Source organism: Pempheris klunzingeri, chromosome 8 (assembly GCF_042242105.1).
Source record: "Pempheris klunzingeri isolate RE-2024b chromosome 8, fPemKlu1.hap1, whole genome shotgun sequence".
Lineage (NCBI taxonomy): Eukaryota > Metazoa > Chordata > Actinopteri > Acropomatiformes > Pempheridae > Pempheris > Pempheris klunzingeri.
In genome coordinates this window covers 27,107,046-27,179,134 of record NC_092019.1, presented here as the reverse complement: position 1 = coordinate 27,179,134, position 72,089 = coordinate 27,107,046, and the positions used below count along the sequence as shown (strand labels likewise).

Genomic DNA, 72,089 nt, shown 5'->3' with positions numbered 1-72,089 from the left:
TTCAACTGGGAGCTTCCAACTTTGAAAACTGCTTAAATCAAAACACCAATTAGCATCAGGCAGCCAGTAAACAATGTACGTCATTGTCCTTGCAACACAGAGACCCCCTTTGTTTGTGTCTGTGGTGTGGAGGCCCGAAAGACGGTGCTAGTGCTAACTTACAGTATAGTGCCAGTGCCAGTGCCAGATCCTCTGTTCATAGGGCTAACAGAGGTTAGCCCTTTGAACAGAGGAATAAGGCCAGAGAATAAAAGGAGACTTAAAATACAGAAATACAGGAAAGCATCACGTCATCGAAGGTCTAAGGTGACTCTCCTGGCTAAAGTTTGAAAAAAATGTGTTTAATATCATCCAAATCTTTCACGCAATTTCACTTACACACAGAACACACCTTAAGTGATACCAGTTCTCAAATGAGGTCATGCCGAGCTTTTTTCATTTACATTTTTGACGATGGAGCCTTTGAAGGTGGAGGCGTCGATTAGCTTTCCTGAGAAGTGCTGTGGTAACTGTGTCAAGCGCACTAATCACGGCCAGGCCTCTGTAAACAGGTGGTAAATGAGAAAAGGAGGCTGGGGCCATTCTCAATTTACTGTGTAAATTATGCAGAGCCCAAAACAATGCAAACAGTAGACAGTGGAGTGACTGGCATTGGCTAAGGAGATGATGAGAAGCTTGGGAGGGGTGGGAGATAGTTGAGGTGAGACGCTGGGCACGGCTGCTAGCTTATGTCTGGATCTGTGTATTCATGTGTGTGTATTCATGTAAGTGTGTAAGAGGGTCTAGAGGACCTTTGGCACAGGAACAGACACCGTCCCGTCTGCACAAATCCCATCGTCAGCACCCCTCCTGCCCAGATTGCGTGCTGCAGAGGGAGGGGAGGGTTAGCAGGCAGCTGGGGCACCCTGCCCCCATTGCTCCAGCGAGAGCACCAGCTTGGGAGGCTCTGTGGCAGGAGTCCCCACAACACTGGCACGTAGGGGCCCCCCAAAAGTCTGGTTGCAACCCCCAATCACCATCATCCCCTCCTCCCTCTTGTGTCCTCAACTACCACCACCATTCCCACCCTAATGTGAGGCTGGGGGCCTGGGAAGAGCTTCAAGTTCATGGCCAGACCTCCTATTGAGCTGACAGCCTGACTATTTGCTCAGTTCAGCTCCCTATTCAGAGCCATTCTGGAGAGGGTAGCGTTGAGAAAGGGCTAGAGGATGGGGAGGGGGATGTTGCTAGATAGGGCAGTGTGATAGCTATTCATTCAGCAGGGGGAGACAAGTAAAGAGTGAGGGAGACAGTATAGAGGGATGGGGGGTTTGCGTCGGGTTGCATAAATAAAAAATGATGAATCCAGGCCCACAGTTTGCTTTGAGCAGTGCACACCTCTCTCACACTCTTTTACAAGCACCTTCCGCTTTTCTCCCTCCCTTTCTCCACCTCCCCTGGCTTTATTGGGCCACATGCTGGGCCTGTAAATTTACCATTAACAAGCTTATTCATTGTAGTCCTCTCAACAAAACAAGACCATGATGCCAATAACTCAAAGCGACACCAATACCTGAAACTGCATTCACCCTCCTGTGTTTCCCACTGCCCCCCCCCCCCCGTGGCCAATTGCAACCGCTCGGAAAAATGGCGTAATGCTAAATGCCAAGTCGAACATGATGCTTGCTAATAGCTCAGGCAATGCTAATTAGCACAATGGTTGTTGATTTCTGCCACTAAGCTGGACGGCAACATTATCAGTTCACGCAGCACTCAGTGACCTGGTGTAATATTTTAAGTTGCTTGTTTAAGCTGTTTCAAAACAGAAAAGGTGGTTTCATTGCTTTCTGAAGTCCTATTCAGCCTAGCTTAGGGTGTGTCACATGCTCCCTCTTTGTATTAGCAGCTAATAGAGTACCAGGTTCCTGTTAAGGCCTTTCAACTTCAGCCCCAATCCCTTCAGCCAGTACATGGAGCTTTGCTTACCTCATGCAAGAAATGCCCCCATAAGTTATTTTTCATGTTTTAAAAATAAGAGGGACAAGCCTTCTTTTGTTACACTTCAATTGGCATTCACACTCCTCACTGTCTCAAATAAATGTTTTGACATTCACATGAATGGCCTCACTGTGTGTTTAGACTCATTCTGAGGAAACAAAGCTGCATCTGAATGTCATATGTCTCTTTGCAGGTGAATGCTGTCTGTGCAGGGGGGTCTGAACTGGCCAGGGCACACGATGGAGGGACAGCAAGACTCCTCCTTGGCTCAGATGTCTGCATGTGACTCAGTGATGATTCTTGCAATGACTTTGGAACATTGCTGCAGTGTTTGTGCCTTGTGGTGTTTTAGCAGAGCAAACATCATGTCATGATCATCTGTGACTGTGGGAAACAAGGTCAGACCGATGATCAGTAGCTTGAGGTGTGGACAAACTGGTCCATATTTTGTGACTGAATGTATTTTCGTGTTTTTGATTTTGTGGCACTCAATTATGTAATTATTATTCTTATATATTATCTATAAACAATATTATTTAGACATGAAGCAATGTAATGTGTTTTCAACTAACATAGGCCTGACTTACTTTAGGTGATATTTGTAGCCCATGTTTAGTTCAATGTCTGTTTTGTTATAGTTGCATGGACTCATGAATGTGAGACCCACGGCAGCAGTGAATAATACTGCACTGTGATTGGACAGTTCCATGTGTCATCTGACACAATGGCGAAGGAGTGAGCTGTCGTCTTTATACTCTATGCAACTATTTTATTCTTTCTCTTTCGTTTTTGTTGAAATGCAATTGGGCAGAACCCCTTTTCATCCTTAGTCTGGATTTTTACTTTTTAGGTTATCAGTTTTTGCACATTCGCTCAGACATAATCAAGATAAATGTGAGTGTGTGACAGATGACAGAATACAGCTCAGTTTCATATGTATTGAATCTTATATTTGCAGGCTTAACAGAGTTTGATTTGACTGTGCAGTCATGAGCCACAGTCTGAGTAAATGTATATCACATTTAATATTCCTGATGACAGAAGTGTGTTTGATTAGTAGGAAGTTGCTGAGCATGGGTCATGGCTACATGTATACACAACACGGCACACTATTAAAATCATCCCAGCAGGCTTTGAGAAGCAGTTTGGTTCATAGCAGTTACCTGCTTGGCTGTAATAATTCATCTTTGGGTGAAACATGACAAATACATTGGCTTCAAACACTGCCTTAATTTCCTGTCCTTGACACACACACGCATGCTCGCGCACGCACACACGCACGCTCGCACGCACACACACACACACACACACACACACACACACACACACACATATAAGGCATATACTGCCTAATTCAGTCTATATTAATTTTTGAGAAGTGGCAAATTTTTAATTACAATTGATAATCTATGCAAATCTTTTAAAGATGACGTCTATGCAGTGCTTTTGCATTTGATTCAAGGGAGACTATCTTGGCCTGATTTAGAAAATGTATTCTTTTGATAATCGTGCACATGCCAGTGCTCAAAACAATTACTTTTTCTGCCTGGATAAGCTTGAAATTATGTTTTCAATCTATAGCAAAAAACCCTTCACTCTTGTGATATCAGTCCAGAAGCATGAAAACCATGAATTGTGGTCTAAAATAATGAAATCGGTTGCACTAGATCTGTTTTTTTCTTAAACACAGATAAAACATATCTATTGTGCTATGCATCTATGTAGCTTATTGCTTTATATAGCCTACAATGTTTGTGTTTTGCAATCTAATTGCTGTGAATAAGTGTTCACCACATGTGCCTTTGTATGGAAAATGAGTTGGAATAGTAATAAAGGTTTACATTGAAAACAATGGGAAAATGGCTGTTGTGCATGTTTTGTGAAGTTGGTCTGCATGTGATTGGATGCCAGGATTATGTTGTAATAGTACAACTTCAGATCTCTTCCCTCCCTCTCTGCTGTGCCTCCGTTCTGCCTGCATATCCCTCCCCACTGAAGGTGATGGGTGTCATGCACGAGCAGGCTAACCACAGCAACTGAAGTGGCCGGGTGTACAATGGTGTCCAAGTCCATAACACAGCAAATGACAAGTCTGCAATGAGCTCTTGGCAGTAGCCATGAAGGTGCTCTGAGCTCTAGGGACATCTCAGTCTCCCTGGAGCCTCAAGGTTCCTGTCCGGTGCCGACTGACTACTGACGCTGTTCTAGTCCTCAGATTTCTTCCCCCCAAATGAAGAAATTCCAGAAACCCTTCCGCTATTTTTTATCAGAAATAGTCTTGTATCACTGCTGTTTGTGATGGTGTTTTTTTTAATTAATCTAATTAATTAATTTATTTATTTATTTCATATACTTGTTAGTTGTGTCTAAAGAGTATGAGGGAGACAACACATATACACACACAGACAGAAACACCTAGAGAGGCATGCTTTATGTCATACATCCATGAGTTTATTAAGAAAGATTAGACATACATGTGACTTTAAAGGAGCAGAACTGTTTATTGACCTGTGTGGAAAAACGCATTTCAGCTGTGAACCTCCAGACGGCTTCACGGTGCTACTGCCACCTGTGTGTCCCTACAATGAGAACAAAGCCCAAACTTTTTTTCTGGTCTCTGCTGCATGGGGAAACGGTTATCATGGCCAAACAAAAAATGAAAAGATTGATGATAATGAAACTTAACAAAGAAGTACAAATCCAAAGAAAAAGAAACAAATTTGACATCAAAATCATCAGCTATAGGACACTATGAGGTTCTCTGCAAAATTGTCCAAAAACACACCGACAATTACCAGTTATTGCTAAAAATGCTGTCATTTTAGTGTTCTGTGATTTTGTTTTGCTGCCATGGTCAATTGTTGCCAGCGGAAGCACGTTTGTTATTGCTCTTTTCTTCAATTGCATTTTAGTGTCATTCAGTAAGCTCACCTTAGCATGCAATATGTGATTGTTTTGTACACATACCTTGATTCTTTCCTCACGGGTCAGGAGGAACACAGATGAAGTCTGTATTCACAATGCTAGTGCTGATGAAGCCAACAGGACATGCCATGTGATTCACTTGCATGTAGCCAAACACTGTGATTAGACTAATCTGTGTACAGTTTTATCCCACACTTTAAACCTGGGGATAAAAACGTGTGTTATTCGACAATGAAATTCCATATCAAAGTATTTCAAACACACTTAAAGTATTTTGTCTGAAATTACATCCTATTTCTTCTGTCAAGCAAAATCCAAATGAAAAATGTGTATTGTGTAATTAAACATGTATTTTAAACACATTTAATTTAATACTTTAATACTTAATTTCTCTGGCAAGAAATAACATGTTTTCTCAGTGATAGTGGCTGTTTCTCAGCCACTGTGTTCCTGAGCTACTTCTTGATTACTTGTCTCATGTACTGCTGTCAGGATGTAGTGTCAGCTTCAGCAAATATGAAACAAATACATTTTTATAAAGGCTACCAACTGCTACTTTAATTGAAAGGTTGTACATTCAGCAGCCACATGAACTGCTGGAGTGTCCTTGAGCAAATCAGAGTTCTGTAAATGAATAGTGATGTAACTCAGTGAAATACATTGATAGACATGTAAATAATCTGTCCGTCAAAGGAGAGAGGATGAAGGCTGAGGCTTACTAAAAACAAAAATCTAAATATACTTAATAGCTGGCAGTTTTTACTAAAATATTTAGCTGTTTTGCAGTAGTCACATCTAAAGAGAAACCAACTGCATTTCAGTTCCAACATAATGTTACAGCCAAATGAAAAGATACAGAGTCACAGCACAATTCTGTGATGTGAGTCAGAGATGTGCGTTTATTTTCTATAATGTTTGGCATCAGGCAACAAGTGAGGATGACAGTCGATGTCCCGTTTAAATGGAAAATAGCCAGTGAAAATCCTGGGCTTTATTGTTGTCACGTAGATGAGTAATAAGCCAATATGCATCTATCCGCATGCCACTGACCTCCTTTTAATCCACATTTTCGTGAAACAAAGAGCACTCTCATCCTGGATTGTGATGATTCGTCTACTACACCGGTGTTGTGTTGTGCAGACCACCGTGGCTGTGTAGAACTCTGCCCCTGTGTGACTTGCTGTCTGACACCACATATGGCAAGTGCGCCAATGCTGACATATGGGTCTCTCACAATTCATTAGGACTGTCAAGTAAGGAGGATAATCACACTGTAAAACAAATGAAATGTAACCCTTTAAAGTACAGGTGGATCACGCAGCTCTCATCATCCATTTCCCCTCTTTTATGAAGTCTTGTGTAATTCAATGAAAGAGGTTTTTAACCTCCAACGCACTCCCTTGGGTGTCTGCACTTTCAGTGCATAGCAGCAGAGGCTTTATAAGCTGCTCCCCTCATGTTTATGGTTCTACTACATGTTGAAATGAGCCGTAGTACACAGCTCCATGCAAATATTACACTGCCCTTATTAACGAGGACAGGCTGCAATTACATTATGTCCCAGGCATTAACATCCAGAGAACAAAAAGTGGTCCTCCGTGACAACTCCCCTCGCCTTCAGTATTTCTTGGCTGAGACATTGCCCTCATAATCTGATTCACAGTTTTTGTCATGCTGCCAAGAGGCAAGTTGCATTAGCCCAAGCACTACGGGCCTTAATGAACTGAGTGTCAATGTTAAGCATACAAGAGCAAGCTGGAGTGACGCCGTACAACCAGGCTGTCATTTGCAGCCATGTTGAATCACAATCTAAGTTATAACTGTTTGCACTCAAAGGTCTGTCAGGTCACTGAGAAAAAAGGAAAACCTCCACCCTCCATTATGCTGGATGTGTTGAGCATCCTAAAGGACAGCAAATCTTGCGTGATAGGAGCTGCTGTGCACAGAATAGGTGTTTCTTAAAAGTTCCTTTCCTGAGACTGTGGGGGCCAGATTCAAAGATGGCACTGCAGTGACAGTCATGTTGCTTGGATTAGTTCTGATCATTAAAAAATGGAAAGGCCGCACTTCCAGTTACAATGATTTGATGGACAAGTACACAAGGGACGATGGTGGGGGGGTCCAAAGTGGAAAATGGCAGGTTTTGGTGCATGTCCAAGGTCTAGGAACTTGGATGCTGCGCCTTTCAAGTTTCTCAGAATCGTCATTGGTATGCAGGAATGCGCATTAGCAGGCCATTCTGTGTGATTTTGGAGGGAAATGTGTTTGTAACCGTTTACTAGGACAGAGGATGTGTGTGTGTGTGTCTTTTGACCATGGTCAGTGCCAAGAAAAAGTGGGTATTTATCCAGATCTCTCCACCTCTGTGAGCTGCCTCCCAGTGTCGCAGCCCAGCAACTCTGTTCAATGCACAAAGACAAAATGGCTTCAGATGCTTTCAAGGGTATGTTGTCCTGTGAAACATTCCAGGTTACAGGTTCCAGTTTAATAAATTACACGATGACTTAAAGAAGTGTGTGTGTGTGATTAGCTGAATTTTCTTAGGTTATTATCAAGGCTTTCCAGACCCTCACAGTGAGAGCATTGATGGAGTGCTGCATTTTACCCTCTTGTACATAGAAAACTCACCACTCACCATGAGTACAGTTGTTTTTTGTTGTGAACATGGGACCCCCTTTTTAATGTGTTCACTCGTGACATGATGGCTTCACTTAGATCAGATATACCTTACTGTTCTATTTTTGCTAATAGGATACTGTGTGTTTTGTAATGAAGTTGGAAAAAAAGAGAAAGATTAAAAGTCTGCCAATATGGCGTGTTCAGGTGAGATCAACAGGTTCAGAAAATGCAATTGAAATTCTCTATTTGGAAAAATAGCCAGACTAATTGTCATACCCTTTCTTAGCACCAGATGCTTAGCTTTGACATTCTAACAGTATTGCCACCTGTGATTGGTTTAGTTGCTCCAGGCAGGAGCACCTCTTTTTCTTGTGTGACTTATCTAGGAAGGTTGAAGCTCTGAATCGGAGTAATCTGGAAGTCCTCTGATGGCCTTAGCTGGCAAACAAAGTGATCTGCAGTGATTTGTATCAATTTGCGTAGATTTGGTCCAAAGAATTATTATTAGTAGTGTTAATTACTACTACTACCACTAGTACTTAATACTTCCTTCACTGCTTGTTTCAACAGCATTTAAAAAGCTATTTCAACATGGAGTCTGTTCCTGCTTTTCTTAAAGTAATGGCAATTATATTTAAGTATTAACTTGTGTGTTACATTGACATTCACGATACAAACATTTCAGTCACTTTAAGCACCATTTTAACCCACACATCTTGACATCTTTTGAAGAAATTGCTGCTTACTGGTCACATGGAAAACTGCAAACATATTTGATAGATTGATTGATGATTGATTGGTAGCTGTAAACTAAAATTTCGGTATAGAGGTAAAAGTACACTTGAAATGCCTTAGCCTGGTGTTTCCAGACAGCAAGTATTTTATTAATCACACTTTCATCAGGGGAAAGACTCTCCTAAGAATGTCTGCTTACAACAAACCATACTTCTGTAGCTTGACAGCTGTGCGTATCTCTGTTTCTCTACTGGATTTGAAAGGGTAACGGCATTCCGTGCAGTATGTGATGACCTTCAAGTCCCTCAACTTTAGTTAGCATGAAAATCCCCTAAATGAGACTAACAAGGTTTACACCTAACATTAACAGTCTTTCAGATTCATGGTTTGTCACTTGCATGTTGCATGTGTCTTTGAACTCACTCACACCATGAAACCTTTTCTTTGGTATTATGTGCTTATATAATGAAAGCAAAATTATCTGAGGCGTTAACAAAACTGGCAGCCGAGGCCTGATGAGTTAGATGTCTGGATCTCGGAGGATGCTCTTCCTGAAGACGAGAGAGGCCTGTTGTGGAATGTCAAGTAGTTTGGCCAGGAAGCGGGAAGTGATTTGACTAATGTTTTCTCTTTCATAGCGCACCTCTCCACCATGTCCCCCTCCTTCCTCCCCAACTGCCAAAACCTCCCCAGAAAACTTTACGGTGATATCATTCATATGCAAAATACGCGTGCTTTCAGTGGCTGAATGTGTGTGCATGCGCCTGTGAGTGTGTGTGTGTGTGTGTTGCTTGAGTGGCTGATTTCATTACTTGAAGGACCATTACACTTGCCTGTCAACAGCCAAAAGACCTCAGAAAAATTAGCAGATTAAATCACTCAGCTCCTCTCCTCCTCCTCTTCTTCCTCCCCCCATCTGCAAGAATCCACTCTGTTGTGTCGCACCATGGAGGTGTTTTGACAAAATCAAAAATGTAATGCATTTCCTTTGAAAGTAGCATCAGTATTTGATCACTAAAAGGTCCTAATTTTGGCTACAAGTCTCTCAAAAATGACAAAATATAAAAACAATGATAATGATACGAGACACAATCAGAGCAAAGCTCCTGGGAAAGTGATGAGCTGGGCTAAATCCAGCACACAGGGGCACAGGAGACTGAAGCTGAATGTAGCTTTACAGTCTTGTAGAATCAGATGACATAGCACCATTTAGGGTTCTAGAACTGGTTTATTGGGTGAAAGTTCAAATGTCAAAGAGGGTTCAACAGATTTTGGCTGGTGTATGTTTATTCAGTGAATTCATAAAAGCCATCAACTCTATGGCTGTTATGTATGTAATGAAACCAAAGTCACATCATGAGCATAAATCCTGATCATAATCCTGCAACAGACTCCAGAGGTTGCATCTAATCCAGCAGAGCCTCTCCTAGAAAAAAAAACAAAAGAATAAATCCTTGATCCCAGAATGTGGGAATGAAACCCCCTTGGGTCAAATTAGCATTCTGGGAAAACAAAATTCCCCACTGTGGTGTTTGCTATAGACCAGATGGGTGTACCCTGAAAATCAGCCACACAGGGGGAAGTGGCTGAAGAAGAAGAAGTGGCCAGGCCCCTGGGGAAGATGGAGGACAGAGTGTTAGAGGAAGAGGGGGTGGTTTTGAGCAAGGGGGTGCAGGGACTTAATGCCGACAGCTCAACAAAGGCTGCCACCGCCGCCGAGGGCAGAGAGGAGCACGGGAAAAGAGCTAAGGTCAAGGGGACCTCACGGGGGTTCAAGTTCAAGGCGACAATCAGTGTCTGCATTTTAACACCCACGCAACACCCTCCAAGTACAAGTACAAGTACTTGGAGGGTGTTGCAACACGAAAGAAGTGCGTTTTTAATTCTGAGAAAAGACTTCCTCCAGGTAAAATACTGAATAACTATTCAGTATTAGTTCTTTGAATGGAAGAATTCTTGAGCATCATTTCATACAAAAATGTAGACATTTCTGATGTCTTTGGAAACTTGGGGTTACAAAAGAATTATAAGACTTATCAATATATTGGCTCATATTGGTCTGTTATCACTTGTCAGTCATTTTTCATCTAAATCTGGTGTGATGGAGGTTTCTCCTAAAATACCACCGTGGAAAATGTAGGAAATTCTATTTTCTTTGTACATGTTTTACATTAAAGTGTCCTGCAATGTATTTATGTTGGCAAAACAATCTCCACTCGTGGTTCAACTTACTCACTTGTTGTGGGGCTTTCAACTGTATCACACTGTCTACATCAGCAGATTAAACTCTAAGCACTTCTCTGACTTCTCATCCATGCCTTTGTCTGTTTTTTGTTTATTGTATTACCAATATTTTTGTCCATTAGTTTGTCAATGAAAAGGAAGATGGGAATGTTTGAAGTGATTTACTTTACATAAATGATCTGCTAACGGTGAGTTTTACTTTCCTACAATCCCGCAAAATGCTCTTCAAAAGGCTTAACCAACCTGACAAGATTAAAACGATTTATTCTTAGAGTATTTAAATACATTGAGTGTGAAAATATCAGTTAAATCAAAGAGTACTACTAATACTAGTTTCATAACAGATCATACACACACAACAGAAACACTGAAATATGCCTTTACTACATCAATCCATCAATCTTTATTTATATAGAACCTAGCTCAGTGGGTGACTTCCTACCTGGGGCAGTGTTGGGTGTGGGTGGAAGAGAGTGAGGGGGGTGGGGGCCAACAACAATAATGATAACAAATATATTAATGATAATATGCATATGACTGATCATGAATATTACAATAATAATGGAAACTGAGGGAGTCATACAGGCCCACACAGGTGATCCACAGTAGCGATCCATGGGAGCCTGATAACCACAGGCGTATCCCCACCACTATCCACAGGAACCTGCGAGATGAAAAAGCACACAAATTAAGGGGAAGATACCAAGTTAGTAACAGTAACAGAACAGTCTATAGCAGCATAACTAGTCCAAGGTGAGCCCAAGCCAGTCTTAACTATAAGCTTTATCAAAAAAGATTCTAGGAGCCACAAGTGAGCCTGCACGGCGCTCTAGCAGGGTGGTACAATATTATGAGCTCTTTAAGACAGTATGGTGCCTGACCACTAACTGCTTTGTAGGTGAGGAGAAGGATTTTAAATTTTGTCCTATGTCCTATTTTATTATGTTCTAATACGTATTTCCTTGTTTCCTTGTTCTTTGTTATATTTATACTTTTTACTTTTGTGTTTGAAGTTTATTCTTATTCTTTTGGAGCTGTGTGTAACAAAAAGCAATTTCCCCCTGGGGATTATTAAAGGAATTCTGATTCTGATTCTGATTCTGATTCTTGTCTGAACAGGTGCCGCAGCATTCTGGACCAACTGGAGAGCCTTCAGAGACTAGTCCGGGCAGCCTGATAGTAAGTCACTGGGGAAACAAATACGTGGACTATTTTGTCTGTATCATTCTGAGACACGATGTGCCCATGTTACATGAGTGAAAACAGTTTTATGTAGGAGTTAATGTACAGATCTTGATCAAAGATAACTCAGAGACTCCTTATGGTGCTGGAAGCCAGTGTAATGCCAGCCAGAGTAGCTATATTGTTAGAAAATGAGTTGAGAAGTGATGTAGTCAGTCTGATGACACAGAATGAAAAGCAAACTGTATTATAGCTTGTACGACACAAAGCTATGAGTCACTGATGCCCTTTTTTCTCACACGCTTCAACACTGTGCATTACATGGGACACTGAACACAGGTTCAATCTAGCTCTGAAGAAGGTAGAAGAAACTATCATCATCTATCATATAACTAACATCAGGAGACACTTTTTATGTCTCATGAGATGCAAGCCTGCAACGGCACCTCTGTAATGCTGCACAGCGTTAACATTGCTCCCTCTAACATTCTGTCTCAGCCCTGGAACTCTAAAGAAAAATATATGTTTAAATTCAATTCAATTCAAAAATTAAATGACTATCATAAATGATTAGTCGACTAGGAAAATCTATGGTGAAGGCACCCTAGAGGCTAAACATAAAGATATTTTAGGAAAAACTAATGAAATGTTTAGTATAAAAATGTTCTTTCATCGTCAGTTGCTTCACTGTGGGTCGTGGTGGGTGACCAGTCTAGGATGGACCCTGCCTTTCACACAGTGTCAGCTGGGGTTGGCTCCAGCCCCCCTGCAACCCTTAAGGATAAATTAATACATGGATGGATATTTGCTGTTGCAAATTAAGAGACTGAGTTTAAAGGTCCTTGCAGTTGATGATGATGGATGTAACCTAGATGTTTATCCAACTTTCAGTTTTCGACCAGCTTTAGTTTGTTTTTGATCTAGATGTGTCTTTATCTTTTGACCTGCAAAGAACCAAGTCATTGTTGCGTAGGTGTAGACTGTGTTGTCAATATCCACTGTGTCACTTGATGTAACAGCTTAAACTACAATAAGCATTTTTGTGCTCAAGAAGAGCAGCAGGGAATATATGGCTGAGAAGGCTGAGAACTCCCCTCAGTATCTTCATTAAAGTTATAGTAACCGTATGTTAACTTTGGTGTCAAAACAAAGCAGAGTTTGAATGGCAGGGTCAAAAAATCTGTGACCTTGTTCAAACTGATATAAGACCTGTGATTTTCTAGCTTGTTCTTTCAGTCTGGAAGAGGTGTGACATCACGCCAGTGCTAACTAATACTGACCACAGAGCAAGAGTTCAAATCCATTTCATGAAGTGGAACGCCCTTGTGCCTTGTGATTTAGAGGTCATTGAAAAAGTATTTCTTTTGTTTGGTTTGTTCTTTTCTTTTCAGTGACCAGGCAGAGGTCAGATGTTGGGCAGACCACCACCATTACCCAATAAAACATAACAACACAGCTGACCCCCACAGCTGACATTACTGTGACCTATGCACAATGGAAGGCCAATGGATAGGAAATCTGTGTCCCTGCTTCTCGTTGTTGCCCTCAAACGGATTAAATCACAAGCCTACCCCTGACTCCTGACGTCTCACTGATGAGATAAATATCTCAACTGAAGCTTGAAGTCTGTTCAAACCATTGCTGACACCTAGGGGTGGTGGTAGTCGTGGGAACGTTTTTTTTTCTCTTTAGTAATTTTTTCAGTTTAAAAGCACAACATTTTTCCCCAAATATGCCATAAATCAGAAATAAAAATTACAAATGAAATGAATTAGAAATAAAATTGGATTTAAATCTTCTAAAGACCACAACCAACAATGAAGCTTCTAACATTGTGTGTGTATCCAAAGCCCAATATATCATCACATCACAAAGCTCCAGTGGTGTCCGAACATCTTCAGTACATACAGGATTAGGGCTGAGAGCCACAGACAAAGTGAGGAAGTAAGAAAGTATCAAAAGACAGACACACTCTTGGTTTTGGTATTTTTCTGGTGTTTGTTGATGGAATGTCAACAGCTTTAACTTTGTCCAACATGGACTAACATGGCTTGTAAATTCAGGTTAAAAATACCATTATTATTATTATTATTATTTTGAATTATAAGTCACGAAGGCCTGATGATGATGTAATAACTATCAGTGGCAGAGTTATCTATCCTTGTGAGCTAGTGTTAGTAAGTAGCTAGTGAGAGCACTGATACTAAGATCCTAATGAGTGCTCACTCTATTTTAAACAGTGGCAGTGGAAGGCAAAAAGAATCAGGTTTAAATACTAAGACTGTTTTTTATGTGGAGGCACAGGGGCATTTCATATGAGGTTTATTTACGAAAATTCATGTAATGTACTGGGTTTTGATTTTATTGTTCTAATACCAGCTCATGTCTTTTCCCACCTCCTTAAGCTACACACCCTTTGGCTTTTTGGTAGAACTTGATAGATGTGCTTTTCAATCATTCAAACAATGTGATATGATATGATATGATATGATATGATATGATATGATATGATATGATATGATATTTGGCCTTGCTGTAACCTGAATGTGACAACTGTGGCAGTAAAGCCCTTGTCATGTTTGGTTTAAGCATGTATACACTACAGGGCCTATATATAGGCTATATGTAAACTCATGTGTTAGGACCATGTGTCCTCGCTTCCCAAAAATGTCCTTGCTCTGCCCACACACACACACACACACACACACACACACGCATGTGTACACGCACACACACAGACACACATACACACACACAGCCAGTTGCCAAGGCAACTAGGAGCTAGTATGAAAATGATGAGGTGGAGCATGGCACAAATCTGACAAGTAACTGCCACCGTGTGTGTGTGTGTGTGTGTGTGCTGTTGTGTTACACACTTAATGGGGCCAGAGGACTGGGAGATCACCACAGTATGGGGCCCATAATGTTTTGTGGAGCCATTTGGATGGACCTGACTAGGAGAACAACTTTTTTCTGAATTATGTTGTTGCTATTGTCAAAACTGGAAGTGTCAAAATGGTGAAAATTGGTGATGGTTAAGGTTAGGGTGAGAGTCAGGGTCTGGGTTGGGTTAGTGTTCTTTAGTTACAGTATACACTGTGCTATGGGAAGTCCCCACAAAGATAGAGAAACATACTGAATTATTGAATGATGGGGGTAACACAATCAGTGGTAAATTACAGGTGGCAACAGGGTGTAATTGACCTCTGCTATCTATTAAGCTCCTCCTGTAATTTTGGAACCAGTCTCCAAATTGTCATTCTACTTAAAGTACTATTGATACTGCAATATTTGGGTAAATACAAGTAATTCAAAATAATTGTTGCGTTTAGCTTTTTGGTGTGTTTGTAAAAATGGTCAAAAGTAAGTGGATGCTCAGATAACACTATGGGCATTAACGTGTCAGTCTTTCCAGCAGCTACTGGAACCTTACTGCAGAGCTTTGTTCCCATTCATCCATACGAGATGAAGAGGAGTGGTGTTTGTGATGAGGCCTGGCTCCAAGGTGCTGGATGGGCTGAGGTCAAGGCTCTGTGCACACCAGTCTCCGAAGAGCTACTCATTGACCAGATGTTAGCAATTGCCACAATTTGTGACAGAATATAGCATTTACATTATTATTCATTGTTCTTCTTAAATTAATCATCAAGGTATTCCTATTTAACTTCCAAGCAAAGCAACAGTTTAATCAGAAAATTTGATTCCTGCATTTAAAAACAGGAGAATGTGTTTTCATTCAGATTGTGCTGTGACTGTGATGTACACATTGTGTACAATCAGCTTGTTTCAGTGATCAAAGACATCAGATGTAAATGTCAACATTGTCATACCCTAGAAAAAAGTCTCACTGGTTGTACAATTCAAAAATCCAGCTGTCTCCTAGAAATTACTTTTATGCACATCCAATTTGTCACAGGACATTAATTATGCAACTTAGCTTAGCTATATACACGTGTAATTTGTAGGAGACAGGGTAAACGGTGTGTATTTGTTGGAGAACACTATTCTTTAACACATTCACACACTGAAGCTGCTTTCAGGAGCAAGTTGGGGTTCAATGTCTTGCCCAAGGACATGCTGACTTACAGGAGCCAGGGTTCAAACCAGTGACCTTCTAATTGAGAGATTGAGACTCTCCCTCTGAGCCACAGCCACAGCCCCATCAAAATCATACTTGCCTGAATCTCCTGTAGAAGACAAAGAGCAGTTTCTACTCCACCACTGACTTTTTCTTTCTCCATTGAAAAACACACTGTACTGTCACTGTAACCCTGTCCACAAATACCTGCAGCTTTACAATCCTACAACCACACAGCTGCTGTTTTTCTGTCTGATCAGATAATTGCAGCTAATTGTATTCACCTGCTGGTCCTGATGTGAACAAGTCCCTCATTAGATGGTTTTAATAAAAAGCAGCAGGGCTCTACAGCCTTACAACCAGGAGAGGGACCACTGATCTACACTTTAAGATGTCTTCACATGGTGGTGTGTTGGACAGTTTTATCCAAACCAAGCTTGGTTGCATAGATTCTGTCTTTTTAGTGTGAAACTTGCTGTTGAGTATGTAGGTAGAATACAGGTGCTCTGTCTGCCTTTGGGAATATTTGACAGAGATAGGAAAGATTGCAGAGTCATGTGGGTTAAAAATACCGGTCATGCTCAATATGGAGCTGTTTCCAATAAATATGGGTTTAATTTCCTTGAATGATGGACATTCCTTTTCAGTTTTTCAGGTTCTGTTTCATTCAATTAAGTCCTCTGTCCACACTAAAGTTAGACATGGAGTTCCACAAGGTTCAGTGCTTGGACCAATACTATTTTCCTTATATATGCTTCCTCTGGGTAATATTATCAGGAAGCACTCCATTAATTTCCACTGTTATGCAGATGATACCCAATTATACTTATCAATAAAGCCAGATTAATCCTATCAGTTGGCGAAACTTCAAGTCTGCCTTAAAGACATAAAGTCCTGGTCAGGCTCCATCATATCTTAAAGAACTCATAGTACCGTACTACCCCACCAGAGCACTGTGCTCCCAGACTGCAGGTCTACTGGTGGTTCCCAAAGTCCTCTAAAGTAGTGATGGAGCCAGAGCTTTCAGCTATCAGGCTCCTCTCCTGTGGAACCTCCTTCCAGTTTGGGTTCGGGGGGCAGACACCCTCTCTACATTTAAGAGTAGACTAAAAACCTTCCTTTTTAATAAAGCCTATAGTTTAGGGCTGGCTCAGGCCTTGGACCAGCCCCTAGTTATGCTGCTATATGCTTAGACTGCCGGGGGACTCCCATGATGCACTGGGCTCCTCTATCCTCCTCTTCCTCTCCATCATTATGTCTTATGTCCACTTAATGTCTGTTACTAACTTGCTATCTTCCCCGGAGCCTTTCTGTGCTTTTCTCATCTCTCTGGTTCCTGTGGATCCTGGTCCTGGTTCTCCTGCTGTGGTTCTCAGGTTCCTGTGAATCCTGGTCCTGGTTCTCCTGCTGTGGTTCTCTGGTTCCTGTGGATCCTGGTCCTGGGTCTCCTGCTGTGGTTCTCTGGCTTCATGAATCACTGCTGCGGATCGTCAGCCACTCATCATGATTTTCAATGCTACCATATTGCTAATTTATTAGTCACATTCCTATTGTCAGTGCTATAGCTGCTGTTACTATGTTGGTTGCTGTTTGTGTTGTCTCTCTCTCTCTCTGTCCAACCTCCACCCAACACGGACCCTGAGAGAAAGCCCCCCCTCTGAGCTTGGGTCTGTTCCAGGTTTCTTCCCATTAAAGGGGAGTTCTTCCTGCCACTGTGTCCTAATATAATATCTGCTGCTGCTCATGTGGGGATTCTTGAATCCTTCATGTTGAATTCCTGAATCGTTGGGTCCCTCTCTAATTAAAGAGTTTGGTCTAGACCTGCTCTTTATGTAAGGCGTCTTGAGATAACGCTGTTATGAATTGGCGCTATATAAATAAAGATTGATTGATTGATAAATGTCAAGCTGGATATGTCTTTCAGGAAGTGCTTTGTAGACATCGCAATTATGGTGGAACACATGAAATTATGTCGTAAACAAGTGTACAACAAACAACAACCAAAATACTAACAGCAGCTATAGCACTTACAATAGGAATATGACTAATAATGATCAATATGGTAACATTGAAGAACATGACAATAGTTAATATGTGAATAATAATAACATGACTAATATTAGTAAAACGTGGCATCTGCTGACAATCTGCAGTAGTGATTCATGAAGCCAGAGAACAGCAGGAGAACCAGGACCAGGATCCACAGGAACAAGAGAACCACAGCAGACGAACCAGGACCAGGATTCACAGGAACCTGAGAACCACAGCAGGAGAACCAGGACCACGATCCACAGGAACCTGAGAACCACAGCAGGAGAACCAGGACCACGATCCACAGGAACCAGAGAGATGAGAAAAGCACAGAAAGGCTCTGGGGAAGATACCAAGTTAGTGACAGACATTAGTTAGATAGTTGAAAGCTCTGCCTCCATCAATACTTTAGAGGACTTTAGGAGTGCAGTGCTCTAGTGGGGTACTACGGTACTATGAGATATGTTGGAGCCTGACCATTATGAGCCTTGCAGATGAGGACAAGAGAAGGACTTTAAACTCTATTCTGGATTTTACAGGAAGCCAGTGAAGAGAAGCCAGTACAGGAGAAATATGGTCTCTTCTCTTAGTTCTCGTCAGAACACGAGCAGCAGCGTTCTGGACCAGCTGGAGAGTCTTTAAGGACTTATTGGGGCAGCCTGATAATGATAAAGGAGTTACAATAGTCCAACCTAGAAGTGACAAATGCGTGGACTAATTTTTCTGTATCATCTATAGACAGGATGGGCCTGATTTTAGCAATATTACGTAGATGGAAAAAGGCAGTTCTGGTGCTGGTGGCCAGAGTAATGCCATCCAGAGTAGCTATGTTGTTGTGTCTCTAAGGTGTCTGGGGCCGAGCACAATAACTTCAGTTTTATCTGAGTTTAGCAGCAGAAAATTGCTGCTCATCCCGGACTTTATATCCTTAAGGCAGACTTGAAGTTTAGCCAACTGATTGGATTAATCTGGCTTTATTGATCAGTATAAAGGATGGTTGGATATAGGTCTATAGTTGGCAGATACACCTGAATCAAGAGTAGACTTCTTCAGAAGAGGTTTAATTACTGCTACTTTAAAGGACTGTGGTACGTAGCCTGTTAGTAAAGACTGATTGATCATATCCAGTAAGGACGTGCTAATTAAGGGCAGGACTTCCTTAAGTAGCCCAGTAGGAATGGGGTCTAGGAGACAAGTTGACAGTTTGGATGAGGAGATTATTGAAGCCAATTCAGGAAGATCAATTGGAGAAAAACAGTCCAAATGGACACCAAGCCCAACGGCTGTTTCCATGGCTCCTGAGTTTGAGGTTGAGTTATCTGGGGTGCTGTTAGTTTGCGGTTTCTGATGCTGGTGACACTAATGAACTTATCCTCTGCAGCAGAGATAATTCTTGGTCCTCATGATCATAGCGTTTGATGGTTTTGTGACTGCACTTGAGGAAACATTCAAAGTCCTTGAAATTTTCCTGACTGACTGACCTTCATGTCAAGTAATGATGGACTGGGCTGTTCACTGTATGGAACTATGTACCAACCCTTCCTCTGCACAACACTAATGATTTCAAACATGTTACAAAGGCAAGAAATTCCACAAATTAACACATGTGTTAATGGAAAACCATTCCAGGTGACTACCTCATGAAGCTGACGAGAGAATACCAAGAGTATGGAAAACTGTGATCAAAGCAGAAGGTGGCTACTTTGAAGAATCTAAAATATAACACATATTCTGGTTTGTTTGACCATAAAAATAGAATAAAAGCAGATCCTCTGGTCCACCCACCAGACTGATGCAGACTGATAAAATTAAAATAAAGAGAAAAACAAGGATCTTGTGATTAAATGTTAGTAACAGAGTGGTTATAGTTTCAAAAAACCAATAATAAATGAAAAAAATAGAGCTTTGTAATGTGATGCAGGCACAAAAGATCTTGTTGAAATAGATTAGTTTGAAAGTCGCACTGAGTAACAAAAAAGAAATTGAAAATACGTACCACAGACACAAATTAATAGATTCAATACAGTCTATTTCACAAACTGCTTATCAGCAGTACAAGTACTAAGTAGCCAGGAATGAAGTCAGAACATCTCAAGTTAACATCACAAGAAGAAAAAGTCCCAGGAATTTTTGAATTATTGAATGCATTTCCCAGTTAAACAGGTGCATAGTAAACTATTTTCTGTGCATTACCTTTTATACTGTAAAAAGGGGGAATTGTCGTTGGTGACGGGTTACACATCATTTTCATAATGATCCAAGTATCTCCTCTTAGCAGTGTAAAATTGAGTGTGGATTTTAGTTTTAATTTCAGACAAAGCAAAGCAGAAATTTGAATAATGACAATCTAAAATCCCTTTTGAATTTGGCACTAAAACCTTTTTTTTCACGTGGTTGCCTAACTGTTGCTGGAAACTAGAAGAAAAGGCGAGAAAAAAGAAGCTCATAGTGCAAACTATGAAAACATAATAAAAACAAGTGAATAGATTGTCAAATTCATTGTTCTTCTACAAAGCAATAACATACGGTATGCTCCACAGTCTGTAATTTCTTTTAAGTGAAATGTTAAAAATGTTGCCTGTTTATTAAAAACTCATGTGATGCTGAGAGGGAACATGTTTTTACACTGAATGTTTCTGTAGCACTGTTAGGCAGCTTTGGCTGCTCTGGCTTCGACCTTTGCACTCTTGCTGCCACCATACACCCTCCTATGCACATGTACAAAAGCTTTAAAACCTTCATTTGTTTGAAACCTTTATTTATTAAATGAAAGAAATACCACTACCCAGACCATCAAGAAGTCCTCAATAACTAAATAACAAAATGTAAGTCTTTCCTATCTGATGCCTCTATCAGCAAGACAATATCATTTGTCAGTGCCACAGGTGGTAATCAGGAACACACGGAAAAAGACCCAACTGCAGACACAGGCAGAGGCTGTTCACTCAAAATTAGGCAGGTAGGTGCAGGAGAAATTCCAAGATTCATAAAATACAAGAAGTGATCAACAGAAGATGAACTGACAAGAAACAAATAATCTTGATTGGTTTAAGAATCCATTGTAACGCAAACACGCAAACTCCACACAGACAGGCCCCAGGCTTAAACTGCAAACCGCTTTGTTGCCAGCCAGAGGGTTCAAACTTGGAACCTTCATGCTGTGAGGCAGCAGCGCTAACCAACTACTGTACCACCAACTCTTAAGGATCAGCAACTGACACCTCAATAGAAACACAGGTCAAGGCTTACACCACACAAGTACTCTCTAACCTTAGAGAGCTAATGGGCAAAGCTGGTGTGAATCAGATCCTCACAATCAGACCCATGGGGGCAGGAAGATGATGGAAAGGAAGTTGCAGCTTGTCACTTGATGTCTACATGTGTGAGTGACTGTGCCCTTGATGGTCTCCTACAGCTGGCTCCAGTCTTGTCCAGGACAATGAGCAATCAGGAATGAGTGTTGATGATTACGGACACACTCAGGGCAGATCTGGCTTCCAGTGAACCTGAGATAAGATATTCCTCTATTAGTCCCACGACGGGGAAATTTACAAGTGCCTTAGGTGCAAATGTCTATTTGCACCTAAATGCAATTAGCCAGGTGGCTGCTATCAGGTATTTACACCCTGTCCGGTCATGCAGTATAAATATTCAGATATAAACGCAGATATAAAAATTTCTCAGGCTGCTGTGGCAGATTGGCTTTGATACAAGACTTACTAAGTAGATCAGGGTTTGAGTGCCATGTTAGGGCAACTGTCAAAATTGATAGATTTGTAGACTTGGTTAACTAATATATTTCAGTTGTTGTGCTCAGTACTCTGGGGCACCAACAAATGTTGGGGTTTGCACCATTTCTGGGGCAATTGGGCTATCGGAAATAAGCCAGACTTAGAGTAAGAGTCGATTGGGGCACCACCTCGATAAACAAGGAAAAAGATTTAAATGATTCAGTCTCATAAAATACCAAACTATCAATTTGGTATTATGATTAAAAATTTACTTAATAACTAAAACCAAAATTATCACATTGACAGCTAGTTGCAGGATTTCAGAGTTCTTGACAGAGTAGAGGTTGGCAGTATTCACTCTTGTACAATATTAAAGAAGACAGCATGTGGATTAAAACATTTATTAAAACAAAGTCAAACATGAAACATGAAAAAATGTGACCCTGTGTCTGTGTGAGCAAACTAACATCAACTTATCTTTATGGCTGCACAGTAAACTACAACACATCACAATAATCAAACTAAATGATCATTAAAGCAAACCAAAACCAATACATTCACAAGGTTAAACCATTGCTTAGCCATGTGTACAGTAATGCTCTGCTATATATGCCCAGTTAGAGTTTGTTCCCAATCCTCAAAAGGGAAGAAGAAGGTCCTTCAGTGTGCTGCTTTCTCAGCCTGTTGATGAACCAGGCTGGAAGAAGGTTGTGGTTCTTTCTCCTTGCTGTCCTGGTTGCAGGCTGGAGGAATCTGGTCACTCCTTTGTTCCTTGCTAGTTAGCAGCTTGGTGCTAACTAACTGGTGTGCTGCTGTTGCTCTGATTCAGCTGGCAGACTTTGGGTCATACCTGCTGGTGCTGAGAAACTTGGTTCAGACAGGGTTTTGTGTTGCTGCCATGAAAAAGGTGGTCTGGTTGGTACAGGCCACACTGAGGCTGGAGCTGGAGGAGTAAGCTGCAGGCCTGGAACTGGACCCTCAGAGGTCCCAGTGAGATGAGGTGCAGCACTGAACTGGTCTCCAGCAGAGCCCAAGGTGAAACAGAGCTGGACCCTCAGAGGTCCAGATGAGAGGTGAGAGAGAGCAGTGGGGAGCTCTGGTTTTGTTGACCTGAGGTTGTAGGGTCATGTGTCACACATTGACCAATGGTGGCTGCAAAGCTGGGTCCAGGGGTGCTTTTAGCACTTATGTGTGAAAGTAAAGGAATAGTAAAGGAGTAAAGGAAAGGAATAAAAGTATTATTATTATTATTAGTAGTAGTATTATTATACATCGTTATTATTTTGATAATAATAATGATACGTCAAATTTACAAATATAGATATTCACACCCAGGGGCAAGTAGTATTGTAGGTTACTGACACCCAGGTGCAAATAGCATTTGCCCACTATAAAACCCCAAATTACGTTCAATGTACAAGTACAGTATGCTTAACTCGTGAACTGCACATGGAATGTTGGTAGCAGATGAAAATTGTATTCTGAAGAATCATCTAATGTGAATCTAATGTTCCTTGTGATAGTGGGTTGCTTTTTCTCTGAATTTTAGCATTAGCTAAGTACACCAAAATGTTTTTTTTGTCTCATGTGTTTTGTCCACAAGGAAAACTTTGCATATACATTCATATCGGACACATTTGCAGGTTGTATAGCAATAATGGTAAAGGTCAAGCCTAATGAGGTTGACTATATTCATTTAAGGACAATATCCTGAATTACAAATTTGCCTCAAGGGGCCTCACAATCTATTTGGATAAGGAAAAACTCCCCCCTGTCAGAAAGCGCAAAAGAGGAAGGATAATTCCTCCAGGACAGACAGACATACAATAAATGATGTGTGTACAGAAAAGACCAACAAAGTAAAATGACAGTATGGACATTCAGGATGACAAAATCATAAATAGACAGGTGTTGTCATGTAGACCTGAGCCACATTACCTCCTCTCCAACATGGAGATCTGAAAAGAGGAAATGCAGCAAAGAGAGGCAAGAGAAGGCAGGTGGGGATAATCAAGAGCCAAGCTGAACAACACACATTGGTGGTACCTTTACTCAAATTGCCTTTCAATGCCAACAGAAACTGAATCATTGTGCTGCAATGAATTTCAGCCTGGGCAGTTTTGGTGGATGCTTTTGCCAACCCCAGGCTGAGAGAGCCTATGCACTGCATCCTGGTACATGTAGGCACTGCTCGAATGGCTCTGTGAACAGGTTGGTTAATTTAGCATGCACTGAGGTATTAATTGCCATCAGCAGTGATTAAACATCCACATAAAACATAGCAAAATGTCCAGCATATATTTATAGAATATTTATATATATATATATAGTTTTCAGCTGAAATAAACGATATCTGCTAAAATCTGAATATATTCATACCAAAAATGTGATACATTTAGTATCTCTCTATGATTGTATCAGCTGGGGTAGGAAAGCCTCTGAAACATCATTCATACCGTCATGGGATGTTAAAACTTTCTGTTGAAATATAGACTAATCTAGATTCTTTCATGGTTAGCATCTCTTTAAGGCTAAATAATTCATATAAAAAAGCCTTTATATGAATAAATAACAAATAATTAACAATAATTAATAATAATCAAATCAGTGATGGGTATCCGGCTGATGTTTGGCTAACATCTAGCCAACCATCCAATATATTTGTCCTATACATGAGTTCAAAAGAAGCCCAAAAAAGATACATTTCGACCAGCAAAAAAACAAAAGATAAAAAAGAAGCTACTGGCAAAAACACTGTTTCTGCTGTAGTAAGTCTCTGCAAATCTAAGACAAAGTTGATAAAATATCAGTCTTTGCTACTGAAAACACTGAGTTTTTAGTATTAGGAAGATGAACAACATTGTTCTACTCAGACCATCTTTAGTGTTGTAGACACATGGATTACCATATGGTACCAGCAGCGTGCAAAAAGACATTCCCAGGCTTTGGTGGTAAAACAGAGGACACCATTGATGTTGCTATGAATGTGATGCACCCTTAATATACACACATGCAAAGTCTAAGCCTCAAGATCTCAGGGTCCCCCTAATCATGTTCTTTCCATGGGTCCCACTCTCTTCATTAAAACTCAGACAACAAAAGGGGGTGCAGACATGAGCAGGGAGGCAAAGAAAGACTGTTGAGACAGAGTCCTACAGCCTGTCTGGTTAAGAGTGTGGGAGAGTGTGTGACCATGTGTGTTTTAGGAGGGGTTGGGGTATGTATGGAAATTGACTTTGGTATTAAACAACCTGAGAGATACCCACTCACTCTTCTCCCCCACCAAGAGGACGGGAGTGGCAGTTGAGTAGCGCATGACCCACCACCATCACAGCAGCAATTTGCTGTCTGGGTGGTAAAAAGGAAAGGTCAGAGGTCAAATAGGTGCAGTGACATGGAGGTGTTTTCTCATGGTAATGCGATCACAAACCACCTGCAGTATTCCAGGGCTGTTAAACTAGAATGGATGGAGTCATATATGAATATGAAGCAAGGTGTGATAAATGACATTTGCTGAGAGCTACACATGAAGGTGGATCCTCAAGTCCAGCAGTTTTTGGTGGACATGTTCAAAAAATAGCACTTTGAAATGAGAATGATACAAAATTATTGGTCAAACACAATGATTTCCCTGAAAACATAGAAAGAATTGTTGTTTGTTGTGGGTTTGGAACAGCTTGTGAGCAGTTAGAGCAGCAGAAGCACCTCACTAAAGTTTCACCGGACTGGAATGACTGTGTAGCACAGGTTGTCTTACACATTCTACAGAGGGGCCAGAGAGAGAGAGAGAGAGAGAGAGAGAGAGAGAGAGAGAGAGAGAGAGGGAGGTCCCCTCCACATGTAGACATGAAACATTGTGTTTGCAGGCTGTCCATCTTGCTGTCTGGGTGGAGAGGTTGTTCAGATACAGAGAAGTCGGCAGCTCAGGTCTCAGAGCTGGAATGTTCATTAAGGCCTGCAGCATATACTCCAAATACCTGAATACTCACTATGAATCGAGGTGTATTTCTTCTGTGGCGTCTCCACCAGATGAAGGAGACATGGTGGGAACAGACTTCCCAGATTTGTAAAAATAGAAATCAATTTGAAAAATGGAAATAAAGCCATGACGTGTGGGCTGTACTATGAAGCAGGTTCAACATAGCCAGGCTGCCCTGCCGTCAGTTAGTCTGACAAACCTTAAACTTTCAACCAGATGGAGCACCGGGAGTGTAGTTTGGTGTGCTTTTTGGAGACATGGCTGCATCAGGACATTCCCGACGACAATGTTTCCATTGGAGGCTTCCAAACTGTGGGACAGGGACTGCACCAGGAGCGGTACACGGAAAGGAGGGGGGCCGTTCTGGTGAACAACAGGTGGTGCAGTCCTGCTCATATTACTATCAAGGAGCGCATCTGCAGCCCGGACATTGAACTGTTTGCTGTTGGTCTTCATCCATGTAATCTGCCACGGGAGTTTTCACATGTTGTTGTGGTGACTGTTTACATTCCTCCTTCTGCCAACCCAACTTCGGCGTGTGACGTCATCCCCTCCGCCATAGCCCGGGTACAGACTCTACACCAGAGTGCACTCACTGCTATCTCTGTCTTCAACCATGTCACCATGGCAAAGGCACTGCACAACGTCACCCAGTACGTGAACTGTTCCACCAGAGAGGAGAGGATCCTGGACCCTGGACTCACCTGATTATTATTATTATTATTATATAATACAGCTCCTCACTCTGAGTGTACATGTTATTATATATTATTGTTAGTAGTAGTGGTATTATTTGTATTATTCTTATTATTATGATATAATACAGCTCCTCACTCTGAGTGTGCATGTTGTTATATGTTATTGTTGGTAGTAGTAGTAGTAGTAGTATTATTAGTATTATATAATGCATCTCCTCACTCTGAATGCACATGTTGTTATATATTATTATTAGTAGTAGTGGTATTATTTGTATCATTATTATTATTATCATTATTATTACTTTTGTGTTTGAAGTTTATTCTTATTCTTTTGGAGCTGTGTGTAACAAAAAGCAATTTCCCCCTGGGGATTATTAAAGGAATTCTGATTCTGATTCTGATTCTGATTTCAGTTGGGTTGATATAATGGAGAAATACAAAGAATATAAAAACTGCTCTTCAAAATAAGGTAAAAGAGGAATGCTGTCAAATAAGTTAATGTACAGTATTTATTTTACGACTCAGTGACTCTCAGTCCTCCTGTTTATTTCTAATGTAGATGCTGTACATCGTAGAGCTCTGAGTACAACCCTCAGGTGTATTGAGAGCAGTGAGCAAGCAAAAAGTGAATGCTACTCTTCTACACAGCATGCAAAGCAGCTGTGTGAAACAGACTTCAGTTGTTCAGGAACAAAACAGAAAATCCACTGAGTTGTGTAGCTGCTGATCCTTCATCATTCTATTAGTGTGAAGATGATGTGTTGTGGAACATTTGTCAGCGTGTGTAATATTAGAGATTTTCTGCATCACCAACTCAATACATGTAGTTTCCTCTGACAACGCAATGCTAAAGGTTGTGCCACATCATTTGGTGACATCGCTACGATGGAAGGCTCAACGTGTTGGTGTCATATTTTGCACACACAGTTCCCTCTGCTGAGAATCAACATCGCTCATAGAGAATATCGATGGGGAAGAGAGGGTGACGCTTTTTACAGCCGCTTTAAGTCGGAAGTCTCAAAAGGCCCTGGTCTGGACCAGGTTAAGTTTGCAGCACAAGTTACCATTGGTTATCTAGCCAGGTTAAAAGAAAGCCACCTGACACTGAAAACCCCGACTGTAGGCTCAACATACATGGCTGATACACTAATCTCACTTCATAGTACAACCCTCAGGGGTATTGAGAGCAGTGAGCAAGCAAAAAGTGAATGCTACTCTTCTACATGGCCTCAAACTTTAGTGGCTCAAACACTCAGCAGCTAACCATGCCAAACATAACCACGACACCCTCTTGGACACCATGATGGTGATGGAGAACACTGAGTCAAGGACTACAGTTCATGGTGAACAAAGAGAAGCAGCAGTTGACATTTTGTTGTGTGTAACTGTGCCGTGAGTTTACCACCATCCAAACAAACCAACTACAAGGTGCATAATTGCATTATAGTGAGGACCGCCACCATGACTGTGTTATTGCCCCCTACCAAAATGGGGTGTGCATGCCAAAGACAAATTTACAAGTAACTTCTGTTCATGTATGTAACTACAAGTAATGTCCTGCTCTGTGAGATTTCCACCTGTTTCTCTCCATCACCACTGACAAAGCACACTAAAACTAAAACTAAACTAAAATATTTTTTATTTGTTTCTCTAAACACTTGAAAGGATAAAAATCTCACCTAAAAGCAACCTTGAAGAAATACCTCCACTTAAAATAACAGAACTGTGATCTTGTGCTGAATTAGCTAAATAACCCGAACAATCCTGTTAAGTATGCACATATATGGATATTCTAGTTTTTTTTATACCACTCGTATTGTGTTACCTTCAGCACTGTAAATCCTCACCTTGTCCCTGTTTGGGACAAAAATCCTACCCACTGTGTGTGTGTGTGGTGTATTCCTTCTAACACTCCTATTGTACCTGTGTATTTTTTATCCCCTCTAAACAATGAAACCACAGCCTATTTGATAATAGTGCATTATGTCTGCATGGAGTGTCTCTTCTTTATCTTTATTTTTCTACTTTTTTTTAACCGCAGCTCTGCATCATAGAAGTTATTACATCATTGATTAGGAAACAATATGTTCACGTCATTAGGATAACAAATTGTTACCTGAAGTCACAGTTCATACTAAAATATTTTATTTGCCTTTCAGAGATGGCATCAGGAACAGATTCATCTCAACTTGCAGATGTCACAACTTACATTTCAATTTCTAAATAAACTGAAAATCAAAATGATCCACTAAACATTTTTTTTCAAAGCCAGTAATTGTCAGAAAAAATAGTTTTTTTCTGTTTCAGTTGTAAAATTGTGAAAAATAATTTCAGAATCAGACAAAAGATATCTCAAGCTCTGCCATATCGTAGTTTAATTGATATGCTGTAGAAGATGATGGTGATGGTTTTGTAGTTTTGAAATATGGAAAAAAAATTACACTTCAGTTATTTATATTATATATTATATATATATTATATTTATTTATTCATAATATTATATATTGTTGTATGCTATATTCAACCTTTCCAGCATAGTTTCAGGATCAGATATTGTAACTTAAATAAAGGAAGAGAAAGTGAAAAGTCATTTTTACATTTGCTTGTTAAAAAAAGTTTTTGTCTCTTCTTTCTCTTCTAATAGGGCAGCACTACATTGACTTGGTAGTGTCTGCATAGACAACTCAAAATGTATTTGTTAAATCAACAAATTAGGCTACAGAAAATGGCCTGATGATTCTATGAGTAAGAAGAAATCTTCCTACAGTGTGTGTTATGATAATGATTTAAATCATCTTGTATATTATATGTGGTAGAAGTCGCTAAAATGATCTTTTAAATGTCCATTAAAATGTCACAGTGTCAAAAACTAATCCTAGCTCAATAACCCTGTTACACTGTACCTACTCTCTCTTCAGTAGATTCTTTGCAGTCCAGAAAACACTTTTGGTTAACACACCATTACTGTACTGTATACACCCACATCCTACCTCATATACACTGTTGCCCATAAAGTTGGAATAATACCCCCAATTTTGTTAAAGCCTGAGTTTTCACTGTGATCTGTTTGGAAGAGTTTGATCAATAAAGTTGAGAAGATATACACTTTATTTATCAAGAATAAATCACATTGTCACAATCATTTCACGAGAAGAGGGAAAAAACATTTTATTCCGACTTTATGGGCAACAGTGTATATAATGGTACACGTACATAGTAAATCCATCTTTATTCCAGCATCTTTGCACTACTGTCTTCTTTACACTCTGTCATAGTTTATTGTCACAGTTTTTTCTATATTAATATATATTCATATATTTACATTGTACACTGACCTTAAATCTTTATTTCTTTGCTTGAGTTCAATGTGTGCTTACTTTGTTGTTCTTGTCTTCCTTTTCTATGTTGCTGTGTGAGTATGCGAGAGCAGAGGAAAAACCAATGTCAGATTCCTTGTATGTGTTCACATACTTAGCCAATAAAAGCTGATTCTGATCCTGATTCTACTAAACAGAAGCAGGCCGTCGCTTGTGGCGGTGCCTCTGAGGCCCCCACCCTCCCATTCTTGCTCTCTCTTTCTGCCTTGTCTGCTGAGGGGAGTCTAATCAGGGAAGACAAGCAGCTGATGGAATGACGATGCTTAATTGGCATGGAGTCGTGGGAACACGTAAACAAACAGCTGCCATTTTCATTTTGCTTGTTTCTCCCTTGTCTCCTTTCCTCATGAATAAAGCTGCAGGGAGAAGTGGAACAGCAACCTGGCAGCTACAGGGAGGCTGAGCTGAACGAAAAGGAGAAGAAGAGGAAGAGGCCTGGATTGGAGATTAGCCTCGCTTTAATCCACCCTCCACCTCCTCCAGTGATGGGAGGAAAAAACACCACATGGACATATAGCCTACTTTCTGAACAACAGAAAAATGTGCTCTTCACATAAAGGAGAACACATTTCCCAGCATGTGTGTGCATATGATTATCCCTCTATTATAAAAGCATGGATCTGCCATGCAAGACTTTAATCACAAGTTTTCCACAATATGTCGTGAATCTGTGGGGATCTTACTGCTTTTGTTACACTATAATATTCTAACAGTATAATAGTGGGCCTAAGGTGGATATTTTCTCATTTTAAATGTCCCTCCTCACAAAAGAATATTTTTGAATCCCCTCACGCTAGAATCTTCTTACAGTGAATAATGTTATAATCAGAATTTTTTGGCTGATCGATTGATTAAGGTGTGTGTGCACAAAAAGCACTATAGACAATAAAATGATAACTAAACAAATAATATACAGATATATATGCTTAGTGTGTATTTGAGGCAGAAGGACAGTGTATATAAGACTGAGTAGAAACTATAGCACAGTATGTGTGTTCATGGTAATGATGGAATATGTCACCCAGTGTGACATCAATTCATTTTTGAAAAAAAAGAGTGATGAACCTTCTCTACGTGTCTTATACTGTAAGCTATTGAATTCTTCTTCCAATACTGTGGAAATCCACTGTAATTAATGAACTTTTATTAATGGAACTTTAAATGAAGATAGATATGTATATTTTAGGTATTTTTACTCATACTCATTAAAAATTCTTTACAAATATTTTCATGTGTTCGTGTACTTTTACATTTTTGACACTCAAACATGTTATTGAACAGTTAATATGAAATGCCTTATTATTAACTGTTCCTGATTATATTATATTCATTTCTCATTTTAATCCCAGTATATCTGTCTTATATCAGACATCCATATAATGTTGAGCAGACATTAAAGATTCAGCCCTGATTAAAATTGAGAATTAATTCATTCTTTCTAAGTTGCTCATCTCCTGGTTGTCTTGCTTGGCAAAGCAAAACATATTACTGAAAGCAGCTGATTGTATCTATCACATTAGACCTGATCTAACTGGGTCCCTATAAGGCTGGACAAACAGGAAAGCGGAGTATGTGTTCACATAATGTACTTACAGAGCAAATGAATAGTGAAGAGGGACATTCAGAGCGTTTTTTAGTTGACAGCTTTCTTTTTCAAATAGCTTGTCTATCTTTAATGCTGCCAACTAATTAGCCTCCTGAAAAGGAGGTGAGAGGATGGTGCATTTCCATGATCATGATGAAATAGTTTCAGTAAATATATACTTTTCTCAAGTGGTTAGAAGAAGTATTCAGATCCTTTACATTACAGGTCTTTCACATGTAAGAAGCAGGTTGATAGTGAGTCATGGTAGAGCTTACAAGTTTATGCACTGGATCTTAAACAGTGCATCATATTGTATAATCTATATGATAATAATAGTATATATAGTTTTTTATGAGCAGAATCCTAATCTGGAAAGTATAGCACAGTAACTACAGCCATTCATCAAATGAAAATAGTCAAGCAAAGTACAAATATCCCAAACTTGTGCTTAAGTACAGCAGCATACTTAGTTACTGTAGGATACTGAATAACTTTCCTCCTTTTTTGACAAAAACAGTCCCCACTCTGTAGCTTCTCTGGAGCTTTCTATTTTATGAAATGATCTTTCTCAGCAGATGAAGTTTCCCAGCTGTCATAGAATTGTAAATGTTTAAATTTCCATTTTTTCCGGGGCACTTGAAGGACTCCTACCCTTGAAGTGATTCATCCATTTCAGATAAGTGTTCTCATCATTATTGAACATGAACACAAATAGTGCAGTGTTGGGTAGATACGCTGTTCGTGTGTTTCACAGTTCACTGAATGTCTTTGAAGAAGCCCATTGGTGTGTTTAAAATGGAGCCCAATCAATGAGAGAACTCCTCCTGCTTGAAGACATTGATAGGTGGGGTGAACTTTGGGGATGGGGGCACCAAGCATTGCTCTGCTAGGCTGGAAGGATTTATTTCGGTAACTTTGATGTTTCTTTAAATAACGGGATATGTTTTCCTTTTTTTGTTTCCCACAGTGGTATAACTGAGTGCAGCAGTGAGAGGACATCTCTGCACAACTACAAATGACATCATTTGCAGAGTTGTGTTGTACTTTCTGATCTTAAGAAGTCGTAGTGGCGGTGGTGTTGGAAGGGAGTGGGAGGAGAAAGCAACATGGCCACAATTGGGTCAATGAAGCATATCATACGCATTCACTTTGCATTTGCCACTTTCTCCAACATTTTTCCTTTTTTGAATTCTTTTAAGCACTGCAGCTCCCCTTATATGCTAATAATAGACTTGTCCATCAACTGTCCCCACCCTTGGAGTTAATTGGCACTGTGCAAAGGGAGCCAGTTTTCCTCTGAAGTCTGGCCGTCATAAGATCAGTGGATAGACAAGCTTGCATACACCCCTCTGATCTGCACATACTCCCCATCTCTTTTTCACCTGCTCTCACAGGACACCAGCACACACACAGAGTGGACTCTTCCATGCACGGTCCCTTGGCGTCTTCTCAGATGGTCTGGAGAAGGCTGACCTGCCTACTTTCACATCTACGCCTCAGGCAACACTGTGATGTCTCACTCTGACCAAACAGTTTTCCTTGCCACCCACAGGAAGAGCTGGGAGTTTGTCCTTGTGCTGTCACTGTGTTTTGTTTTCACCTTAATAATGGCCTATATCGTGCTTGTATCTTTCAAGCTTGTGTTATGTTTAAATCTCTTCTATATTCACTGCAAAAGTCTAATAGTAAATAACTTTTGTCTCTTATTGTGTTATAAAAAGCCATGTTCTCTTCAAGTTAGTAAAGACCTCCACAACTGCAGAGAGATAATTTCAGGTTCCCAAACAAATCAACTTCTTTCAACAATTTTCTGCAGTCAAGTGTCATTTCGCTTGATTCAGATGTAGCAACCAATCCACATGCAACATCCTGTTCTTAAAATTAAAGACATGCCTCTCTGAAAAATGAGGGTAAGTTGAATGGAGGTCATTTGGAAGCATATTTTAATGATCTTACTGAAATAAAAGACGTTTTCACCTGTTCAAAAACAAGACCTAAAGGGCTCAATGGTAAAAATTACATTACATAACATTTTTGGATTAAATCTTCTTCTGCCCTTTTCAATGGGCAACACAGGCCAACAACAGCATCAGCTCTAAAACAAGCTCAAGATAAGGACAATCTCCCCAAAATATATCCCCTTGACAATATTGAAAAAAAATGACACTCAGATTTCCTCTCCCTTTTTCAGGTGACCAGGGCTGCAACAGGAGCCATGGCACAACAACACCGACTGCAACGAGGCTTTTAGTGAGTGTTTGTGTTTGTGTTTTTGTATGCATGTTCAAAGCTAAAGGCTAAATGCTGGCTACACTACCCGGATGTGGCAGAAAGCGGAAGCTATCAATGGTTGCCACCAGATTTCTGAGGAAGCAGGTGGCAAAAAAACCCTTGAGTGACTGTAAAAGACCTGCAGTAAGACTTGGTGGCAGCAAAACATCATCCTGTCTGTGAGGAAGCTGAAGCTTGGGCGTCACTGGACCTTCCAACAGGACAATGATCCCAAGCATACCTCAAAGTCCACCAAGGTTTCAGAAAAAGTCCTGGAAGATACTAAAGTGGCCGTCACAGTCGCCTGACTTGAATTCCACAGAAAATCTCTTTGATTTGAAGAAGGTGATTGCAGCACACAAACCCAAGAATATTAGAGAAGAGGTAGAATAATTTTGAGGCTGCAGCAGTCATTAAAAGTGGCACATTGTGTTGAATTTGGAGAAACCACCTAATATTAGTTGTGCTGAGCTATTTCAGTTGTTCTTGTTTGCCAATACACCTAATTTGCAACTGTATAAATTCAACCCTTAAATAATTGTATCATCTTTCAAAAGCCTGCAGCAGCTGAGCCCTTGCGTGCACACACACACACACACACACATACACACACACACCCTTACCCCTGGCAGCTCTCCCATGATGCCCCTGCCCCCGGCTTCCTGCCCCTAATGGCTGTCTCTGTGTGCCATCTCGGGAAGCCTGACATCCCCTCCAGAGGTAGAGGGCACAGCATTAATGGAAGCCATTGATGGACAAAGAAAGGCTTCTTTGTGGCACTGGGAGCAGGCTTGGGCACCCGTTTGCTCACACACAGCTTCCCTTCGGCACACATTGGGCCGGCAGCTCAGAACTGAGTGCCAACAGCGGAGATTGAAAGACAGGAGCAGCAAAGTGCTCTCTTACCAGGGAAATGACAGAGAGAGGGATGGGTAGAGCCAAGGGAGCGCAGGAGGGGGAGAGTTGGTGAGAATGAGAAAGCAGGAGTGAAAACGACAGAGGGGTAAGTTGGCAAAGAGGGGGAAAGCAAAGAGGAAGGGATAGGTGGAGATAGGCCACAGCGAAAAAGAAAGGCCGTGTAAAAGTGGGAGAGATTAACAGAATAACACAAATTCAGTTGGCACATGGGAGGAACAAATGAAAAAAAAAGGACGTGAAGGAAATGGGGTACAACAAACCTCACAACCAAACACTGTGTGTCAGAGAAAAGAAACCTTGAAGAAAAGGGAAATTGAGCATGAAAAACAAAGAAAAGGAGGTTGTGATCACCCACGTCAATGAAACTGGGTGGCCCTGGAGGATAAAAAAATGGTGGCAGGGAACTGGAGGTCTGCCTCTGCCACTGTACAGCCAGTCAGCCTCTTGCTGGCTTACTCCCGTTTGGGTAATTTATAACACCTGAATTGTTCTCCTTTAACAGTTAAGCAATGAGAAAAAGAGGGAGCTGCCGGCATGCCAAACAGTCCCAGTGTTATTGATAACCAAACAGTTGTGTGCAGTTTGGAATGAACATCTGATGCTAAATCTGGTTTAACATCTTTTGTTGACAGGGAAATGCTGTATGCTGGCGGCCGGGCATTCAAAAGAGATGTGGGATAATTGTGTGTGATGTTGTTTTCAATCATTTGAAATAAAAAGTCTGTTTCCTGGTACCATGCTTTCCATGTGACGTCCTTGTTTCTCTTTATTGTTGGCTGTGAAAGGCTTCATCAGAAACCCATAATATAACTTATAACATACAATCACATTAATTTAATTACACCTCAGTTTTGTAGGTACATTCTAAGGCTTATGGAAAGAAACTCAAGGCCTTGAGTTTGACATATATACAATTATATATATATATATATATATATATATATATATATATATTCCGTTGTTTGCACTGTCCATGAGAGCTGCTGTATTTAAATTCCGTTGTGCTTCTTGCACAATGACAATAGAGGAATTCTGATTCTGATTCTGATTCTGATATATATACAATTATATCCGGCCCGCGAGATAATGTCATGTGACTATTAAGAATGGCCCGTTGGTAAACAGCACTCCCACCTCTAATACTACAAATCCCACAATGCACTGAACAGCTGTCGCGCTAGTCAGGACCCGTACAGCAGCCCCTCCTCCCGCAGGTATAATGACACACCGATCAGCAGATCAATGCATCGATCAGCGTTGTTATAGTGACACTTATGGCGCGTTTCCACTAGAACCTACTCCGAGTAGAGCTGAGTAGGTTCTAGTGGAAACGCGCCATTAAGCTAGCCCCCCCCCCCCAAAATAAATGGCTAAACATAAAGTGGACTTTGAAAACAGACACTTTCAAAGCAGGTGGGGGGCAGAGTTTTACCTGTTTGTCGATATTGGAGGTAAACCTGTGTGTCTTGTTTGTGGAGCTGATGTGGCCATAATTAAAGAATATAAATATAAGACGACACTATGAGACAAAACATGAGGATAGTACAGAAAATAAAAAAATTATTTAAAATTCTATTTATTTTATTGAGGAAAAGTTGTTGAAGTTTGGCTGTTTACATTCATATTTCTGGATAAAATATATATATATATATATATATATATATATATATATATATATATATATATATATATATATCTTCACTAAATGTTGAGCCCGTTTGGCCCGCGACTTAGACCGTGTTTTAAATTTTGTCCCTTTCTTAGATTGAGTTTGACACCCCAACAGTTCCTTTAGATTCTAAAGGAACTGTTGTGCGGTCAGAGCTTGCTTGACTTAACGTCGCCACCTACTGGTTTGACATTCAAGCTGTCAGCCATCTCTGGTCTTGCTGCTGCGTAGCATACAGCCTCCTGCATTGTTCAGGTCGCTAATTCATCTCACCAACTACTGCTGCTGATTACCAACCACTGGCAGCATGCCACGGCCAAAAGTTTCAGCATGCACCAACTGTATCGATGCACCACTGTGGGAGAGCAGCATGGAAGTAGTGCCATATTTGTCCCAGTGTGTCATCTGCTTAATATGTATGATTGGCTGTCACACTTTAGCCCCTAATTAATATGCTCCTCGCCACGCCTCCTTTCACCAAGGCCTAAGACAAAAGCGTATTGTGTGAGCACCTCCTGTTTTAATTATGCTCAAAAGGGAGTTGTGTGAGGTTTTTTTGTGGGTTCATGCTGCCTTTTTCGAATGCATGAGCACTTACCGTTGTGTGTATTTGTGTGAGAACTGTGTGATATGTACATTGAAGGAATCATAAAACAAGCACATTCATTGTCACGTCATCCTGCATGTATAGTCCTGTGTGCGTGTGTGTGTGTGTGTGTGCTAAAACGAGAAGAATAGCAATGCCATTGCTGGGGGAGGAGCTGTCGCTGAGAGAGAGAAAAAATGTTGCTTGTTTCCTTTATGCAAATTGGCATCCAATAAAGGTTTTTTGGGAGTACCACAAAGAGGATTTGTGATCGGAGCGCTGAGGAGAATGGGAGAGGTTAGGAGGGGTTATGGGGACAAGACAGGGAAAAAATTCCCATCAGTATACCCACAGCCATCATGTTTTGTTCCTCTTTTCTCCTTTTTCTCTTTCTCTCCCCTCTTTTCATCTACCTCTCTCTGACGCTCATGACCAGGTTATTAATTTTGTTGACATTAGTCTTTCATTAATTAGGGCATGCCCCCCATCTTTTTCTTTCATCTTTCATCTGTATCAGATTCTGGGTATTGGTATTTTTTCATCTGTCTTGTTAGTCGCTTTTTTCACTGATGAGAGTGAGGTAATGTACAGTGGAAGGAAAGTAAGTAAGAGAAGAAGATTGGGTGGGCTCCTCCTCGATTCCCTCAAAGACCTTTTCAAACACAGATAGTGAGGGCTTAACAACTGAACACGGCAGTCTGAACGGCCAAGATATGGATCCAGCGCGGCTCTTTAGAACTCTTCCAAACAACCTTGTTTTGATTTCAGGGAAATGGAGCATGATTTCAAATTCTAGAGAATTTTACACAGAATAAGTTTCATTCCCTTTCATTCCTTTTGCAGGGCTGGGAGTGATTATCACCTCTTTACACATCTGATCTATCTTTGTTATTTGTTAGGAGTCAAGGGAGGACTCATCTAAAATAGAGAGAATGGCAATGAAGGGGCATGGGGAAGTAGAAATGCGGCTGGAGAGAGGGAGAATTTGACAGAAAGGATTTGTTGAGACTGCCAGACATACCAAGACTGATTTATGAAGTCTGGATGACAACAAAAAAAACACATGAAATGAGATTTTCGATGTCATGTTTGGAGGTTGTTTGAAATGTGAATTCATTCAGATTTCTACAGCTGAAACTGGATTTCAAAGCATCTTCTGGGTCACTCGTAAATCAACACACAATAATGTCAAATCCAGAGTAATCAGGGTCTATCAGAGCGGCTGAGCAGAATCTATTTTGCAGAGTAAGACGAGAGAACGGTGGAGCTAATTTCCAACAAAACAGCTGTGAATGAATGAAATATAAAAAGACAATAAATAAATAACAATGAATAAAATTGTAGTTTCAGATTCAGATTAGAAAGATAAATCACTTCTGCTCTATGGTAATGGTTAGCAGATTGTAACCAGATTACCTGCTGAGCCACATGTACTCTCAGATGGCTTACTCAATTAACAGGCCATGAAGCCCCTGACCTCTCTCAGCCTCCGATGACCCCCTTGAGTCATGCCCTCCACAATGGCTGGAGCTTAGAGGCATGTGTGTGGTGAAAGTGGTTGGTTTGTAGGAGGAGGAGAACGGGTGGGGAGGTGAGGGTGTGAGGGGACGAGGGGGTAAGGTCAGTGCTTTTTTGTTCTGGTGGTATCCAGGTTGCCCCCCTTCACCCTTGGTATCTTGCATAAGGAGTGTGTAATAGCTGCCTTTGTTGGTTTTTCTTCTTGTAATGGGTCCAGTGGGAGGCCTTGTTAGTGGGTCTGGTGCTAAGCCAGAGGGCCTCGCAGGAACCCTGGGATTAGAGGCTGCCCCATTCTGCCCTAAATGGGATCTTTCCCTGTCACAATGGTCATTCAGCCAATGGATGAATATGATTTCTTTAGATCTTCCTAAGTGCAAACGCTTTTTTGTTCTCTCTAAGGGTTTACATTTGGTTTTACTCCGTCATGTAAGGCAGAATTAAAGTCGCAGTATGTGATAAATTAATCTTTAAGGCTTTCATTTGGGCGTATATCTGCATTAAAAGGGCAAACAATTTACTACACATGTTTGTGCCTGATTTGGTAACTTGATAATTAATAATTGGTAAATTAATTTAGGGACTGTATGAAAATTATTGGGGTGAGGAGGGGAAAAAATCCAAAGCTTTTGGACTTCTCTCCGTCTGGCAAAAACAAAAAATGAGTAACCATCCCCTTTAATCACACCCCCTCCTTCCCTAATAATTTTTGGACAGTCCCTAAAGTTAAATGGATTATGGAGAAATACACAGGCATTGTTAGAAATTAAACTTGATACAAAAAAATATGTAACAATTACTTAAAAATGATCATTTTCTACATCATTTTGGACAATACAGTTTGTGTTTAAGTTGTGAGATGCATTTACAGAAGATGTATTTTCATAACTATTAGTACCCATATGTCCATGCTGGACATGATGGGAGGTCCAGAACTGGCAGGTTTCACTCTGCTTTCACATGCAAGATTTGCCGACCACTGGTGAGCAATGAAAGAGGTGAACATTTAAGGGCTCCAAATGAACGCTCCTTTTGTTGATTTGGCTTTACATGGCAAGACATTTTACAGGGAGGAAATTCAAGTGAACCCCCCCCAAGTACTCACTGAGGGCAATTTCCTCTCAGTCAAGTGGCTGAAACCCTCTCCAGCTAAACAACTTCCTGCATCTAGCCAGCATCCCCCACTGACTCCCCAGCTCCATCGTCACCCTGCTTATCTGGCATCAGTCACAACCACTCAGCAGGTCGCTACTCCTTCCAGAGTAGTGATGGGGGAGCTGCAACGCAACTCTGTTCTAGAATAGAACCAAACAGCACTCTGACACCATTGTTTTCTCTCTTCTTTCTCAAGATTGACAAGATGATTAAAGAGTTGCTATGGAGTTGCTATAGGGATGATTGTGTCATACTACAACAAATGATGTGTCTCATGTAAAAGGAATGCAGAAATGAAAAGTTAAAGTAAGTTCTCAAATATATTTCATCTTTATATCTTATTTATGGGAGGATTGTTACAATTGACATCACTACATTTTTGTATTTATCGTCACACTCACTGCCACAAAACCCACATTTTGAAATCACATTTTACAAAAAATGATTGCCCAAGGAATTCAATGAATGTTGCCACAGCTAACATCACGTTTTGGTGTTCTTTTGTGGCTCGTAGTGATGATTAGTTCTGGCTATATTGATGAAAAAAATTATTTTGTCTGACGTCTGTCGGCGTGTCAGATCCACACAGTCGTTTTAATTTCAGCCCATTACGGCCTCCACAGGGCTTTCAGCTGGCTGAGGGCTCACACGGGGTACCACCAGATCTGAAGGAAGCCCATCCATTATGTTCACCTCCAGAGTAGTGTTGTGGTCAACAATCACATACTAGCCTGTATATCCCCAGCCACCAGCCAGTACTACTCCTATGCTGTGCCATACCCAGGGGCCACATGTGGAGAAGTAAGGCTATGTTGTCAAGAAAGTAACATGGCCTCTTGGTTTAACACTGAAGGACAGTGGGAAATTATGTATACTGAGAGTGATCTAAATCAGAATCATAGCCAGGCTTTTACAAACACTGGGGTTATTTTGCATGTCACCTTTCTGTAATACTACTGCTGTTGTTTTGAGACATATTCCCTGAGTGAATGTAAATGTTATAAAAATGTGCGTACAGAAGCAAAGAAAGCAGGCCCATTGTCCAGCATAGCCACTTGCTACAGAGAATACAAATCTAAGACCATTAATTTATTATACAATCAAAGTTATGCAGGATGAACCTTGGATATGACTTGGCAATGGGAGAATTTGGTAGTCTTCCCACCTCATAGAACCCTTTGGCTCAGCTAAACCAACATTATGCTAGCAATATGCAAAGTCAATAACACTGTGAAATATTGACAGCTCGTAAATATAAGACTAACTAACTAAGTAATTAATCTACCCATATCAGTGTTCCCAAATCAATATCAACATTTTCAGAAACAAATGATAGGCCATGTGTACCGTCAGCCACAGCCTGAAGTAACAAGTTGAATAGTGAATGGGATGTGAGACAACCCCCTCAACAGTAAGTGACAGACAGTGTAATTCCTGCAGCTTGTGTGTTCCACTCCCCATCCTGTGGTGTTCATTGATTGATGACATGACATCAGTGTCCTCAATCTCCAGCCCTGTAATCAGATGGGAGGATCTTTCATCAGTCTTCTTTTGGTGCAAACTTTATCAATAAGCAAGTGAGATTTTGTACTCCATTTTATACAGTAAATGTTTTCTAAACCCTCTACCCTTAAGATTCACTTTAAAGGGTCAAATTCAATTACAATTTGTTCTGTAGCCTTTAATTACAGCTTCAGTTTCAGCTGTGGTGATAGCGGTGGAGCGGGTTTAAAGACCACAAAAAGATTTCTATTTTTATTAACCAAGGCCTTCCACATATTACAAGTATGATTCCAAACAAACGAAACATATTAAACAAAAAAAGAATTACCATAATCATGATTAAACTTCTCAGCATTATAATTAGCCCTATGGAGCTCAATTAAGCTCTCCAGTATGAGGGCCTACTCAGTAAACAGCTGTCCTCCTGTCTACTAATTTCTGAGAAAGAGCTGTGAGGCCTGTTCATGCCAAAATATCATCACCAAATTGGGTGGGGGAGTCAGAGAAGTCCCTCAGTATGAAGGGTGATTAATGCCATTAAAAGGTATGCAGAGGAAGGACATAATTAAGCTATGCTAATTCCTTGCTTACCAAAGTTAAAATGTAATAAATATATTAATGATTAGAAAACAGCCTGATATAATTGCTCTATGATGAGAAATTGCATAAGTTTTAATTATGTTTACACATACATATACATATCGCACAGGATTAATAATCCTGTCAAACATTCAGTGATTCCTAATTATTATGTAGTATTAAAACGATTTCAATTCATATTGTGTAGATTGTGATGATGATGTCGAAGATGTTATTGCTGATAATAATAAAAGTCTTGACAGGCTCTCGTTGTGAGGGCATCATTTCCCCAGAGATTTCCCCACTATTCTACACAATTTGAAATAGTTTGGATTAGTTTGGTTTGTTCGTTCCAGGGATATCTAACCCAGAGTCATAGTACTGTCAACAAATGTGTTGAGAGCGTAAAACAAACAAAAAACTCAACTCATTTCATGGATTTTTGTGTGTCCCATGTTTGTCTTTTTTGTGAAAGAATAATGTTTATTTATAATCTTCTTATTTGTTAATTATATGTTCAGAATTTTTGCACCACAGTTCATAGTATGGTTTAAATGATACAAACTCCAGGTGGAATCTTGCCACAGAGTTAGAATAGTAGCTGTAGCTAATCTAATTCAGATCTGAATCTGCACTATAACCCTCTACGCAGACCTGTCTAGAGGGTACAATCTTCAGTGACAATGCTTCTAGTATTTTTGTGTTTCTTTAAGTTGCTTTGTCATGGTTAAAATGAATCGTAAATCTTCTGCCAACACGAGTCAAAGCGATCATGAGTCCCTGGTGGTGATTTTCCTGTTAGATCCATACAGATGAATGGGTAGCTGTTGGTAATGTGTCTTCCTCCTCCTTATCCTCCTACTTGTGTGGTATTAATCACCTCTCATGCTCAGGGCCTGAGAAGACGGTATCTAACAGGGACACCCGTTTCCAGGAATCAAACAGCCCTCTGGCTGAAAGTTTAACAGTGCAAATGATGCGGTGAGAGACACACCTCCTCTGGATTGGAGGCATTGACCCCTGCTGCTACATAGTCATTAAGCCTTCAAGAAAAAGAGGATGGAATGAGGAAGAATGACTGGCCTTCAACATAACAAGACGACACTTGACTGCATAGCCCCTTGTCTCTCTCCTACATTTTATACCAATAGTAACAGAACAGACTTCCAAGGAACAAACGACATGAATTGATTACTTCAGTTGATGTTGATGTGAGTTGTTATTTAGAATGATCCCTGACTGGATAGTTTTGATTTTTATTCCACTTTTTCATTTAACCCTTGTCATCATCACCATACAAATTACAATTACAAATATACAGTTAAATATTACATATTAAATGAGACACAGCACACTTGAACAATTTATTTTCCCAAAAACTAATCCAATATTGTGTTTCAAAATACTTGCAATTCACATAAAATAATTTCAGACAGTGAATTAAGCTATCACCTGTTACCATATCAATTTAGGACACTATACTATTATACTAATATAAAGGTAGGCCACAGGACTGAACCAACAGTGACATTTCTATTCTAACTAATCATAAACAGTTTATAATATGAAAAATAAAAAATCCCAAACCTTAAGTATTAGGAGATAATACATATATAAAAACATCATTATGTTCATTATTTTGCATCAAAATTCTTTACTGGAAATAAGTAAAAAGTAAAAACAAAATTGGTTTGCTACCGAAATGAAACCCATTTTAAAATTCTATGAGACTATGAGAGGTGGCTGTATTTAAATGGAGCTTTCTGACATGTATTTGTCTTTGGTTTGAACTGGCTGCTGTGATTAAATTTTGTAATTTTGTAATTAAATTTTAAACTATCATGGCCTGGTTTATAGGCACATCATTTCCCAATGCAGTCTTATGACCGGTGTCACAGAGAAACTCAGCTCTAGACTGACCTCTAGTGGTAAAAACTAACAATAACCTATAATGGACTTTTTTTTCTTGCAGAATAAAAATGTGAATTTTTTGTTTTTATGCATGAAAACATTTCACATTTGACAGTAGACATGGGTACAGTTTTATTTTTTATTTTTTTCAACCTGAAGGGTGTAATACTCAAGTGCTCTGAAGTTAAAACATCAGTGTGTGTGTGTGTGTGTGTGTGTGCGTACATGTGATTCTGTCTGTTCTATGTGTGTGTACATCTAACTGCTGAGCTTCTGAGTCTCTTCCGTTCTCACAGCGGTCAACTGGCCCTCATGGACAGCCTCATCTCCAGGAACCTGTGACAGAAAGAAGGGAAGAGAAGTATATAAATGAGTTTCTAGACTTTTATAACCTCATCTGCTCTAAAGTATCCTTGGCATGACCAAACACAGTCTAATTGTTGCTTTTCAAGTAAGTTGTTAAAGTACGTTAAAAGCTGATTCCTGGTTTTATTGCATTCATTTTCTTGTTGTGCTATGTATCTAAATATGAGCATCTTCACCCTAGTACTGAATGTAGTATGCATTTGTCTTTTGTTCCCCTTACTATAATAACTATGAGATAAAAATGGATAAATAAACAAATTGGGGTTAAGGATGGAAAACTGCACCAATGAATTACATATTATTTGATGTCATTTATGCAAGCAGAAAATGAATTGAATATTAGTAAAAAAAAATAATAATAAAAATGATAGCAAAAATGAAGCCATTTCAACTGGTTATGAACATATATCATTGTACTAGTGGTACATTTTATCTTTGTCTGTATCTTTAAAGTCTTAAAATTAGGTTCACACTGCAATTATGAATCAATAGTTAAAGGACCCTATAATGTGTAATATAATATAATGTTGAACAATATTATTTATTTATTTCCTTTGTAACAAAAATCAGAAAATGACCCTTTTTTGGAAAATTATCAAATAAACCACAAAAAGAGACACAGACTGCATGCAAGTCTACAAAGTTTACCTTTTTCTATCTATATACACCTGTACATATATCACCTGTATATAAACTCCTCAAAAAAAGTTTGGAAACGTTATTTCAGTCAATTATTTCTCCCCTTTAATAATACCAATTGGTATTGTATTTTATATCATTGGAAAGCCTGATTAGTCACCTTTACAACGAGGTACAACTTGTAAGGATTGTGCATTCGTGGAATGAGCAACACAGCTAAACATGTGAGTAGCGCCCCCCAAAAAATGTGCCAAAATCCCCCTGTAATATTCTCCTTCAGTGCTTCAAGTGCTGCCAGGTGTGTGCCAGTCACAGGTGTATGACTGAATGGCAAAAATAGAACTTGTCATCACTGAAGGCAATCTCAATGCAGTGACATATCGGAGTGAGATTCTGGAGCCAGTAGCGATCCCATATCTCCAGAATCTGGGACCTAACTCCATCCTCCAGGATGACAACGACGTTGAAAATAAAGGGGTTACCATTGTGTTCTGTCAACTCACCTCCCAGTAGATGCTATCTTCAAAACAGATGGTGTCAGGAGGGGCACCGAAGACAGGCAGCTTCAAAATGAAACCTAAAACAACAAAGGAGACCTTGTCATTTATGTGTACTGAAACAACAGTAAATAGTAAAAATACAACATCAGCCAGTAAGTGTGCTACTGGAAACGACAGCACAACAGCATGTACAATAAAAACTGTATAATGGAAACGTTTCGTACATGGAAACATCACACCCTGGTTTGGACAAAAGTGGATGTGCTCTCAGTTTCTGATCATTCTCTGTCCTCTATTCAGGTTAAATCAGTAGTATTAACTACAAACAGTTTCAACTCATCACTACTCATTCATAGTTTCAGCTTGTGTATATGGGGTGGGATGTTCAGCGCTAGAGGGAGTGATATCATCACTGGAGTACAGAGGAGGAGTAAAATCATTTTAGAAAGCCTTTTGATGACCATAGTGACAATTGTTCAGCGATATGTCCTATGGAGCTGTGTTTTGTTTGACTGGTACCTCACCACTGGTTAACTGAGACAAGACATTTCAGGAGAGAGGCAGCAATAGCAACACTAATAAAATCTACACCAAGCTGTTTAGCTGACTGTTGTGTTTCTTGTGGTATCAGCATCTCGGCAATAGGAATAACAGTCTTGGATCTATAAGTTGGACTTGGAGGTGCGCCTCTGCTAAAATCCCTATGAAATGAATTCATTACACACTATCATTAGTGGGCAAGCTGTGCAGCACAGGCCCACGACGGTGCCTAACATGAAAGGCCTCTTGGTTTGGCTCATTCTTCTTCTTCTGGATTGACTGCATTGCTAAGACATTTGTTCTTCTATGTTGAGAATTCTATTCATTATTGGCATTCACAACATAAATGTTACGTTCTTCTGCAGTTCACGGACATTCTAAAAACAGTTCATGTTATGTTGTAAAGCCTTCTGTGATAATTATCACTTGATTTACATTAAACATAACATTTCTCTATCAGACACAGCAAGTGACATTTAACTGTTCTGTGCAGTGTCCGGGACCTGCGGCCATGACACACCCTGAGGTGAGAGGATCCAATCATCGCTGCCTGCAACATTAATGTTGTTTTAAATTATAATTCTGTTGTCTGGTTTTTGAGTGCCATGAGTGCTTTGGATGTGACACCTACCAACAATTAGCCCTCCCAGTAGGGCGAAACCAAGAGTGACAGCAAGTGAAATGGCCTGAAGAACACCCTGATAAGATGCTTTTACTTTTCCGCTTGCTACATCAGGGAACACGTCTTCCATACTGAAACACAGAGAGAGAAAACCACAAGTCAGCTGAGATACAAAGCTGGATCTTTTTGAGAGATATACTATGTACATGGATTATTGGCATTGATTTATGAAGGTTTTCACTAACTAATCAACTCAACTAACAAAAATGAGCACACAGAGGTATAATCAAATGTTAAATACAGTCACAGACTTTACATATCACCAATACCACAAATTGAATGTCTTTATCCAGGTTCTTACATGCTGACTTTGAAGTAAAAGAGGAATGGGGAGAGTAATGTGAAGAAAGCTGAGGGCTGTCAGTGTAATTAAAATGATATTATCTGTAACCAAACATACACATGCAGTCAAACCCTTACAGACATTATCTTGTCCAAACTAAAAAATCTGGAAATTCAGGACAAACCACTGCTGCCATTGTTTTCTCATCTGAAAACAGTCGAGTTACAGCTTGTTAAAGTCATTTTTATCTTCTCACCACACACATACCAATGGCTAGCCTGGGCACTGTTTGCTCCGGCAGATGTGTCTGGTCCCCTTCTCGTTCAGATAGCCTTCCACCTAACCTGGCCTGGGTTGGGCCAGTCCCAACCATTTATCTATAATGGGGCTGGTTTGATACGATTTATTACAGAGGAGCGCCACTGAGGCATTTACGTTAACAACCAAGATTGCTGCTGCTGTGCAACAGATGCAGTTGACTCCACTATTAAAAATACTGGATGGTGTATTATATAGAAACAATTGCACTTAAAGCTTTTGTTGATAAGAAAGGTAAAAGTAGAATTAACGCTCAGTGCTACATCACACATTTCATTGCTCTCATTGGTTGTAGGTCTTAGAGGCATTTTGAACAATTATGTTTATGGTTTTTTATGGTGTTTCTTTTTCATTTGAACCAAATGTTTTCCCAATCAGTCCTTCTAACCCCCATATTTGGGACAATGCTGCAGGCATCAGGTGTTTGTGGCAATGATGGCACCAAATGTTGTTGTATGTTTACCCATCTCCATAAACATCTTCGGTTGCTAGGGCAGCAGTCACCGCTCCCACAATAGCGCCAAGAACGCCGGGCATACCATGCAGGTTGTGAACCCCACAGGTGTCTTGGATCTTCAGTTTTTCCTCCAAGATGGGCTAAAGGGAAGAAAAACAAAGGAGCTGATCATGTGGCTTTGTCAGTGCAAAATCACAGTCTAAAATATATTCATCTCTTTCATTTACAACATTTGGTGCACACATTTATCATGAACACATTTATTTATTCATGAACATTCATATTTTTTATAGAGGTGGTTAGGGAGGTACTTAGGGTTTTCTTTTTTCCTTATTAGATTTGACCATTTCATAACTATTTTACAGCATAAACAACTGAAAACTTTTGCTGATTAGCTCTAGGTTTAAATGACTGACTTGATCAATAAATATAAAATGCGAAATCATCCTTACTGAGAGGTACTTGAAGCCCAGAACAGAGATGATGCCGGCCAAAAAACCAACAATCATGGAGCCGTAAGGCGTCAGCATCATTTCACCAGCTGTTCCTGCTGCAACTCCACCAGCCAGGGCAGCGTTTTGGATGTGCACCTAAAGAAGAAAACCCAGGTGAGATTTATTTTAGCGTTTTGGGAATACAGAGGAGGTTTCAATATAGCATAGTTAATCTTGAAGCATACTGTCCTCCTCCACCTATAGCCACTATAGCCGCTCCTATTGAGTATATTGAGACCTACATATTTTTTTCTGGGAATTTGATGGTGTAGCAACCTGCTTTGGGACTATATTGACATTTGACCAACAAAAAATGCACAGCTCAACATAAGATAAATACATCAAATGTTGAATGATAACTGAAAAGTTAACGGAATAACCGGTTCCAGGGTGACTCTACCAGATGCATTAAATCACTTTGCAGTGCAGAGCAAGTACCAGCAAGTAGAGACACTTTAGATGATCGTCACTGTGATCATTTGATATCATCAGATATTTTACTAAAAAATCAACACGTTCACATCATATCAAATCTTGCACGCTGCACATACGCTGAAAAGTTTGAATATTTTGCACTCCAACATCACAGACAACACATACAACAAACAACACGTGAGCAATGGGAGCAATTTTACCAAAGTCCTACTCTGTGCTCAATACATTGGTGTGTTTGCTTATAATTAGCAGACAATGTAAAGATTCAGTTGTACTTATTTTCCACTTCTCAAATTCAGTGTTCCAGATGATTTTTTGTCTTTAATTTGATTGCTAATTCATTGAGAACAGAATAGATAATGTGTGCTCACAATGTCCAATCATGCACCCAGCAAAGAAACACAACCTTTAGCAGCAAACAGATGGAATGACTCCATCAACTGTTTAGCTTGTCTTCATTATCTACAGGCGTCATAGTAGCACTCCCTTGTCAAGTTACTGCCCTGAGCAGGGTTCACTCTTAGGTTAGATCACTAGTATAGGAATGTCCCATCTTGATATCAGCATGATTTATTGATTACAGCTGCGCATGTTAGTGTTTAAATCACATGAGCCTGGGGGTGTCTTCAGATGACTCAGAGAGATTTTAGCTTTTGAGTAACTTTGTCATGAGTTTTCAACTCAGATAAGCCACGATCCATCCTGCTGACAGGAATCCAAGATATTACAACAACCTCTCTAGTTGTTTCCCACTGAGTCCTGTTGTTACTGAACGCTTCTTTATTAGAAGGAGGATTTATCATACCTGTCAGACTCTTTTGATTTTTACCTTCACCTTTGTTGTATTAATTCTTACTGTGCAGTAAGTGTGCAGTAGAGGCCACCACCTTCTACTTTTACAGCTTTTGACACAATTTGATTGCTGAATTCATTAGCAATTATTACTTTTTGTTTTCGATTTGATTTGATTAGATCATTTCAGTAATGGTAATCCTGTGTCTTCATCACCATGTCCAGCTTGCCGTCGTGTGCTGTGAGGGCAGACATGCCATAAGTGGACAGAGTGCAGGCTGCCAGAGAGTAGTAGGTGTTCATGGCTGTGCGATGCTGGTCGTCTCCATGAGCCGTGATGGCAGAGTTGAAGCTCGGCCAGAACATCCACAGGTAGATTGTACCTGAGAAGAACAACAGGAAAGAAACCAAAAGAATGAGAAAAGGTGGTCCATAGTTATTGTTTAGCAAGACCCACTTCAGGTGCTAAACTTTGTGTGTTGAGTCCTGAACAAGTTATTATGCATACTTCACCATACAGCCAAAAAAATCTATTTAAAAAAAATAGACAAACACACCTTTTCCTCTAACTAACATAATGTGATTGACGACTGACAGATTGATTCAAAGTATATCTGTGTTCAGGACTCTTTTCTAGACTTTCTCCACTAATGAAAATATTTGAGTACAACTGAATTTCACAGAAAATTACATTACACATGACGACACCCATCTGTGACGTGCAATAGTCTTTGCATGTCGCAACCACTAGATGGCGGAACAAGCAGAACTTTTCATCTTGGTCTAGTTACACAAAAAATTATTTACTCTTCTGGACAGTAAGAATATTTTCATTTAACAATAAAGCTTGAGTATTAGGAAACATTACCAATCATTGCAAACAAGTCAGAATGATAGACTGAGCTGTTCCTGTCTTTGCTCTTATCTAGGTTGGGCCGGTACAGGACTCGGGTCACCATAAGGCCGAAGTAGGCTCCAAAAGTGTGGATTGTCATGGAACCTCCGGCATCCTTGGCCTGAAACAAAGTGAGACATATTTGATGAATGTACAGTATATCTCCTATCTTGGTGCTAATCAGTCTCTGTTGTGCTGTTTTGCAGATCACATACATGGTAATCACAGTATATCTGTTTTTTGTAACTCACCCCTAGAACAGACAGCAGGATGAACTCATTGACAGCAAACAGCGTGACCTCAAATGTTGCCATAAGTAGCAGCTGGATAGGGCTGGTTTTCCCCAAGACGGCACCAAATGAGATGAGCACAGAGCCGGTGCAGAAATCCGCATTGATCATACTGAAAGACACACAGAGTTTTGTAATCTATTAACAGTGCATGAAATGGCAACGAAAAAGTGGGTCGCCACACAGAATTGTTAACAATTCTGGAGTTTCCCTCAGTTCAACAGAGAATTTTAGCAGATTTCAGGTCACTGTTTTACTGCAACTGTTCACCATTTTTATGAGGTCAATTTTGAATTATTGTTCCACTGACCCCAAGTGGCCCAAATAATAGTAAATGCTACACTATATTGCCAAAAGTATTCACTCACCCATCCAAATGATTGAAATCAGGTGTTCCAATCACTTCCATGGCCACAGGTGTATAAAATCAAGCACCAAGGCATGCAGGCTGTTTCTACAAACATTTGTGAAAGAATGGGTCGCTCTCAGGAGCTCAGTGAATTCCAGTGTGGTACTGTGATAGGATGCCACCTGTGCAACAAGTCCAGTCGTGAAATTTCCTCGCTCCTAAATATTCCACAGTCAACTGTCAGTGGTATTATAACAAAGTGGAGGTGATTGGGAACAACAGCAACTCAGCCACGAAGTGGTAGGCCACGTAAAATGATGGAGCAGGGTCAGCGGATGCTGAGGCGCATAGTGCGCAGAGGTCGCCAACTTTCTGCAGAGTCAATCGCTACAGACCTCCAAACTTCATGTGGCCTTCAGATTAGCTCAAGAACAGTGCGTAGAGAGCTTCATGGAATGGGTTTCCATGGCCAAGCAGCTGCATCCAAGCCACACATCACCAAGTGCAATGCAAAGCATCGGATGCAGTGGTGTAAAGCACGCCGCCACTGGACTCTAGAGCAGTGGAGACGTGTTCTCTGGAGTGACGAATCACGCTTCACCATCTGGGGATCTGATGGACGAGTCTGTGTTTGGCGGTTGCCAGGAGAACGGTACTTGTCTGACTGCTTTGTGCCATGTGTAACGTTTGGTGGAGGGGGGATTATGATGTGGGGTTGTTTTTCAGGAGCTGGGCTTGGCCCCTTAGTCCCAGTGAAAGGAACTCTGAATGCTTCAGCATACCAAGAGATTTTGGACAATTCCATGCTCCCAACTTTGTGGGAACAGTTTGGGGATGACCCCTTCCTGTTCCAACATGACTGTGCACCAGGGCACAAAGCAAGGTCCATAAAGACATGGATGAGAGAGTTTGGTGTGGATGAACTTGACTGGCCTGCACAGAGTCCTGACCTCCACCCGATAAAACACCTTTGGGATGAATTAGAGCGGAGACTGAGAGCCAGGCCTTCTTGTCCAACATCAGTGTGTGACCTCACAAATGCTTCTGGAGGAATGGTCAAAAATTCCCATAAACACACTCCTAAACCTTGTGGAAAGCCTTCCCAGAAGAGTTGAAGCTATTATAGCTGCAAAGGGTGGACCGACGTCATATTAAACCCTATGGATTAAGAATGGGATGTCACTTAAATTCATATGCGAGTCAAGGCAGGTGAGCCAATACTTTTGGCAATATAGTGTACTTTAAATGCAATGTAAGACATTGAAAAAGGCCAGACATTCATCACTTGATTGCTGATACATTAACCACAAACACTACATTAGATAACCACAAAATCCCAAAAGGACTTCCTCAAAATTGTGAATCCACTTGAATCAAGACCTCTAAGTCTGCCACTCTGTAAGTCATTACAAGTACAGTTGACTACATACCTCTCTACTCCGATGTGGATCTTGCCGTTATGCATACCATGAAAGAAGCCCTGCATGAGCGTGGCCCACTGCAGGGCAAAGGCTGCAATCAGGAAGTTAAAGCCCACGCTGCTGAAGCCATAGCGTTGCAGGAAGGTCATGAGGAAGCCAAAACCAATGAAGATCATCACATGGACGTCCTGGAAACCTGTACAATGTAGAAAATACCAGCAAAAATTATGGATATCAGGAGCCTGGGGATCTTTTTTTTTTTGTTATTTGTAGCTTTCTTTAAGTTATGTGGTGGAAAAGTAACCTGGAAGTAAATGAGATGGAGTTGGTGCAGAAATCAGCAGAGAAACTGTTTGTAAAGGAACATGCATGTTCAAAAACCACTTGACAGGTGATTGGATGTGCCATCTGTCAATAACTGTCTCACATAGTCTAACTGCAACTATGAGATCAATGAACCATGAGAGTTTGTTGATCTGTAGTTAAAACTCTTGCCAAAGCCAGCCAGGAGAAGAGCAAAAACATCTTTTCCATCTTTGCTCTTCTTTCTGTGAAGACATGCTCTTCTGTTATAAGAGGAGCTATAACTGATGCTTCTAGCATGATCTGCGCTTTTTAGATGCTATTTTGAAACAGTTGTTTCTCGCTGTCATCCCACCAAAGCCCTGCCCTTAACTTCACAGTGATTGGTCCAAACCACTGTGGCTCAGTCACAAACACACAACTTGGAGCATGCCAAGACGGATTTTCATGCTGTGGTAAATGGACAAAATAGACCCAGATGGCTAGAAGTGCCACAACATCAAGGAGGAGGATTGACAGACCAGTGTAATAGACAAAAATGCTGATCTCGTACTTCTGGATGTCATGGATGGAGTTCCACAAAGATCAACTCAGGGCCCACTGAAGTGATCTCACTGATCACTCTGAATTACTACGTTCACTACAACTTCTGTTTTATCACAAAGAAACATTTGTATGCACCGTCTTTGCTATGAAGATGATATTTACTGATATTTACAGCTATGCACAACAATAGTCTTCTGCTTTGCTGTGAATGATGCTCCGTCGTGATAGTGGTGAGTATTATTCATGTTCAATCTAATTTTTAACAGCATTGTAAGGTGGTTGGGCTGTCTTACATTCACATAGCTGAGAAATCCCCTGTCCTCCCTTCTGTAAAGCCTCACCAAGCCGTTGGTGAAACAAGACTGCTCCATAGGCTCTGTGATAGAGGTGGCGCTGATATACACAAAGAGAAGACTGAGAGGTGAAACACTAGACAGCATTATGGCAGCTATAGTTCAAATAAAAATGCATTCTGACAAATCTTAGGCTTTTAAAAGCTGTGATCTCAAACTGTGTCAGTCCTGGCAGCAGTCTTTAACTGTGTACGAGACAAGCTTTCCGTTTTCATCTTTTATATTGAGACTCTGATGGGAATTCTAGATATCTTTATTTACAAGTAGGTAAACTTCATTTGAATGAATTTGAATGTCATATGTTAATGTCAAAGCATGTTTTGGGGACTGTAATCATTCCTCCTTCCAACATGACTACAGTGTAAGGGATGGGAGACAAAATCCAAAGTTTTTTTTTTTCAAAAATACATTGTTAAGTTCAGCTCAATATAATATGAGGCTTCAGTGGTCTAAGTTAGACAAAGTAATGTCTAAGTTAAACAAAATCTTCATTCTGACAGTAAACTGAATGTTTGTTGTCAGTGTTTAATCCCAGCAGCAAACCTACATGTGACCACCAGGATGTTCTACTCACCACAGCTGAGCCAGGAAACACAAAAAACAGAGGAGACTAAAACACTGAAATTTTGGAAGATAGCCACATGATTTTCTGACTCTGACTGACAAAGCTTCTTTTTATCTTCACCTGAAGTTTTGAATGAGGTCTGTGGACTTTGTCCTCTATGTCTTACAGTGCAGTCGTGTTACAGTTTGAAGGGGTCACCTCAAAGCTAGTGTGAACAGGAGGAAAGATTTTTACTAAAGATGGTTCCCTTCAGACCCTGTTCCCTTGTTTTACAAACGCACATTCCACACTTAATCTGACTGTATTGTTGCTAATGTCATATTTTATTAGGTTCTAGTACATTTCCCCTTCTGTGGAGGGCAAAAAGCCCAAACTTGTTTGGACTGCACTGTTTTACAATGCTTCGTGTTCAGCCTCTGGGTGGATTTTGAGTCAGATGTCTAGGTTGTACAGTATTCTCTTTAAATGCAAATTGGTTTTGTGAGAGAAATGTGTCTGTTGTTTATTGCCATATAAGGGCGGCTGTGACTCAGTGTTAGAGTGGGTCGTCCCTCAATCAGAAGGTCGGGGGTTCGATCCCCAGCTCCTATGGGCCAACATGTCCAAGTGTCCTTACTGAACCCCAACCTGCTCCTGAAGCAGCTTCAGTGTGTGAATGAGTATGAAAGAATAGTCTCCTCCAAATTACATTCTTCCTACATTCCATGTGATGTAAAGCGCTTTGAGTAGTTGAAATAACTAGAAAGGAGCTATACAAATACAGACCATTTACCATATTTATTTCCAGAAATGTACAGCAGTAAAATGTTTAGTGAGATTTAGCAAAACAAGCTTCAATTATGTGTCCAGTTTTGTGTTGTGATTCCTCTGAAATCAGTTTATGGCAACTGCACTGGCATCTCTGTTTTAGGTAAAGTTTGTCTGTTCTGCAAAGTTTTAAGGTTCAATATAGAAACATTTTATTACAGACCTTTGACTCTTTTCCTTTTCATCAATGCAAATCAGTTTTTACATTTATGATTTTGTATTTACACACACTTAACCATAGAGCCAAAGTCTACAAACCATTTGGAGAGAGTTAACTTCAAGAAATCAAGCCAACTCGGGTACCAGGGACTTACTGAAATTTCTTTCTCTCTTTAAATCTTATAATAATATCAGCATTAAGAAATCATGTTGGAGTTGCAGTTGATCAGGCACCCTGGACGTGATGAAATTGCATTAACATTACACACAATTGGTATTAAAGTAAGCAAATAATGGTAAATGGTCTGTATTTGTACAGCTCCTCTCTAGTCATTTTGACTACTCAAAGCGCTTTTACATCACATCCTCTTTCACCCATTCACACATCATTCATTCAGGAGGAATCTAAGCTGGAGGAGACTATTCTTTCACACACATTCACACACTGAAGCTGCTTCAGGAGCAAGTTGGGGTTCAGTGTCTTGCCCAAGGACACTTGGAAATCTGGACTTGGGAGAGCCAGGGGTTTGAACTGTTCTACCTCTGAGCCACAACCACCCCCATTAATCAACATGATTCCAACTTAAATGAAATGTTTTGGTTTGACAAGCAATAATAAATTGAGATAAAGAGGAAAATAAAGAATAAAGAGGAAAATAAAGAAAAAAAGTCAGTCTGCCAACTGACTTTTTGTTTGTATGTTTGAAAGGGAAACAGAAATGAATTCAAAGATTTTTTTTCAGTTTTAACTTTTGGTTTCGCACAAGACACAAACCTAAGGCTCCTAGGTAAAAGTCCTATGTCTGATGCATCCAACCACCCCATTATAGTTACTATAGCGACTAGGCATCACCGCCAAAATAAAGGTTGTCCCATTACCAGTAGAAGATAACAACCTACAGAGTCAATTAGCATGTCGAGTAGGGCCATGCCTTACAGTTCCTGATAACAACTGAATGGCCATTTAATGAGTGGAGACCACTCAAATCAGCTAATTAAAGTCCATTTACAATTGTAAAGTATTATTATTTTCGTAATTATTGTTTACGTCCCTCAGTGATTTTAAACTTAAAGATGAAGAGTTGTTACAGTACATAAGAATTGTTAAAGATCCAATACAAATGCAATACAAATGCAAGTTGTTGGACAATATCAAAAAAAATATTTTTATAATTTGTCAATGAAAAGCCTTGTAAGGAGTGCCAAGAGTATTACAGTGAGTATACCAGTCATTTAGGCAAAGGCAAATTTATTTGTATAGCACCTTTCAGACACAAGGCAATTCAAAGTGCTTTAGAGGGACATAAAACACAATAAAGACAAGATGCAGAAACATTAACTTGCATGCAAAAAGATAATAAAAGAAAAGATTTTAAAAGATTTTAAAATCCAACCCATGGCACACTGAAAGCCAGTGGAGGGATTTAAGAACCGCTGTGATGTGCGCCACCTTCTTGGTGTTAGTGAGGACTCTGGCTGCTGCATTCTGGACAAGCTGCAGTTTTCTAATTGATTTTTTATTAAAACCCCTGAACACACTATTGTATTGTTATAGTCCAGCCTGCTGAAGATAAATGTGTGCATAAGTTTTTATCTCTATCTTTTAATTCTGGCTATATTTTCAAGGTGGTAGTAGGCATTCCGATTACCTTTCCCAGAAAAAGTGCAATCTGCACAATCTAGTTTGAAAAAGTGTCAACTTAAAAGAAGTGGTTTTATGTGTTTATAAGTTTTGCCCAGAGATGAGTTACAGATTTTCTGTCTGATCTTTACTATTTTCTCTGTAAAAGAGGATGCAAAGTTGTTGCATGATTTGGTGGATAGCACTTCAGGGGGGACTGACGCTGAGGGGTTTGTTAGTCTGTCAACAACAGTAAAGTGTGAGCGTTACTGTTATTTTTGTTAGTAGTCTCAGAGAAAAAAAGATTGCCTTGCCCTCTTTAATTCAAAGTTGTAAATGTGAAATCTCTCTTTAAAAATAATAGTGCACCTGGAGTTTGGTTTTATGCCACCTGCGTTCTGCCTTTCTACACTCTGTTTTATGCGTTGTCACCAGTGTAGCATTCCTCCAGGTGCTTTCCTCTTACCAGAGACCACTTAAGTCACTAAAACATTAGTGACATTAAAATTGAAACTGTCGACAAAGTCGCTGTAGAGCTGGTGTGGGTGTAAAGGCCTGGGTAAATAACATCCAGGTGTGTTTTTTGATATGCCACTCTCTGATCATTTCAGCTGAACTGCTGATGTTGTCAGGAATGTCATTTTAAAGAAAACACAGTAGTGATCAGGGAAGGCATCATCAGTCACTACAACCTCAGAGATGAGCAGGCCTTTGGACTAAGGTATGCCCCTTATTGTGTGTTGACTCTGATACATGCTGAGAAAGTTGTCAAGGATAAACAGAAGTTCTTTATCACTGCCATCTTTGGGATTATCAAAGTGAATATTAAAATCACCTACTAAAACTGCACGGTTAAAATCCATACAGACTGCCGACAGCAGTTTGGTAAAATTCATTCACAAGCAGCAATTTGCCACCCAGAGACCTGATATCTAATAAGGCTGACTTCCTCATATCATTGTCAGAGGCAGACTGTGGCTGTAGTGGGAGTACTCCTGACCACAAGAGGGAGCTAGGGTGGTTTGTGGGGGAGAGAGAGTTTTGCTGGTAATGACCAGTGGTGACCAGGTGTGGATGAGGAGCAGCGTGGAGGTTAGTCAGCCTGAGGGACAGTGCCAGATGGAGTAAAATAAGTTGTCAGTTAGAATGCGTGAGCCAAGGCCACCTTGACAGAAAAGAGGTGGACGTTTCCAGAAGAGATTAAAATGATCAATGAACGCTACGTTTTGTGCAATACAGGTGCCACAGCCATGTATGGAGACTGAGAGTGCGGCTAAAACGATGAGTAGAGGAATGGGAGCGGAAATAAAAGTCCAGGAGTTTGATAAAGTCACTTTTCAGAAGCTCAGAGGTCTGATTTGGAATGTCATTACATCCCATGTGAAGGACAAAGTGCTCGGCCAGGATGGTGATCATTGGCAGCAGTCTCTCGGGCGCTGGATAAATCGGTTTGTGCTGGTCCGAAGATTCAATTCAATTCAATTCAATTCAATTTTATTAAGATGATAGTATCCATGACCTTTCCTGCCTCCTGGATTCGTTAGAGCGTGGGGATTCTTCCTTCCAGCTCCGTGATCTTCGTGGAGATTCTTCCTTCCAGTTCCGTGATCTTATCCACAAGACGTGCACAGCTGGCACAGCCGGATGAGAGGTGAGCGGAGCCATGGATTATGACTGGAGCGGCAGGAGAACAGAAATAAAAAGGAGGCCAGTGCGAGGGCTAAAATTGTTTAACGTTAAACATAGGTGACCAGTTGCAGAGGGCAGTTGCAGAGGGTTAGTGGTTGCTGCTGTCCAGGAATGTTATGGCTCAGACACTTAGACGCAGGGGCTCCAGCCTGGAGCCCACAGCGTTGAAGTTCAACATACCGTTGAACTGGATTTAGCAAGGGGTGACTCACAGGGAGGTCATCAAGTCAGCGAAACTTACCAACACGGGCCTAACAAGTGGACCCGCTGTGGAAATTGGGCTTTGGTTGGTTGTGTCTTCATAGCCGATATCCTTGTTAGCTGGTTAGCTTCAGTGCTAAAAACAAGCCACTAGCTAGCAGCACGTTACGCCAACGAAATGCTTAAAATCTGTGCATCCAATGACTAAAATCTTTTACCTTGTGAAGAGCCTATATGAAAACAATCATGGTCTAAAAGTGTATTAAACTGGATAAACATGAAATTGTGACAGCACTTCTGGTGGACACACAAAATGCCAACGCCAACCTCATATCTGCTCCCCAAAAGCCTTGACAAAAACATCCAATCACTGCCAAAACCCCTTGAGTCCCTTGAGGGCTTTGTTAGTCAAAACTCCTTTCTCTGTGAATGAGCCCAGTTATGTAAGCTTTTAATGGGTTCAGCTGTGACTCAGGTCTGCACAGTTAGTCTGTGGAACATTTGTCGTGGTCTTCCATAGTGACATACATGTTAAGAAACTCATTACTTTGAAAGTTAACATGACTTTATTGTTGGTCCACTGTGCACTTTAACTCTAAAAGCAAGGCTAATAAACTTAAAATCATTGAATCAACTTGAATCAACCTGATGTGTGAGGTCTGCTTTTCTAACTCTCTTTATTTGTCTCATACTGTCACACACAATATTGCACTGTGCTGTGGCTGCTGTTGCCATGGTGACCGTCAATAGGCATGCCAGGGCAGTGTCCCTGTTGGCATTTTGGCCCAGATACTGGCATCCAGGAAGACACCATATAATCAAAGTAATGATGAGACTGTAATGGACAGAATCAGAGCCTTCTTGCCATTGGAGTTTATTCAAAGGGAAACTAATATTTGCTGATGATATCTTTAAATTTGACAGTTTTAATTCCAAGACATTCCACAAAATGACCTCTCACCTGGACACCAGTCGTGGTGGGTGGTATGAGTCAGGCTGAGATAAATTACCTAACCTAGCTTTTCTCATACAGTATTCAGTACTTTATCTTTTTTTTTAAATCACAGTAAAGGTCTAACATAATATCTAACGCCAATATATCGGTTTTGTCATATTCTAAATAAGGGGTAATGTACAGTACAAATCAAACCCCAAGAGGGTGATGCAGGTCTTGAATCATTCTGAAGGAGTTCGTTTTGCAATAAGGATGCCACTTGCTGTACATTACAATGCACATTGCATGGCTTTGTACTAAAGAAATCAATAATCTGACATAATAATGATCAATGATCAACCATCAAATCAATGATTTTAACTGACTTAAAAATTATTTTATTACTTATGCTATCAGAACTGTGTGCATACCAATGGTATGTTATACATAGCATCAGTCTGCTATACAGAAATAACAGAGACAGAATGCAGTAACTGACCATCAGAATCACTTATTAACAAAACCGAGTAATAAATACACAATAACAGCAAAACAAACTCATCCCTTCATATGCTGTTCCACTCACCCTTCTTGCCTTATTGTGAGTCAAACAGAAAATTGACTACTGCAATGCACATTTACAAATAATTCAAAATCAGCTGTCTTTTTCATTTTGTTTGTCAGTTTGTCTGTTTCTTTGTTGGTTTATTTGTTTTTTGGTGAAGCCATTTTTATAAGGTCAAAGACCCACTAGTCAAATTTTCTTCAACAGGAAAGTTTTTCAGCTTTAGGGATCAAACCTATGACCTCCCAGACCTTCACTTGACTGCCTTGTTTGCCTTCAGGTGATTTGTTGCGCAAGAGTGAGACTTGTAAAGCATTTTTTCAGTTGACATACCATCCTTATCTCACAAGAAGATATAGAGCAGACAATATATGAACTGTACAGTGTGGACTTGTCTATTCATTGCTCACTTTTTTCCAGTTGTGCAATAAGGATTGAGGATGTAGTATACACAACAGTGAAACACCTCTGTTTCAGCTCCTGTGACAGTGAAAGTATAAAGTTGGAGATTATCTGAAGCCACTAAACTTAATGGACATTTACCATTTGCTCTCATTTTTCGATCTGTAAAACAGGGACGATTTTGATGATTTCTTTCTGTATTAGTCATTCATTTTAATGCAATTGAATCGATTCAACCTGAGAAGAAAACCATTAGGTGAAAGATAGTTCAGTCTCAGGCTAGATGCTATACTTTGACATGAACCGTTTGTTGTCTGACAGAGATAAAGAGGACTTGGATACCATCACAGTTAGCTGCCTTCAGTTGCATGTTAGAGATTTAAAGAGTAATGCAGCAGAGACTATTCACCTCTCTCCATTGCCTTTACACTGTGCTCTGCCCCAGGACACTACCCCACATACCTCAGCACTCACCAGCCCATGTTACTTAGGGTTGATTACTTAAGGTGGATTAAGATGAGTGTCTCAGTGAAATGTAGAGCAAAATGTAAAGTCTCTGTTACAACTGGAAATGGAGATGAATGAAACAGAGAGTAATGTAATAGTTTTGCAAATATACTTGGTATATTCAGTCTTATTCATGTTTCTTCATCAAAACATATTTGCTGTTTCACAACAACAGTAAGTGTCAAGATGGAAAAAGTGTTTCATGAAAGCAGTAATGTGCATATTAAAACCCGTAGCTAGCTGCCTCTGTTGACCACAGAAATCTTTCTATCTACACAATCAGAACGTTAATGGTCAGTGGCTCGCTTCCATTAGAGGGAAGACATCTCTGTAAACTGCCCATGTAGAAAGAATGGGACACGACCAATTAGGGAAATCAGAGAGCTGCTGCACTGTTGCTCAGCAGCTTCTCGTCCTCTCAAGAGAAAACTCGTTTTTCATTTTAATGTGTGAATGAGTTTGGGTAGCATGCAAGAATGGCATACTTACAGTTCTGTAAAAGTCACCGAAAAAGCATGTGGAGGAGGATAGAAGTATGAGATGGGAGAGTTAACTATCATCAGCAAGACAAAAAGTGAGATCATTCTTCGGTGCAGGAGAACAGGACACACGCCCAAAAATATACAGGCGAGAATTACTACAATACTTGGTTCTAATGTGATCTTCTGATTTATGATTCATGACTTGCTCACACATGATAATATTTTTCAAATCATGTGCTAATACATCATAAAAATCTACATGTTCATAGCTCATGTGAGACCAGTGTATAAATATGAAAAGTCAACATTAGTTTTAGTTTTTGGCTCTGTATGTAAATGTGCATGAGGTCTGAAGCTACTGTGACCACTGGCCCTGAAAGTGCACTTACTTGGGTAACGGTAGTAGAAATCATTGTCATAGTCAGAGTGGGTCTTATTGTGCCACTTCCTTGCGTCTGTCTCATCATCATATTGCACCAGCGCGCCAAAGAGGATGATGAGGATGATCTCCAGGATGAAGCAGACGAGCGGCAGCCTCAGGCGCATGTTGGTTGCAGCGTCTGTCATGTTTTCTTCCCAGTGAGACGAGGAGCGAGGTCCGTTCTTGGAGTTGGGGATGAATGGCAGCACACTCTCTCACACACCCAGGAGTGTCTTCAGTGGAGAGTGTGTGAGCGGGGGAGGGCGAAACTCACAGACAGACACAACAGCCGCCCTTCGGTGTGTTTTTGTTAAGCGGTGTCACACCTATGGGACCCGCCCACTCATGAATAATGCAGCTCACCTTTGGCCCCGCCCCCCGCTACTGTACTTTTTAAGGAGGTCTGAATGGCTTTGGTGCACCTCAGTAAAACGGAATAATCCTTTACTGTGCAACAGGGAATCTTTTTTAGGCGGTATCTGTCGACCTCTAAGTGCCTTCTCCAGAGTGCCTGCCTGGCCCTCAGGTCCCTCTGCATATACTTATTATAGATGATGAGCTTGAGAGCAGCGTGGAGCTTGGGTTGTGTTTGTCGGAGTCCTTTTGGTAGGATGTCCAGAAATGCGGTTCATAAACTCCATATAAATATAATAAATAAAATACCTCGACATGTTTATGCTGTATGTATCTCAGCCATGGCCCCTTTTTCTAACATATTCCTGGTATCAATGGATATCACCATACTACTCATTTTTACCTCTGCTGAACAAAGACAATGTCTCAAACGTCATCAAACTGAAGTTTTCTGACATCCATCCATCCATAATATGAAATATGACACTTACTGCAGCAGGATAGTTCTTTTACATATTTCTTCTTTGTTCTATTCTAATACTATTTGGAACAATAGAGTTATGTGGCACATAAGGCATATAGACTGTTAGGTAAGATGAATTCATTGCTGGTGTCAGGGAATTTGATGATAAAAAGATAAAAATTATGACTACTGTATCCTTTATGCATTATATACTGGCTTCTGTGAACTCTTACCTCACTGTGTTTAGGAAACCACAGAACATTTAATGTGTCTCATAAAGAAGTCATAATAAAGAACAAATGTGGGCATGGTGGTGCCTTGAAGGAGGCGAACCCCGGGTTGGGGCTTGGCTAAGGGACACTTCTTCATGCATCCTCCTCCTCCTCTTTTTTTTCCTGTTGTAAAGCCCGATAAGAGATTTCACTCACACCTGTATTGGTGTCCTCCATCAGCAGAGTCTTTTCTTCAGAAATGTTTTCACCTGCCCAGAACTGGCTGGAATGTTGTTATGATTTTGGGGAATTTGAGCTATTATCACTTGAGACCACAGGCATGAAAGAGAAGCCATGAAGTCTGCAGGGACAGAAAAAGCCTCGCTGTCTGCTCAGCATCCTGTCTGACCAGCCACCTGTCGCCAAGTCAGTCTGACTTCAAATTCTGTGTCTCTACTAACTGGCGGACAGGCACACCTTATCCTGTCTCATTATGTTATGTGACAAATTCTAAACTATTCCTGAATAAGAACTGTGAGCAATGTGCAGGAGACAATCCAACCAGAAAATGGATCATTATTTGTATCCAATGCAAGTGTCACAACGTGTTCTGAAATCTATCTAAGTGCAGGAAATTGTTGTACAAAGCATTATTATTTATATATTTCACTTTTTAATAGTTTTTAAAATTGAAATGACACTCAACAAGCCATCTGTACCATAATACAACAGACCCAAGCAGCCAGTAATATTGTTAGCATTTACTTAAAATGGATTTTATTGTGCATTATCTACAGAATAATGTTGACCAATGATGCATAAAAGCTACTACATCATCAGTGCTGCTAAATTGAATTGTAGCTACTACTTCTTGTTTCTTATTTAACACAGATTACATAACTGTGCACTCAGAGATGGACGTTCTTCTTCTTCTTTTTCTTCTTCATGTCATTGTGTTTCCACTTCTGGAATTCACCAGTGGTAGAAAAATGATAATGAAATAATAAAATGTGAAAGAAAGAAAGAAACAAACAAACAAACCAAGGACACCCCTTCGCTACCCAGACTACAAATCCAAGGACATCGCCTGTATTTCTTTACCAACAACATCTCTGACAAACAATAGATATTACAGCAGGGATTTTGCTCAGCTTTCTTTACAGTTTATCTCAATATAGTGTGCACAGACCAATTTATTGCTTCAACTGACAAAATGTACCTATAACACTGATTGGATAAGTTGAAAATCCCATAAATCATAGCTCTGCATAGGAGTGCAGAAGAAGCTGCACAGAGGATGATTTAACTAACCAGTCAAATGGAAATATACATTCACTCTGCTTAATTTCCACAGGTTTCCATTGGAATTGTTTTACATTTGCTTTATGGCAAACACACCAGAAATTAAAAGTAGTCATACTGTTGGACTGCTTTACTATAATTTTACTGTGTATATCCTGAAAACATCATACACAGCACATCTGTAATACACAAAGAATAAACAGCAGATTTGGCACTTTTAGTTTGTACTTTTTTCAGGATGATTCTTTTTTACTTCATACCTGAGTGTTCCAATCTAAGTATGCATTTAAAGTGAACTAATCTATTGTACACTTAAGAGATTTATATAGGTGTTATTGGATTTTTGAAGAACCCATTAGCTTATGTCACATTTGTTGATAGATAACTTACAAGAACTTAACAGGTTTCACTTGAATCAACAAACCTCCAAGCCAACTTAAAATGGACAAGAGAAAGTCCAAAGATGAAGATTCAACCAACAGCTGTTGATCAATGTGTTAATGACAGTATCACAGCCTGTCGCATAAGGCCATGGCACAGGGGGAAACACACAGTTTCAAATGTTGATCAAAGTTATTTTAATGAACAACCTGAGATAGAACAGAATCAGTAGTGTAGGCTGTGCATGAGAGCGAAGATGGTGTGTGATGGAGAGTATTGCATTGTGTAAACTAAAAAGAAGTGAAGAGGAACTAAAGCAGTAGCACAACCATCAGAATGCTGTTGTTGTTTTTTTTAATTTTTCACTCTTTTTAATTTTAAGCCTTCCCAAAGAAACTGATTTGCAAACATGGCACCCTGTAACTGGATATTGGACTTCCACACAAGGAGACCCCAGAAAGTCCGGATCTCACCTCCTCCTCTCCAGAGTTGAACACCAGGGCTCCCCGTGGCTGTATGCTCAGCATCACACTGTTCACGCTGTACACCCACGACTGCATCCCCTGACAGCCAGAAAACTCGGTTGTGAAGTTGCAGCAGGTTTACAAACAACAATAAGAATTCTTATTGGGAGAAAATCAACAACCTTGCAGAGTGGCGTCCTTTCTAAATGCCCTTCATGGTGAAAATAAAAGGCAAAATGAAGCTTTGGGCTCAGAAATTGAGACTCTTCCTGTTGTGGCTAAAACCTGGTGATTAAAAGGTGATTAAAAGAGCTTATAATGACAATCAGTCCAGGCTGGAGAAAAAACAATCAGTCAGTCAATCTTGATCTTTATTTGTACAGTCATAATTAATAACAGTGTTATCTCAAGACACTTTCCATAAAGAGCAGGTCTAGTCCAAACTCTTTAATTAGAGAGAGACCCAACGATTCAGGAATTCAACATTAAGGATTCAAGAATCCCCACATGAGCAGCATCAGATATTATATTAGGAAACAGTGGCAGGAAGAACTCCAACATGACTATTAATGAGCAATGTGATAACAGTGAATAACATGACAATAGTTGATATATGAATAATAATAACATGACTAATATTAGGAAAAAGTGGTGGCGGCAGAAGAGCTAGACAGCTACCTAGAAGAGCGCCTGATAACCACAGCAGGAGAACTGCAACCCCGATTCACAGGAACCTGAGAGATGACAAAAGCACATGACAAATGATGAATAAACAAATAAATTTTGGGGGCGAATACATTTGGAGACACTTCACTGACAGGGGTCCATACTATTGCAATAAATTGTGGGAGGGCTTATACATACAAAAAATCTACACTGCTGCCCATAAAGTTGGAATAATTGTTCAATACCCCCAATTTAGTTAAAGCCTGAATACACAGTCTGCAAAGGTTCATTGTGGTTTAAGTTTCACAGTGATACGTTTGGAAGAGTTTGATCAATAAAGTTGAGAAGATATAAACTTTATTTATCAAGAATAAATCACATTGTCACAATCATTTCATGAGAAGAGGTAAAAAACATTTTATTCTAACTTTATGGGCAACAGTGTATGTGAACCATAACCAGCATAAACTTTGGTGTGTTGCAGAAGACAGAAAGCACCCCTCCTCTCCTCAGGGAGATGGTCTCCAAAGAGAATACACTCAAGCTCAAGGACAACACTGGGCATGGCTCTAGGGACTGTACTGTCATCAAGGATTTTCACACACTGAGGTACATCCCATAGTCACCCATCAGGTCTAACATTCTGCAATATCAGGCACTTGAGTAGATAACTGGCTACAAGACCCAGCTCTCATCACACCATCATGACAATGATTCGTAACAACAGGCAAGAATCAGTATTACCTCTGTGTGGCAAGACAGGGGAAACAACAACAAAAACTAAAATTGTCTAAGTCAACCAGCCCCCCGGTTGGTTGAAACACCTTCTTACTGAAGGTGCTGGAGTCCCACTAATTCAGCTAGTATCAGAGGACAGTTCAGGCTGATATCAAATCTCATTCTATTGAGCTGCTATTTCAATTATACCATATGTGTGATACCTTTGTGTGAAGAAAAAAACAACATTGATCGGTCTATCAATGGGTCTATATTAAAATTCTTGCATTGTGTGTGATTATAAGTTGAGGCTGAATAAATCATATGAGTTAATGATAGTTTACGGAAATATGTGAGTATTACTGTTTTATACTAAAATGCATCCTGATCATTCACAAACAAAAAATCAATAATGAAATATTTGACTGAAGGATGGATGAGTGTATGTTAACTTTTTGATCAGCCAATGGTTCCCACCTCATTATAACATTCATGTATGATTGCAGATTATACTTAATAATTCCATAGACACTTTCAACCAATCAATCTTTATTTATATAGCGCCAATTCATAGCAAATGGTTTCTCAAGACGCTTTACATAGAGAGCAGGTCTAGACCAAACTAGCAGTGGCCAGTGATCTGCAGCAGTGATGCATGAAGCCAGAGAACCACAGCAGGAGAACCAGGACCAGGCAGGATCCACAGGAACCTGAGAACCACAGCAGGAGAACCAGGACCAGGATCCACAGGAACCAGTGAACCACAGCAAGAGAACCAGGACCAGGATCCACAGGAACCTGAGAACCACAGCAGGAGAACCAGGACCAGGATCCACAGGAACCTGAGAGATGAGAAAAGAACAGAAAGGCTCCGGGGAAGATAGCAAGTTAGTAATTAAAAAGACACTTTGAATTCCATATTAAATGTTGCACTACTGTTGTCCCTGCACCACTGCACCCTGTATCTGTTAGTGATTAGTCAGATGTCAATGTACTGATATCAAACTTTGCAGGTAGATTAAATTGTCCATGGTAACAAGTTTTTTCACTGGATTAAGCAGATAATTAATAAGCAGCAAAAACTTAAAAACTGAACTTACTTCAACAGCGTCCAGTGCCCTAGGTGTATAAAAAATCTGTGGTGGGGAAAATTGGTATAGGGCAAATGATGATAACAATGATGTAACATAATGGACAGAATTCAGTACATTAGCTTTGCAGGCATTCAGTCAAAAACCAAAATATTTGATAAATTAAAGGGGTGACCCAATGATGGCGCTTGATCAAAAGTAAGAGGATCACCAAAGCCATTAGTATTCATCCTTTCAATGAAAAACACAATGTTCAACCTCATGGTGGCACAATAGGAAAAGTCGGGAGTTAACCGAAGTTAGTAGATTTCATATGGGTAAAATCTGCATGAAATTTCAAGGCAACCCAAATCAAAACTTGTTTAGATATTTCAGTCTGGACCACACCTGATAAAATAGGACACACTGATATTAAACTGGCCAACAGTACATAAGGCAATCAAATTGAAATCCATTTCTGGCAGTCATAGTGTTAAAGTGCTGAAAATAATGTAGTCTGTATTGGTCTATACTTGTATGGCACATTTCTAGTTATTTGAACCACTCAAAGTGGTTTTAATGTAAGTGTATAAGAACAAAACTCGAATGAGGCATTCTACACTTTTCCCTGTGATACATTTTGTTAATAGTACAAATTCATATTTCAGTAAGGTTTTACATACACTGCATGAGTATTACTTGAAATGGAGATTTCGTGCTTTACAAAGTTCACTGAAATAAACAAGTGTAAGCGAACAAACAATCTAATAAAGAGTCCAGCAGTCGATGAGGCCAATGGATCAGTCCGGTGGATCTGTCCGAGGCATCACCTGCCCTTTATGACCCTCCTTCTTCGGGAAGGAAAAACTCAAAAAACCCAGTGGGAAAAGAGAAACCTCCGGGAGCACCACAGTGAAGGAGAGATCCAGCTCCCAAGGACGGACAGGCTGTAGCCTTGGACAGACGCACATCCATTGGCTGGTGGAGAACCACATCAGCGGGACCAGGACCAGGATCCATAGGAACCAGGGAACCACATCAGCAGAACCAGGACCAGGATCCACAGGAACCAGAGAACCACATCAGCGGGACCGGGACCAGGACCCACAGGAACCAGAGAACCACATCAGCAGGGCCAGGACCAGGATCCACAGGATCAACAGGAACCTGAGAGATGAGAAAGCACAGAAACGCTCCGGGGAAGATACCAAGTTAGAGGCAGACATTTGGCTGACATGAGACATAACGATGGAGAGGAAGAGGAGGATAGAGAATAGAGGAGCTCAGTGCACCATAGGAGTCCCCCGGCAGTCTGAGCCTATAGCAGCATAACTAGGGGCTGGTCTAAGGCCTGATCCAGCCCTTAAATATATGCTTCGTCAAAAAGGAAGGTTTTTAGTCTACTCTTAAATGTAGAGAGGGTGTCTGCCCCCCGAACCCAAACTGGAAGGAGGTTCCACAGGAGTGGAGCCTGATAGCTGAAGGCTCTGCCTCCTGCACTACTTTTGGAGACTTTGGGAACCACCAGTAGACCTGCATTCTGGGAGCGCAGTGCTCTAGTGGGGTAGTAGGGTACTATGAGCTCTTTAAGATATGATGGAGCCTGACCCTTAAGATCCTTGTAGGTGAGGAGAAGGATTTTAAACTCTATTCTAGATTTTACTGGAAGCCAATGAAGAGAAGCCAGTACAGGAGAAATGTGGTCTCTTCTCTTAGTTCTTGTCAGAACACGAGCAGCAGCGTTCTGGACCAGCTGGAGAGTCTTTAACGACTTATTGGGGCAGCCTGATAATAATGAGTTACAATAGTCCAACCTAGAAGTGACAAATGCATTGACCAATTTTTCTGCATCATCAGTGGATATGATAGGCCTGCTTTTAGCAATATTACGTAGATGGAAAAAGGCAGTTCTAGAAATCTGTTTAATGTGGGAGTTAAAGGACAAATCCTGATCAAATAAGACTCCCAGATTCCTCACAGTGGAGCTGGAGGCCAGATTAATGCCGTCCAGAGCAGTTATGGTAGTAGACAAGCTGTCTCTGAGGTGTCTGGGGCCAAGCAAAATAACTTCAGTTTTATCTGAATTTAGCAGCAGAAAGTTGCTGCTCATCCAGGACTTTATGTCCTTAAGGCAGATTTGAAGTTTAGCCAACTGATTGTGTTCATCTGGCTTTATTGATAAATATAATTGTGTATCATCTGCATAACAGTGGAAATTAATGGAGTGCTTCCTGATAATATTACCCAGAGGAAGCATATATAAGATAAAGAGTATTGGTCCAAGCACTGAACCTTGTGGAACTCCAACCTTAGTGTGGACAGAGGATTCATTGTTAATATGTACAAACTGAAATCGATCTAATAAATAGGACTTAAACCAGCTTAATGCAGTTCCTTTTATACCAATGAACTGTTCCAGTCTCTGTAACAGGATGTGATGGTCAATGGTGTCGAAAGCAGCACTCAGGTCTAACAAGACCAGGACAGAGAGGAGTCCTCTGTCTGATGCCATATGGAGGTCGTTTGTAACCTTCACCAGTGCTCTCTCTGTGCTGTGGTTCGCTCTAAAACCTGACTGAAAATCCTCAAATAGACTATTAGAGTTTAGAAAATTACACAGCTGATTAGCTACAACTTTCTCCAGGATCTTGGAGAGAAAGGGAAGGTTGGATATAGGTCTATAGTTAGCTAATAATACACCTGAATCAAGAGAAGGCTTTTTCAGGAGAGGTTTAATTACTGCTACTTTATAGGACTGTGGTACATAGCCTGTTAGTAAAGACTGATTTGTCATATCCAGTAAGGACGTGTTAATTAGGGGCAGGACCTCTTTAAGGAGTCCAGTAGGAATGGGGTCTAGGAGACATGTTGACGGTCTAGGAGGAGATTATTGAGGTCAATTCAGCAAGATCAATTGGAGAAAAACAGTCCAAGTACACATCAGGTGTAACAGCTGTTTCTATGGTTCCTAGGTTTGAAGTTGGACCAGACCCTGTTGAGGGCAGGAGGTGCTGAATTTTGTTCCTAATAGTTAGAATTTTATCATTAAAGAAGCTCATGAAGTCGTTACTGCTGAGCTCTAAGGGAACACAAGGATCAGTGGAGTTCTGGCTCCTTGTCAGCCTAGCTATTGTGCTAAAAAGGAATCTAGGGTTGCTTTTATTTTCTTCTATTAATGAGGAGTAGTAGGTGGCTCTGGCATTACAGAGGGCCTTTTTATAGGTTTTAAGACTATCTTGCCAGATTAAACGGGATTCTTCCACTTTGGTGGCCCGCCATGTCCTTTCTAGCCTTCGTGAGTGTTGCTTAAGCTCACGTGTCTGGGAGTTATACCAGGGAGCTTGTCTCTTTTCTTTATTTCTCTTCTTTTTTAGAGGGGCAATAGAGTCTAGTGTCATTCGTAGTGAACCTGCAGCACTATCGACCAGATAATCAATTTGGGAGGGGCCGAGATTAACATGGGGGTCATCCGCAGCACAGGGACACACTGGCTGAAATACTGAAGGAATCACCTCCTTAAATTTGGCAACAGCACTATCAGATAAGGATCTAGTGAGGACCTCTCTGTCATATAGAGCATAGTCCTGTAGCAAGAAATCAAATGTTAACAGGTAATGGTCTGATAAAATAGAGTTATGTGGAAAGACTGTTAACTGTTCAATTTCAACACCATAAGCCAAAACAAGGTCAAGAGTGTGGTTAAAACAGTGAGTTGGTGCATTTACACTCTGGGAGAAGCCAATTGAATCCAATAGTGAGACAAAAGCAGTGCTGAGACCATCATTATCATTGTCCACATGAATATTAAAATCACCTACTATAATCACTTTGTCCACACTGAGGACTAAATCTGATAAAAACTCTGAAAACTCAGTTAAGAATTCAGAGTACAGGCCAGGAGGGCGGTACACTGTGACAACCAACACTGGTTTTAGAGTTTTCCAGGTTGGGTGTGAAAAACTAAGAACAAGGCTTTCAAAGGAGTTATGTTGATGCCCCTTGTCGCTCCATCAGTGTAGCAGGCTGGCTCCTGGGCCCCACTGATAACACAATCTCCCAATCAGAGGTGGGAGGACATCAGCACCAGATGAAATGAGATAAATTCAAGACCAAACCTGCCTGTTATATAACACCGAGTTAAACATACATTATGAGGCTGTACAGATATTTCACACTTGCCAATGCACTGTTGAGCTATTATACTGGGAGGTGGGTGCTTTATGGCGGCCTACACGCTCATTTCAGAGGGAGTATGTGTGCAATGCAAACAAACATCTTAAGGAGTCATTTCATCCATGTGTACATTTTATGAAATAAGTAACTACATATCTGCAAATGGGGAAATATTTCTGCACATTCTAGAGTCAACACCATGCAGTTTTTCATCATTCATCTTATTTTCTTGTACAGCTATCAAGGTATACTGTCTCTACAAGAAACACACTACTCTATATTGTTATATCATGAAGCTTTGTTGTATTTCACAAAATCAGCAGTACAAGATACATTTCTCACTATGATGACATAACTTATGACTTATTTAATTTCTAAATTAGGAACCATCTCTCGTTACCTGAAATTAGTCTTGTCATGCTGGCACCAATGTGGATAAGAATATTACAAACCTGGAAACCTGGTCATTAGGCAACTAGCTGATTTATCTTTCTTACTTTGTTTCATTCAGGATTAAATTAATTGATGTTTAGAGGTAACTGTATCTGCATGCATTTGTAGTGAGGTTATCAAATGTTTATTTCCACACAAATTGGAAAAAAAGTGTTTTGTTTGAGTAGATACTGGACGTATTCATGCAAATACACATGGACTGCTGCTGACTTGTATTGTTTTGTGTTGTGGCATTGAGTGAAGACAAAGCCACCCAGAGGAGCTCCAGGCTAAACAGAACAAGACAGGTTTGGGAATGTTGACTTATCTCTTTCTCATCTCTGATGTCAGATCTATATCTATCTACCTGTGTGTCTGTCACAGAGCATTGACGTGTTACAAAACCAACTCAACTGGTTGAAGTTAGCAATTTAGAAAGTTCTTCCACGTTAAGGCAATAGGTCAAATGTCTTCTCTCCTGTTTTCGTTTCTAGACGCATGCCCTGTATATAGCAGTTTTCTTCTTCACTTGAATAACTTCATTTACATCAATATTTATGCTTTTCACCAA

General features: G+C 40.3%; 1 protein-coding gene across 1 annotated transcript; it reads right to left on the bottom strand.

The window, feature by feature from the left end:
* Positions 1-42,601: 42,601 nt before the first annotated feature.
* On the bottom strand, positions 42,602-61,547 carry rhbg (Rh family B glycoprotein). Its single transcript, XM_070834942.1, has 10 exons — positions 61,253-61,547; positions 51,739-51,925; positions 49,921-50,071; positions 49,643-49,790; positions 48,991-49,157; positions 47,506-47,643; positions 47,060-47,193; positions 45,945-46,066; positions 44,777-44,850; positions 42,602-43,604 (listed from the first exon to the last, which is right to left on the bottom strand). Exons 1-10 carry the CDS (start codon positions 61,428-61,430, stop codon positions 43,527-43,529), a joined length of 1,377 nt encoding a protein of 458 aa, XP_070691043.1. The 5' UTR covers positions 61,431-61,547; the 3' UTR covers positions 42,602-43,526.
* Positions 61,548-72,089: the final 10,542 nt, after the last annotated feature.

Excerpts from the sequence above, each read along its gene's own strand:
- rhbg (XM_070834942.1), bottom strand. The coding sequence starts at position 61,430 with ATGACAGACGCTGCAACCAACATGCGCCTGAGGCTGCCGCTCGTCTGC. Across the intron at positions 51,926-61,252 it reads TTTCTACTACCGTTACCCAA|GTTTCCAGGACGTCCATGTG; the intron begins GTAAGTGCACTT and ends TACATTGTACAG. Across the intron at positions 46,067-47,059 it reads GAAGATGTTTATGGAGATGG|TATGGAAGACGTGTTCCCTG; the intron begins GTAAACATACAA and ends TCTGTGTTTCAG.